Source organism: Amaranthus tricolor, chromosome 8 (assembly GCF_026212465.1).
Source record: "Amaranthus tricolor cultivar Red isolate AtriRed21 chromosome 8, ASM2621246v1, whole genome shotgun sequence".
In the NCBI taxonomy this organism is placed as follows: Eukaryota; Viridiplantae; Streptophyta; class Magnoliopsida; order Caryophyllales; family Amaranthaceae; genus Amaranthus; species Amaranthus tricolor.
Genome location: NC_080054.1, coordinates 14660216 through 14732304, shown reverse-complemented (window position 1 = coordinate 14732304; position 72089 = coordinate 14660216). Strand labels below are relative to the sequence as shown.

General features: G+C 34.1%; 2 non-coding genes and 1 pseudogene across 2 annotated transcripts; 2 read left to right on the top strand and 1 right to left on the bottom strand.

The window, feature by feature from the left end:
• Positions 1 to 22444: 22444 nt before the first annotated feature.
• LOC130822985 (U5 spliceosomal RNA) lies at positions 22445 to 22560 on the bottom strand. Its single transcript, XR_009046479.1, has one exon. It is a non-coding gene; the product is annotated as a U5 spliceosomal RNA (small nuclear RNA).
• A 2502-nt stretch (positions 22561 to 25062) lies between these two features.
• LOC130822980 (U5 spliceosomal RNA) lies at positions 25063 to 25178 on the top strand. The gene has a single exon (XR_009046474.1). It is a non-coding gene; the product is annotated as a U5 spliceosomal RNA (small nuclear RNA).
• Positions 25179 to 40051: 14873 nt separating this feature from the next.
• LOC130820508 (pentatricopeptide repeat-containing protein At5g24830-like) lies at positions 40052 to 51229 on the top strand (annotated as a pseudogene).
• The last annotated feature ends 20860 nt before the right edge of the window (positions 51230 to 72089 follow it).

Below are 72089 nucleotides of genomic sequence, written 5' to 3'. Positions count from 1 at the left end.
TGTAAATGTCAAGATACTTTATCAAAAACAAATTTCCATGATTTTAGTTCTGAATTGCTTCCATTTTTTTTCCTTTTGGGTTATTGTTTTTGGGAATTTTGTCTTTGCCTTTAATATTCAGTTATGGAAGTGGAATACTTGGTTTTCATTTATCTGATTATTGTGTTCGTGGAATTTTTTTGTGGTATTTAAGTGTTTATCTGTAATGGAATTTGCTGTGTTGGGCGCTAGTAAAGGTAATGCCCACCAAGTGTTGATTTATTAATCCCTAGTTTTGTGTAGAACACCACGAATAGTACTTATTTTTTTTTTGTTGGTTTTCTATCTTTATAGGTAAATGTCGAATTTGGGAGGAGGTGCAGAAGCGCATGGATGATTTAAGCAATATGAATACAGGGCGAATTCGAGTCTAGTTCTCACCACAAATTCACGCCCTAGGGATAAGCATGAGCTACTGGGGAGCCAGAATCTCTCTACGGTAAAATTGACCCAAAATCATTTGGTGACCGTGCTGCCAGGGGAAGACCTTCTGAGCTTGATGAGAAGCTGAAGAAATCTTCAAAGCGGAAAAAGGAGAGGGAGCTACTCTCTGAGCAGGCACCCTCAAGGTAGAGCCAAAAACAAAGGAAACCCGAGCTGCATATGAGACAATGTTAAGTATCATTCAGCAGCAGTTGGGAGGGCAGCCACTCAACATTGTCAGTGCTGCAGCTGATGAGATTTTGGCTGTTCTAAAAAATGATGCTATCAAGCACACGGATAAAAAGAAGGAGATTGAGAAGCTAGTGAATTCTATTTCTCCTTCTGTGTTTGATAGCCTAGTTAACTCCGGTAAGTTGATTACTGACTATCAAGAGGGTGGTGATGCAGCTCCATCAGCAAATGGGGATGGTCTTGATAATGAAGTGGGTGTTGCACTGGAATTTGAGGAAAATGATGATGATAGTGATTTAGGTTTGGTACAGGATGAGGAGGAGGAGGATGAAGATTTTGCTGAAGCGTGTTCTTCAGAGGTTATGCAAATGGGAGGGGATCTGCTGGAAGTTACCCACGAGGGAACAAGTGAAGTGAAGCGTTCCAAGATTGACTTGCTGATGTCAAAGTATGAAAGGTTCGTAATGGAACCTAGAGAAAGCATCAAAGAGATGTTTACAAGATTTACAAACATCACAAATGAACTTGTCTCTCTTGGAAGACTCATTCCCGCCGATGAACACGTAAGGAAAATTCTAAGGAGTCTACCTCAAGATGAACGCTGGAGAGCCAAAGTCACAGCCATCCAGGAATCCAAAGATTTTACAAAGTTCAATCTGGAAGAGCTAGCTGGTTCCCTTATGACTCACGAATTACATCTGGGGACAGCAGACAGTTCTCGAAACAACGGATTGGCTCTGACAGCAGCTGATCAAGAAGAGTCAGAATGTGATGAAGAAGAGGCTGCCAAGTTGGTTTGAACATTCAACAAGTTTTTGAGGAACAACAGATACACCAATCAAAGAAACAATAAAGAAAGAAGATCTTCAAATACCAAATCCAACCTTAAATGCCACAAATGTGGAAGTACTGATCACTTCATCAAAGATTGCCCTATGTGGAAAAACGAAAAGGGCAAGGGAAACAGGAAGACTACCAACCAAAAGAAATCTCAATAAAACCGACTTTCGCAAAGCCATGATTCCTGTATGGGGAGAATCCGAGAGTGATGCTGAGATAGAAAACCCCGAAGAAGAAGAAACAGCTAATTTATGTCTCATGGCCTCACACGAGAGTAAGAATGAGAAGTCCAAAGGAAAGGAGGTAAAGTCTTCTAATTCATTTCCTAACCATCTGTTTAAATTAAATAGATATAAATTAATTGAGTTGCTTATGGAGGCACAAGATAATTTGAAAGAAAGTAATGATAAATGTCTCCAACTTGAAAAAGACCTTAAGATTAGTAAAGATCATGTTTCTTATAAAATGCCTTTAGATCCGATGTCCAAAATAAATTTTTTTATTTGCTAGATCAAAATGTCATTTTAAAGAAAACAATGGAAAGAGTAAAAAAGGAGAATATTATTCTTAATGTTGAATTGACCCAATATAAATTACTTGACTTGAACAAGGAATTAAATGACACATTAATTAATGATTTATGTAGTGATTTTCAAAAATTGAAAATCAACCTAGAATGCAACCAAGCCGATGATAAATTAGAACTTGAATTAAATTCAAGAGGAAAAGAGAAAATAAAAAATGTTTCCAAATGGATTCTAAATGCTAAAAGTAAAAACTCAGAAGGCCTAGATTTCCATAAGAATAATAAAAAGAAAAAGGTCTATGTCGATCTCCCAAGTAGCAAAGTCTGTACCTTTTGCGGAAAAACTGGACATCTAAAAATCCAGTGTGCCAAAAGGGAACAACATATTGTCTCTAACAGAAGCTATGTTGATCGTATCTGGATTAAGAAAGTTGATTCATGTCAAATCGACAAGGAACCCAAGAAAGACCAGGTTCCTAATTCTAACAACTAATTTTTCTTTTAGGTTCTAGTGAGGGGAAACAATTCATGGTATCTCGACAGTGGGTGTTCTAAGCACATGACAGGTAATAAATCAAAATTTCTCTTACTGGAAACCTATAATGGAGGAATTGTGACTTTCGGTGACAACATGAAAGGTGAAATCATCACCAAAGGAAAAGTAGGAAGGTCAAGTTCCCATGCAATTGATAATGTATTTTAGGTCGAGAATTTAAAACATAATTTACTAAGTATTTCTCAATTCTGTGACAAAAGTAACTCTGTAAACTTATGTTGTGGATATCAACACTGTTCCCAAATCGAGTTTAACTTGCCTTAGTGTCATAGAGGAAGATCCTCTTCCTTGGCACAAATGTCTAGGTCATGCTAGCTTTTCTTTGATTATACCTTAAGATCAAAAGATCTAGTAAGAGGATTGCCATCCATAAAATTCCTAAAGGATGAAATTTGTGATCTTTGTGCCAAAGAAAAACATATGAGGTCGTCCTTTAAACCAAAGAATGTGGTGACCACTTCAAAACCGCTTGAACTAATCCATATGGATCTTTGTGGACCTATAAGAATTCAAAGCCGTAGTGGCAACCGATATGTATTTGTTATTGTTGATGATTATAGTAGATTTACAGGGACTTTATTTTTGTTAAGCAAATATGAAGCTTTTAATGAGTTTGTTTCTTTTGCTAATAAAATAAAAAAATCTAATTTTAATCAACTTATTCACATAAGGTCAGATCATGGTAAAGAATTTGAAAATTCAAGCTTTATGAATTATTGTAATGAACATGGAATAAGTCATAATTTTTCCGCACCTAGAACCCCACAATAAAATGGTGTAATAGAAAGAAAAATAGAATATTTGAAGAAATGGCTAGAACATGGAATTAGCCGAGGCTGTCAATACTGTATGCTATATTTTAAATCGTGTACTAACAAGACCTATCACTTTTAAGACCCCCTATAAATTGTTTAAAGGTGTAAAACCGAATATTTTCTATTTTCGCGTGTTTGGATGTAAATGCTTTGTTCATGTTAATGGAAAATGAAATATAGGAAAGTTTGATGAAATAAGTGATGAAACAGTATTTCTTGGTTATTCATCTCATAGTAAAGCTTATAGAGTTTACAACAAGAGAATTATGTGCGTAGAAGAATCCATTCACATTATTTTTGATAAAACTAACTTTATGACAAGTGAACATGATACAAATAATTTTAAAATAGGTTTTGCAAATTTGGAAGATGATGAAGATTTAACTAAAGAGCAAAATCAAAGAATAGTAGGAGAACAGCTGATTTAAGAACAAACCGAAGTACCAGACCAAACAGAAGAGCTAGTAAATGAGGACCAGCAAGCCGTTCCCAATCCAGCTGTTCTTAGAAACGAGCAAACTGATCCAGTTGAAGCTTAGTAGAATAGCAATCAAGTCAATGACCCTGAGCCTACAACTGTTCGCACAAGAGATTTTGTACCAAAACCTTGGAAATATCAAAAATGTCATCCACTTGATTTGACAATCAGTGATTTGAACAAGGGAACACAAACCATATCCCAAATGAGAAATTTCTGTGCACACTTCGCATTCCTCTCAACACTTGAATCCAAGAATCACGAAGAAGCTTTAAAAGATTCCGAATGGGTTGTTGCCATGCAAGATGAACTAAATAAATTTGAAAAAAATAAAGTATGGCACTTAGAATCAAACCAAAACAAACAAAAAGGTGATTGGACTAAAATGGGTATTTCGGAACAAATTGGATGAACACGAAATCATTGTAAGAAACAAAGCAAGACTCGTGGTCAAAGGATACAATCAACAAGAAGGAATTGATTATATAGAGACATTTGCTCCGGTAGCAAGGTTAGAGGCTATCAGAATTTTAATTTCTTTTACTGCTTTTATGAATTTAAATTATATCAAATGGATGTGAAATATGATTTTTTAAATAGTTTTCTTGATGAAGAAGTCTTTGTGGAACAACCCCCTGGCTTTGAAAATTCCTTTTTTCTTGATCATGTCTATAAGCTTGATAAAGCTCTTTATGGGCTAAAACAAGCTCCTAGGCAATGGTATGAAAGATTATCAAAGTTTTTGATTGAAAATAACTTTTTTAGAGGTAAAATTGACAAAACTTATTCTTTAAGAATAGAGGTTCTGATATTTTAGTTGTTCAAATTTATGTTGATGATATTATTTTTGATGCTACCAATGAATTGCTATGTAAAGAATTTATTAACCTAATGAGCACTGAATTTGAAATGAGTATGATGGGAGAATTAAATTTCTTTCTTGGTTTACAAATTAAACCAATAGCTAATGAAATCTTTATTCATTAACAAAAATATATAAAAGAACTTCTTAAGAAATACGGTCTAAATAATGCTAAAACTAACCACACACCCATGGCTACAAATGTTAGATTAGATGAAGATTCAAATGGTATTGATGTTGATCAAACTATGTATCGAGGCATGATTGATTCTTTATTATATCTAACTGCAAGTAAACTCGATATTGCTTTTAGTGTTGGTTTATGTGCTAGATTTCAATCAAACCCAAAAGAATCACATCATACAGCAGTGAAAAGAATTCTGAGATATTTGAAGGGAATAGATGACTTGTCCCTATTTTATCCAAAAAGTGATGTCTACGATTTGAAAGGTTATAGTGATGCAGATTATGCAGGTGATCTAGTAAACAGAAAAAGCACTTCAGATATGATACAATTTCTTGGTTCTTGTTTAGTATCTTGGTGTTCCAAGAAACAGAACACCGTTGCACTATCCACCGCTGAAGTAGAATATGTGGCAGCAGTAGCTTGCTGTTCCCAAATGCTTTGGATCAAACAACAGCTAATTTAAATGTGTGCCTATTATTGTGATAATACCAGTGCCATATGCATATCTAAAGATCCAGTGCATCATTCTAGAGTTAAACATATACATATAAGACATCATTTTCTTAAGGATAGTGATGGCCTCGATCCGGGTTGGGCCAGTTCCGTTCTGGTTCCGATTCCGTTCTGGTTCCGGTTCCATCCGGTTCCGGTTCCACCCGGTTCCATTTGGAACCCGATTCGAACGTTTCGGTTCCGGGCGGTTCCAAACGGTTTCTTGGCGGTTCATGAAGCGGTTCCGGCAGTTCCAACTCGCGGGACGGGCGGGTCGGACCATCGGTTCCATTTTTATTTTTCCTTTTAATATAATATAAAAATACTATAATATTGCAGACGTACCTTTGATGATTACTTGATTATTAGCGAAATTCATTTTCTTGTCAAGTTGTCATCGTTGTTAACATATTTACTAAAAAGAATGAAAAAAATAAATTAATAAGAAATAAATCAACGATAATGTCGATAAAGATGATTAATAAAAAAGAGGGAGAAAATGGACATGAACCTAGTACCCAAAGGAATACTAAGCTGCCTACGTATCTCAAAGGAATCAAAGCCCACGTCGTTTTTTGTCATACCTTTTATTTGTAGTTGTTGAATGTTGATTTATCGTTGTTCGATTGATCCTATTCGTCTTCGTCTTCGCCATGATCATCTGGTTGGTTGGTTAGATTCTTCTGCTGACTCTCCTCTTGACGATGATGCAGATGTATCCATCATCATCCATGGATCATCATCATCGCCTTGATCATCATCATTCCTTAGTCCTTGTGTTCGAATCTCCGCTTGATCCCAATACACGAGGACATTTTCCTAACTTATCCTCGACTCCCTCCATCATCTCATCAACACGATCCACATCCTCATCGACATTCTCTTCATCTGTCTCATACCCATCAACATGATCTACTACATCCTCATTGACATCGGCCACATTATTGATGTCCTCAACAACACTTTTCTCTTTGTAGACTCCCTCCTCACCATGCAAAACCCAAACATAATATTGAGGCCTAAACCCACGTCGAAGTATGTGCTCCCTAAGGATATCAACACTATCTACCTTTGATACATTGCCACAACTGACACATGGGCAATAAAAACCAACTCCCCCCGTCCTAACTTGATGTTCAACCGCAATACTACAAAATTCTAATACGCCATCAATAAATTCCGACGATTCAATGCTTCCATACATCCAAGAAAGATCTTTTGTCATCCTAATTAGTGTGATTAATTGATTGAAAACAAAATTAATACACAACTTTTAAAACATATATACTTATTTCTAACAAACATATTTGACCCTAAAAAAATATATACTTATTTATACCAAATCTATTTAACCCTAAATATACATACTTCATATTCTAATTTTATACTTCATACTTCAATATTAAGCACTACATTGTAAATAAAATCACATTCTAATTCTAATAGTTAAAGACATAACTATAACAACAAACCACATTTTTAACAAATTACACAAATATTTAACAAACTAATAACATAAACTTGAATATTGTAAAATTCACAATTAGTAAAATTTTGTTCAAATAATATCCAGATTTGGCATACTAGCATACAAGCAAAAGCAAAACATATCATTTGCAAATAACAATTCAAACAAAAATTCACTAAATTACTAAATTACATGTTAAACAATAAAGATATGAACTTGCAAATTAGTAAAATAAATATAATTACCTTGATTTCGTGGGTTATGTTATCTACAACGAAAAACAGAGAAATAAAATTAGTATACAAACGGTTGCCAAAATTTTCGAGTTTTTTCATGAATATCTTGCAAAACTTAAATGCTTAACAAATTAAAAGGAGAAAAAATACCTTAATGTCGTGGGTTTTGAAGATGAACAAGACCAAAGTATTAAATTTCGTGGGTTTATAAACCAAGAAGATGAAGAACTTTGAAGAAACTGTTATAACACCGCGTTTTTCGAGTTTGCAGATGAAGATGAAGAACTTTGTGAAGATGAAGAACTTTGCTGTTACGTTTGTGAAGATGAAGAAGAGGAACGAAGCAGATGAAGATGAAGATGAAGCGTTTTTTCAATGGGTTTTGAGAACAACCGCAACAATGAATTGAAGAAGTCGAGTTTGTGAAAAAAAAAATTGAAATGGCGGGTTTTAATTTATTAAATGTAACGGTTATTTGCTGCGGGCCTTGATAACCGGAGCAATTAAGGATTGTATAAAGGTTATTTGCTGCGGTCAAGAGCAAAACTGCAGCAATTATTCTGAGTCAGAAAGCACTCCGCGAGCCACGGAGTGCTAGGAGAGGCGCGGAGTTGGGTCTGTCTGCCTTTAAATTTTTTTTCACTTTTTTTTAATACTTATTTGCTGCGGTCCTTAGCATAACCGCAACAATTAATTGTGCTACTGAGTATTTGCTGCGGTCACACCTTGAAACCGCAGCAATTAATTTTTTCTTTTCTTATTATTTTCCTATTTATTGCTGCGTATATACAAAAACCGCAACAAATTATACGCAGCAAATACGTTTTTTTCCACTAGTGCCTATTAGGTGTTTGATTCTCGAATCATCTTTAGTCGGATGATTATGAGTGAAAGACGAACCACAATCAAACACATGAGCGTTATTACATATTTCTCACATCTTTTTAGAAATAATCAAGGGAGCGTAGACTTGTGACCTCTCTAGTTAGTGGGTGGCATGGCCTGTGTTGTAGCTTATCTAGTGATCCTGAGTCGGTGGAACTGGCTGTTCTTCTTGGTATTGCGCTCTCATGAGCCCATTGTATTTGCACACCCATGGCTAGGGAAGATTATTTCCTGTGCACAGCTTGCGTTGTTCTGTCTTCCGCTCGCCTTGCATTACATTGCATTGAATTTGTGGGTTTCCTTCTAAAAACCCTCATGAGACCTTACTCGTCCTCTACGGGAGACCGAGGGGTTTAAAGGGCTTGTCGCTCATGCTAAGTGCGATCGTGATTCCTACGAAAGTGAGTCTTAGGCTTTATTGTTTTTCGTAGTTTAGATTTGTTTTTGCCCCGCGCTTTCATTTTGTCTTGCTAGTTCATTTGCTAGGGACTAGCAAAGGTTTGGCTTGGGGGAGTTGATGTGCTCGTTTTTAGAGCACATTTATCTCCTCATTTTAGTGTCGAGTCTCGCATTTTAGAATACTTTTTACACACTTTACGCATGATTTTACCTTGTTCTTGTCTCCATGGTGTTTTGAGGGAATTTCAGGCATTTTCGGAGATTTCAAGGTATTTTACTTTGCGTACGAGACTTAGACGCTTTGATCGAAGGTTAGACACGCATACCGAAGCTTTTCCAAGCATTCTAATTCTTCCTCAAGGTCCCCGCAAAGTCCAAAAGGCATCCAAAGCTTCAAAAGATGAAAATAGGCCAAGTAGGAAAGCATTCGGCCGAATTGATGCTCCATTCGGGCGAATGGACACTGATTCAGGCGAATGGCTGATTGCTTTGGTCGAATGTTGCTGGATTCGAGCGAATGGCTTATAGCTTCGGGTGAATGGACCTAAAACTTCTAGGAAACGTGCTCAGACTCCCTCCTATTCAGCTTATGTGTCCCATTTCCTATTATGGTCAAATCCCCTTAAGTGTCCCATTTCTATTTTTGGTATGGGTTTTTGACTTTTATGCCCTTAGTAATTTTATCCTATTTTCAATTATATCCTCCATTACCCATATTAATTTTCTTCCCTTACATTAAAAAACCCATAATACCACTCTCTTTTCTACCCTTAGGGTCCCATTTTTGACTCTCCTTAAAATCCGTGAAAAGTCAAATGGGACTCCTAAGGTGAATAGGAGGGAGTATTATTTTTGATATACGTTGTAGTAAATTATTTATATTATTATTATTTTGTAATTATTATTATTATTATTATTATTATTATTATTATTATTATTATTATTATTATTATTATTATTATTATTATTAGTATTGTCATTATTATTGTTATTATTAATTTAAATAATTTATATTTATATATTATTATTATTATTATTATTATTATTATTATTATTATTATTATTTTCTTATTATTTAATATTAGTTTGTTTTATTATTATTACAAGTATTTTATTTTATATTTTGTATTGTTATTATTATATTACTAATTATTGAAGTAAATTATATTTTTTTAATAAGCTAATGTATGGTTTATTTCCTATTTTAAATTTGTAGTACTTTGAAAACTTAGGAGACAATGTAGATTACTCTGATAGATTTGTTACGGATAGGAAATTGGATTCCGTAGATGAATTACATAGTTGAGCTGATGAGATAGCAATAACAATTGGTTTTTAATTACACATGTTTCTTATAAGCAAAAAGAAGGACGTTCTAGAGTTAATTTGTATTTAAGATGTCACCACTATGGTAATATTAGGGGTGATTTTCATAACCTAGATAATGTTGTCCGACCTGGTTCTAAAAGTAGCACATGTCGGTGTAAATTTATAATTGTAGCAAGTAGTCGTAAACCAGGAGAAAGGCCTTGGACAGTAAGGGTGTGTCATGGGGAAAAAGGTAGACATAACCACCGACTTTTAGTGTATAGAGATGGTCATGTAAGGGAAAATGGGTTGAATATAGATATTCGGCAGCATATACGACAACTTAGTGCAGCCGGCATGCAACCTGCCTTTATCATGACTTCAATTAGAGAAGATTTTCCTGGTTTTTCTTTTCTAGTATGAATCAAATATACAATACTAGAGATGGAAGGTAGGACTCCCCTTCAACACTGTCTTTATATGGCCACAGAGCATAATTACGTGGTTTGGACAGACTTGGATAGTGAAGGGAATTTGAGCAGATTATTAGTTGCACATACTACATTCATCCATTCTGGAGTACTTTAACGTACACAGAGGCAGGAGATGACACCAACGAAGGAGTACGGCACGCAAACGCCGATGATAAAGAGTACTTTCAATCGTTGGTCGATGAAGTCTTAAAAGCTGATCCGGCTGTTGTACGACGCTTGTCTCAGGTACTTGAACATGAATTACATGCTTATGGAGCCGATATACTTGAGCCTTACGCAAGTCCACCTAGAAAGGAAAGACCAACCACAAGCAAAACCCTTAGAAGAAATAAAAGCGCATTTAAATATAGTAGATCATCTTCTCATGGTCGTCAAGATCTTCATCCCGCGAGAGATCCAGTGGTAGATCTAGTGGTCGGAAAACACAATCCTCAGTTGGAATTAAGTTTAGTTTCAACTTATCCGGTACATGACTTTCCTTGCCGTTATTGAAATTAGTTTGTTACAGCTTAATCTTAATAACCTTATTTTCAATAATTGCAGATGATCCAGTAGGTCGTGATTTTTCACTATTTCCATGGCCTCATCACATCTCGCACGTTCTCCCTCCTTACTTGTTTGGTTGGATTGATGTTATAGGTGATGGTAACTATTGTTTTAGAGCTATTGCCGTCACAGAGTTGGGAAGCGAGGAGGCATGACCTCTATTAAGACGTGCAATGTGCATGAAAATGCAAATGAACAGAGACCAATAGTAAGTGTGTATTTATCGGAGGAGGCGTAAGATAATGCTATATTCAGAATTGGTTCACACAGCAATGGACCTGCTCCTTATATTCACTGGATGGAAGCACCGATGGTATTGTACTCTGCAGCAACATGTCTTAACATTGGCATTGCTTATTATGGTTTTGCTGATGGTAATCCGATGTACAACTGTTTGGTTCTTTCATTAAGGAAAGCAGCGGGTGTGCATAGTGTAAATAAAGTTATACATATATGTTGGGTGAATAGAAATCATTTTGTTCAATATTAATGAACGACGATTCATCTCCACTGCCGCCAGTCCAGTAATCATGGAGAGAAGCAATTGAAAATTCTTCCAAGCATATAGAATCACATTTTAGTAGTAGGATTTTGCTTTGGAATAGACTATGCGGGCCACGACCACCACAACGTAATAACACCGCTGAAGATGCTGTAAATCTAGATAGTCCATAGTGTAACACATTGTGTACATCATTATTTAGTTTAACTACACATGTAGATGAGATTCAATTTATAGATAGTCCATAGTGATACTATTGTGTACATCATTATTTAGTTTAACTACACATGTAGATGAGATTCAATACGTAGATGAAATTCAATATGTATAGAATTAATCTAAATTAATAAAAGCATTGATGTAAATTAATTTAACTATAATGTAAAAAGAATTAGTTTACAATTACAAAAATAAACAGTCTATGAAGGGCCTTGCCCCTTAAAAGTTTGTCATTCGGCAAATAAATCTCTAATATCAGAAACGTATACATCTAAAGCATGTATTTCCCGGGGGGTCATTCCCGCAACAGGAGGCAGTCTCACCAATGGAGCGACTCGATTCGGCCTTTCATTTAGAATCTGTAAAAAAAAAAGGAAAAAGGGTGTGAATAACATATTAAACAACATCTAAATAACACAAACACATAATACAAAACAAATAAATTAAAAAAACTAACGTATTCTACTCTGCTTTCAGCTGGACCAAAACCGGCACTCGGTCCTTCGCCGGGGAGGAGGTATGGGTGGGAGGACACTCTGAACCAATCAACGTAACTAAGATCAGCCTCTGATGGAACAGATGCCCGACGAAGTGCCTGATCACCAAGGCGGCCACAATAGGGGAACCTACTCCATGCCCTCCGTGTAAATAGGCGGAGAAGCAAAGGTCACGGAATAGGTATCGTGTGCCGGTCGTATAGCCTGGCTTGGTCTTATAGGAGGGAGGGAATAGCCTACACAAAGCCGACCTGTCGCACTGTCCTCTCCGGCAAATACACCTCGACGATATCAAAGCAAGTGATACCCCCGATGTAGGTGGTTCGTGGGTGCTCATTTAGCAATGCCCTTGGAGAAGTCATGTACGGAGTCCATTCAACCTGCATACAAGCAAAATTAAAATATGAAAATAATCTAAAATTAAGATAACATGAATAACAAAGTGTGATGTGATGTACAATACCTGAGTTTCCGTCATGGAGTCCAATATCCTCATGCAGTCCCTCAGCCTGTTGATCTCACGACCTGGCCTAGGTGTGGACCACATCTCCGTCCTAGTCTTATTAGGCACATCTGCTTGACGAGGATGAGGGCAGAAGGACAGAAAGTACTCGTAAATCCATGTCTAAAGCAATGTCAGGCAACCAGCAATGGTCTTGCAACCAACCCTAGACGCCATTCTCAGTTGCCGATACATGTAGGCCAGCGTCACCGCACCCCAGGCAATCTCATCCTGATTGATGTTGACGGTTAGTATCGGGTGAGGTCGCATGCCGGTTCTGGTCTTATCCGCACCCCAATATGCGTTGCACGTCATGCAACATAATCGTCATCTCCCCCCATGGCATGTGGAAGGTGTTCGTATCCGGCTGCCACCTCTCCACGAAGGCCAATATCAAAGCACAGAAAATGTGCTGGTGCATAATATAGAGTAGCCGGCCGAGGGGAGTGGCAGCATCATAAAGCACATCAGACATATCCCGCAGTTCGATGATCACCTCCAACGGCTTCTTTCGACTACGGCACTCCAGAACCGGAGGCGTACGCTCAGAGCCGTCAAAAATAACTTTAGCTATGTGCCCGCAATAGCTGGGTATTAGGCGCGTATCTGTGGGCCCCCCGAGCTGGGGCGATGTGACCAACCAGTCCGTTTCAGCGGACTGTGAGTGCCTGCTCCTCCGTGGTGGCTCATCATCAACGTGACTATGTTCGGCATGCTCAGATGTGCCTGCAGAACTACGGGCGGCACGTGTGAATTTACCGTCGACCCCGCGGACAACAGCTCAATCCACTGGGCGACCAACAACACTTTGGTACTCATCATCATCATCACTAGAAACCCCCCTACTACTCTGTACGCTAGCCTGGTCATCAAACCGAGTGCGAACTTGGTGCAGCGTACTCGACCGTTAGGCCTCACTGTGTCTGGCAGCCTCTTCCTCCCTAGCCCTCCTAGCAGAACCCGTTACCCCCTTCTCATAAGGGTCCCCTTTGAGTAGGGTAAGCCTCGAACTATTCCTACTCAACAAGTGTCTAAAAAAACCCTTTTCTTTCCCTTGACTACCAGTCATTTACTACAATTTTGATAATTTAATTAACTATTAATAATAAATAAAAATAATCAAACATAATGTTAAATTAACCACATGAACAAAAGACAATAATTAATTAACATATTAAACTACTCAATATCAACAAATATAATTTAACAACAACAATATTTTACTAATCATTATCAACAAATATAATTTAACAAAATATTAATTATTATTATTATTATTGTAATTAATTTTCTAAATTAACAACAATAATAATAATAATAATAATAATAATAATAATAATAATAATAATAATAATAATAATAATAATAATAATAATGATCATAACAATAATAACAAAAACAATAATGATAATAATAATAATAATAATAATAATAATAATAATAATAATAATAATAATAATAATAATAATAATAATAATAATAATAATAATAATAATAATAATAATAATAATATTTAATAAAATAAATTAAAATTAATATTTAAAAGAATAATAATAATAATAATAATAATAATAATAATAATAATAATAATAATAACAACAACAACAATAATAATAATAATAAAATAATAATCAAAATAAAACAAAAAAAATTAATAATAATAATGATAATATTAAGGATATAATTTCAAAAAAAAAGGAAAAAAAAAACTGAGTCGCACGCGACTCGACTGTGGGTCAGTCGCACGAAACCCGCGACTCGATTGTGGGCCAGTCGCACGAAACCCGCGACTCGGCCATGGCTCAGTTGCATGTTTTTACCCATCATAGCGAGTTTTTCTCAAAAAAGAGATGTCGCGATTACATTTATAGGGTGACTCTTTCGGAAATATGGTCGAAACAAGTACTTATTTGTCTATTTTTTGATACGTAGACCGAAAAGTTAGCATTGAGTTTTTCGGAAAAAAAACAAAGAAGGCGCCAAACACCTTACCAATCCCTCCTTGTTATTAATCACCAATTATTTCTCAAAACCCCAAGTTTTTTGTACTTGAAGTCACCATTCTCACTAATTTTCTTCTCTTTTAAAAACTCATCAGAAAATAGTAACTAAAAAGAGGAACTGTTTAAAAAATTGGTACAATATAATTAATGTTAATAGGTTTAAACCGGGTCGGATCCGGAACAGAATTTTATGTAGAAAACCGGGTTCTCGGTTTTTCGGAATCGGGTCAACCCGGTATCCGGTTTTGAACACCCCTAGTACGTATGTAGCACGCGTCTTACCAATTAGTTAATCCTAAATGTGTAAACATTACGTGTCTCCACTTCTGCACTTGACTTCATTTGTGTCTCCGCAAAAAAACTTAATTGCATTTTTGCTTAGATTAAAGTGTAAACATTACGTGTCACCATTCTCACTAATTTTCGTCTTCACTTGCTGTTTGATAGAAAAAATGAGCAATTTTTATGGAAAAATGCGAGTTTTAAAGGTATGAAAACACTAATCTAGGACTTAGACGAAGAAAAGTTAAAAATGAAGTAAAAGGCCCAAATGTCTAAAGATTCGAAAGCAAAATCTGATACGTGTTTATTGTTTTGGTCAAAACTTTTAATATACAAGTCTGAATGCATGCCACAAGACTAATCCCATTGAAAAGAAGATTTATTTCGACTAATTTTAGACCTAAACTTAACACATAACACGTCTTTTTGTCAATTTTTAATATATTATAACTTTATTTGGATTAATTTAGACGTAGACTCAATTTATAAACTCATTTTAGACCTATGTTGACCTTAAGAAAAATATTATGCAATGAGAATAGTTTAGTTTAGGATCTATTTAGAATCCTAAAACCATCATATCAAGTGGGTCTAGGCATTAATGCAAAATTTTAGACCCTTATTGGTTTGGGTTTGAGTCCATAAAAATTTGATGGGTTTGAGTCTAGGTTTGAGAATGGTTGGATCAAATCCAAACATGATCTGTTACGATCCTTATAATATTTCATGTATTATCAAATGAGACAATCTCACCATAAGAACATATTTATTAGGCTGACCTAATGTACACTTCAGGGTCATTTGGTTCGCACAAGGGAATCGAAATGGAATGAGGAAAGGGAATGAAGGAGAAAGGAATGGATTCCCATAATTTAGCCTAGTCGTTTGGCAGTGTTCAGGAAACGGAATGAAATGCTCATTGATTCCCTTTGTGACTGTTTGGTTTAAGTTAAGGAATCAAATTATGAGTTTTAAAATTCTTTTATATTTTTTCCAAAATTAACTAGTTATTATATGATAAACTTAAAAAACTTATTTTTTTTAAAAAAATCATTAACCTACATCATCTTTTCCTGTAATATGCAGAAAAAAAAACATAATAGAAATAATATCTTTCTAGCTCCATTGATTACAAATAATAATAATAATAATAATAATAATAATAATAATAATAATAATGTTGGCCTCTTAAGGTTTTGATGATGACTTTACTTTTAAATAAACAAACATATTTTAGAGATTGTTTTGTAGGTATATATCCGATTTAATGTGAATCGTTGATGAAGCCTATGACTTGATTCGTGGAAGATGTACATGTCTTAATATGTCCAAGATGTTAGATAAGTGTTATAATGTTCAAAGTAGACGTACAGTCTACTGTTCCTAAAATGAACATTCTGACTGAAGTTGAAGCTGGAGACAGTACACTGTTCCTACGTAGCAGGTCTGAAGAATAGCATCGACTGGAAAATTGCGAATACTTTATTTTCTGTTTTTAAGTTGATGTAATGGTTTAGAATTAATTTAATTGCTTAAATTAATTAGTAAGTTAATTGGCAAATCTATTTTTAGGTTTTCTAAAAATAGCCCAAGACTTTTTCTTGATTAGATTTAGATCTCCTATTTTTTAGGATCTTATGTTTTAAACTCCTATGCTATTTTTAGCATTAAGGAAACTGATTTTTTCCTTGAGCAAATAACAGCCGGACACTTTCATAATTCCACCACCTTTTGTTTTGAGAACGTGGGGGTAGTGGAGGTATGTGTGAGATAGTGGACGTTATGCTTATGGTAACTGCTGGCTGTTCCCTCTATAAATAGAAGGGACTTTGCTCGAATCAAAAATCAATCCTTTTTAGGATTCAAGAGTGTCCATTAAAGGGAGATCATCTTAAGAAAAATATTTTCAGTTTTCCAATGCCAATTAATTTATTATATTTTTCTTAAGTAATTATTTTAATTCTTATCCTCTTGAGAAATGGCCTTGTAAAGGGTATTTGAGTGTTTTGTTGTAATTAGACTTATGGGAAGTCTAAGGGAATAGAGAATAGAATCGAGAGAAGAGAAAGAGAAGGAGAGAAGAGAAGAGAAGAGAAGAGAAGAGAAGTGGGCCTAAGTAGAGAAGCTTTGAGTAAAGCGTTTAGAGAATTGAGAAGCTTCAAGTGAAGCAAAACATTGTTATGTGTAATTGTAACTAATTGCCTTAACATAGTGAGAATTTTGAAATCCCGGGGGGTCGTGGTTTTTCCTTCTTATTAGGCCAAGAAGGTTTCCACGTAAAATCTTTGTCTCCTTTATTATTTTTCTTTTCGTTTTTAAGTTTAAGTTTTTGTCCTTTACTTAATATAATTCCGCAAAAAAAATTAGAGGCAAAAATCTTAAACCTACTACACAACAATTCACCCCCCCCTCTTGTTGCATTCGATCATCCATTAGTATTTCTACAAATAATAATAATAATAATAATAATAATAATAATAATAATAATAATAATAATAACAATGTTATTATAATAATTAGTTTTGAATTTAATAATTTATTTGAATGTTTAATTATTTTTTAATATAATAATAATATATTACTTAAAACTTAGTTGTTAATTAATTTTTTATTTTTTATTAATAATTTTTTATTAATTTAGTTGATAATAGTGTTATCAAGTCCAATGGCAAATTCGTAATTTTTTAAAGTCCAGGGGCAAATTCGTAATTTTATTTAGGGGGTGGCGATAAAATGAAAAGAGTGGCGAATTATAACAATACTCATAAATCAAAGTTCAAATTTTAAGTGATGGGTAATGAAGTGGGGAATGAAATGGGAAAGTGTAGGGGGGGTGGGGAATGAGGATATAATAGTTTGGGGTAAACCCAAAAGTAAAATGGGGGAAAAGAAATGATAGAAAGTGGCAAACAAACAACAACAAAGGGAATTGGGTATTTCCATTCCCTTTCCCTTTAATTATTACCCCCAACCAAACGGCCCCTTATTGTGTTAAAATGATCACTTATAGTTTAAAATGATCACATTTTATAGCCATACTAATCATTTATAACTTTAAGTGATTTGTTACAATCTTAATTATATTAGTAATCATTTCATAGCCATTCTTACTAATTTCTTTACTAATTTCATAGCACAGTACAAAACAAGTTCTAACCCTAGATTTTCATCCTCATTCTGGACTTTTCGCCACAGGCGGCGCTGATTTTGACATCAAGGTTAACCTTCTTTTTCTCTCTTTTCTTCTTTCATTTTTGTTTGATTGTCCATTATTTTTAATTTCTTATTCACAATATCAATTATTGCTCGAGTTTTCTGGTTTTGCGATTATATATATGTGTAACGGACAGTTCTTTTCTAAATACTATTGTATTGTTTATGTGAGATTAGGATATAATATGTATGTAGTTTATATTATGGACGATAATTATGTATTAAAGAAAGATGTAATATTTAAAATTTTATTTTAATGATTTAAGTTTTCTTTGTTTTTTTTTAAATTATGTTTTGTTTTATTTCTTTTTCGCAATAATCACGGTTCGATAGACTTCCGCTTAGCATTGCTTACTATTATATTACTTTAAACCTCTATTTAGAAAAGAACTGTCCGTTACAATATGTATGATTAATTTGAGTATTCGTGTGATGAACTGCAGTGTTATTGTTACCTGATTTTCTTTGATTGTCCAATTTAGATAAATAAGGTATTAATATCTCAATTTTGAAATCATATAGGTTTAAGGTTTCCGTAAGTAGAGCTTCTAACTATTGAATTCTTTAGGCCTGATTTCATATGAGTAAAAGTTTAAAATCTGCTGAATTCATAATCCTAATATTAATTAATGGAGTGTATCTCATGTCTCGAGAATTCAACCACCATATTAGCCTTTTGTTTGTGTTGGTTCACGATATGATATTAAAAGCCAATGTGACAAAAGAGTTTGAATCTCATGCACTCTTCAATTGATCTAAAATAATTAGAACCATCAGTTTAAACTTTTGGTTGATTTGGTTCTTTGACATTAATGTAATTTATGAGTCCTAGAAATTTGGGTAAGTGATATAATTTTCATTATGGTGCAACATCCTTTGCTACTATAATTGAATTCTATTCAATCCTTGGTCTAATCGACAACCTAGGCAATTCATGTAGTTCATTAACTATTTCATCATCAATAGAGGAAAAGTATGTAATTTATTTATTTTGGATTGCAATGACAATTGTAGTATGATATGTTGTGTCATATATACTTCATTTTGATTACAGAGTAGCATGAGAGAAGGAAGAGGATTATGTGAGAATGGAACTCAAAAACCTTTTTTTCTGGATAGTGGTACTTGTTCTCTAACTAAGACAATACCCAATTATACACTTCATAAGTATAATATGTTGTAGATATGTTCGTCATCAAAGGCCAATTAGAAACAACCTCATCCTTGTAAATAAAGGCAAACGTAATTTTTTTGAAGGGCCTAATAAGTACAATGGTTCTACTAATAAACTTTATTGATTAGTTTACAAATTTTACAATAGAAAAATAATCTTTGTAGAATAATGATAGGGCCTTAGACCTCTCATGACCTAAGTTAGGTTACCATTGGTTTAAAGAGGGTAAATTTATGTACATTCGATTTCTTAAACCATGTCCAGTGAGATACACTTGGACCAATGTCAATGGTGGTCATTTTGTTTTAGAAAGTGAAAACCTTTGATTAAAAACAAAAAAAACCATCAACGTCATTGGTGATTAAAAAAACCATGACATAGGTTGTAATCAACGAAAATCATCCCTTGATAATTTTTTTAAATAAACTAATGGTGAACTCTACATGTTCATACAACTTATGTTGATTGCAAGATGATTTAAGTGATTTAGAACATCTTATTTACTCTACCATCAATGATTAGAGTCCTAAATTGAATTTGGAAAAATGCAAAATTAGAAATTTTTAATAAAGAACTTACTACTATGCAATATTAATTAACCCAAAACGTTATATATTAATTAACACAAAAGGAAGAAAAAATTATTCATTAATTAACACAAAACGTCATATATTGTTAATTATATCACTTAATCAAAATTATATCACTTACCCAAATTTCTAGGACTTATAAATTACATTAATGTCAAAGAACCAAATCAACCAAAAGTTTAAACTGATGGTTCTAAATAATCCAAATATATTGAAGAGTGCATGAGATTCAAACTCTTTTGTCACATTGACTTCTAATATCATATTGTGAACCAACACAAACAAAAGGCTAATATGATGGTTAAATTCTCGAGACATGAGATACACTCTATTAATTAATATTGTGATTCTGAATTCAGCAGATTTTAAACTTTTACTCATATGAAATCGGGCCTAAAATTCAATAGTTAGAAGCTCCACTTACGGGAACCTTAAACCTATTTAATTTCAAAATTGAGATATTAATACCTTATTTATCTAAATTGGAAAATCAAAGAAAATCAGGTAACAATAACACTGCACTTCATCACACGAATACTAAAATTAAACATACATGTATACAATCGCAAAACTAGAAAACTCGAGCAATAATTGATATTGTGAATAAGAAATTAAAAATAATGGACAATCAAACACAAATGAAAGAAGAAAAGAGAGAAAAAGAAGGTTAACCTTGATGTCAAAATCAGCGCCACCTGTGGCGAGAAGTCCAGAATGAGGATGAAAATCTAGGGTTAGAACTGGTTTTGTATCGTGCCAATTAATTTGAACAATTCCTTCTTTCACTTTATATTTTCTGATGATTTTTTAAAAGTAAAGAAATTAGTAAGAATGGCTATGAAATAATTACTAATATAATTAAGATTATAACTAATCACTTAAAGTTAATTAAGTTAATTATAATGAGAGGGAGAAATAGAGGGGATGAGAAAAGAAGACCTGGAGAAAAAGGACGTGCCACTTCTGCATAGAGGGAAAGGGGTTGGTTTAGGTGGGGAATAGGTGATTTGATTAGGTCAAGTATAATTAGGGAGAGTCAAACATAATTAGTGAGAGTTCAAGTGCAATCAACAACTTGATCATAGAAACAAGTAAAGTGGCAATAATAATTACAACAGATCATAGGTAACAGATTCTTTAATTTAGGATGAGTATGGCATTACTTTGAGCAAAAGTTTTCAAGCCGAATCAACATAGGTCAATAGACTATACCGTGATAAAAACAATCAAGTTTGTGATTTTCAAGCTTCATTCTACAATTGTGCTGCTCATTTTTTCTTAGGAAATTTCACATGGTAGCATCCATATTTTATGAAACGCTACTGGTAGTACTTTTTTAAGAATTTTCTACAAGGTAGCATCCAACTTTTGCATTTAAATTTTCGCCTTAAACATACAAAAATGTTAGTTTGACCATTACCATGTACTTTTGAATGTTACCTTGAAGTGTGAATTTCAAAAGTCATTCCTTCCTCCCTTGCGATTAGAGGTGTTCATTAGCGGGTATCCGACATTTCGGGTACATTTTTTAATGGCCCGTGTTTCGGCCTAATCAATATAAGTACTCGGATTTGGGGTACCCGAATAAGTTGGGTCGGGACACCGGGTACCCCGTTTGTTCCTCACTTTCGGTTTTTTCAATTTTTTTATTTTCTGGTCTCGAGCTTTTTAATCTTAGCTTTCTTGCGTGATTATGGATAATCATCAACACAGCTAACCATCGACTCAACTCTTTGGTACCTTCAAGTCTTTATTATGATATTAGTTACTGACCTTTTTATTAAAGTTACATTTTTCAAGTCTTCATGACATTAGTTATTGACTTTAGATTCTTAATCTTTAATATAGTTGTAATTGGTAGCACTTGTGAGTTACTGACTAATTTTCTTTTATCTTATTATTTAATGGAGTATTATTAGTTTAGCATTACTTATTAATCGGTTAGCCTAACAGCCCTTGGCGTACAAATAAATTATTATTCAAAAAAAAATCTAATATAACGAATCGGCCGGTACTCGTATTAATTTATTTTATGGCCTATGATCCGACCCGATTAAGGTGGGTTGAGTACCTAACCCGTAATTAGAGGTGTTCATTCGGTTGATCGGGTCGGTTTCGGACGGGTGTTATTCGGTTCGGTTGCATTTTGGATCGGTTATTTTTCGGCTGTGTGTTACAACGGGTCACACTCAGGTCGAGTCGGTTAGTCACGGTTCGGTTAGAGATCGGTTATTCAAGCTATCGGGTTAGCATCAGTTAGGTGTCGGTTGAAGTTCGTGTCGAGTGTCAATCGGTCTCGGGTTGTCATCGATTACTAATTGGTTCGGTTTTTTCGAGTACAGATCGGGTTCGAGCTTTATTTTTCGAGTAGTTATCGGTTACGGATAACTATTGATCGGGTCAATATCGAAATAAGTTAATAGTCAGGTTTTTAATTGATGTATGCTCATTTACTTACAAAAAATAACTACCGATTGTTTTATCAGATATAGCAGATAGGGGTGTCAAACAGGTCGGGTTGGGTCATTTTCAGGTTCGGATCATATATAAATGGGTCAATAAACCCTTAACCTGAACCTGACCCATTTAACTAATGGGTCAAAAATTGGAACCCCGACTTGATCTGTAGCAGATCGGATCAACCTGCTAATGACCCATTTAACCTACTTTTTTTTTAGGTCATTAAATTCATATATTTCAGGTCATTTGACCCATTTAACCTTAATTAAAGGCTTCCTCCAAAAATAAACGTATGCCACTTAATGCAGCGAGCACACGGTATTCTTTAGTAAACGGCGAAAGAATAGTTCGCTTTGTGCTCACGGCGTGGCTGCGTAAGTTGGTATGAGATCTGTGGAAGTGATTTAAAGGATTTTTCTTTTATTAGTATCTTTCATAGCCGATGTAGGACAACTTCCTTTGTTATTGAAAGTCATGTTCAGCTGACAAATCCCTTAGCCGATGTGGGACAACTTTCTTTCTTATTGAAAGTCATCTTCAGCCGACAAATCCGTCAATACATGGTAATTGGTATTATCTTAGTTTTACGAAGTATTTGGCAAATGTTGATCCGTCTTAAATTTAATAAATGGGTTAAACAGGTTTTTTTCGGGTTTAAATATTCAACCTGAACCTAACCCATTTAATAAACAGATCAGGTCGGGTTGACCCATTTAATTAATTGGGTCAAAAATCTAAACCCAAACCCGCTAATTTCGAGTCGGTTTCAAATCAGGTTAGCAGGTCGGGTCAGCTTTTGCCAGCCCTAATAGGCAAATCAATTTATTTCAATTAGTTTATATATATATATATATATATATATATATATATATATATATATATATATATATATATATATATATATATATATATATATATATATATATATATATATATATATATATATATATATATATATATATATATATATATATATATATATATATATATATATATATATATATATATATATATATATATATATATATATTCTGTATGCAATCTCTTCTATATAGAACTTGTGTTCTTCCTTTTTCCGTATTATCAGAAAACTGAAATTGGACTTAATTTGCTAAAATTAGGTGAAAATTCGATTCGGATTTATAACAGTTCGATTTACAATCGGTTCGGGTTTGTATCAGTTCGGGTTAAAAACAGTTTGATTAAGAATTTTATTAAATAAAAGTGGTTATCACCTAACTTGATCAAAGTCAAATTGTAGTAATAAAAATGTGATGTACTTGTGTGAATCAATTTTGATTGAATGACTAATAGTAAGGTAATGTCGAACTATGGACATGCATGAAAAATCCCGGCATCCGAGTTGGCCGACACGTAAAATGTGATGTAATACAGGGGGTTCGATACCTATCTTGGTGAGCTCGAGCATAGTTTTATTGGAGGGGTAACAACTCCCACCATAGTTAGGGTTTAGGACTACGGTCCTCACCTAACCAGACCCTTATATATATCAGGTGGTATATTCTTGCGCTTGTTGATAAGTGATAAACTTGATTAGTGTTGATGCTATGATGCATGGTGCGGTTATGAGTATTAACCAAATGAACTTACTTAAGTGTTAAGATTACCGAATTGTATAAGTGGCAGTAACGTACTTCTATCAGGATTAAGAATGGTATCTTAATAATGACTAGAGCTGTTCAAAAAAAACCCGACTCGAAAGTCCGACCCGGAATCGAAAATTATCCGACCCGAAAAAGGGTAAGTTTTTTAGGTTTACCGAACCGCAATTACCCGAACCGATACTTCACTCGAACTGTTTGATAACCGAAAAGGGCAAAATCGAACTCGAACTGCAACCGAATTTTATAACCGACATATAAACCTTAACCGATGTTACCCGAACTGAACAATGATCGACCCGAGTCAAATCCGACCCGAATTATGCACGTAACCGAATGTAACCTGACTAAAACCGATTAAGATCGAACTGTTTTTAACCCGAACTGATATAAACCCGATCGATTATTAATCGAACTGTTTTTAACCCGAACTGATACAAACTCGAACGGATTGTAAATCGAACTATTATAAATCCGAATCAAATTTTCACCTAATTTTAGCAAATTAAGTCCAATTTCAGTTTTCTAATAATACAGAAAAAGGAAGAACACAAGTTCTATATAGAAGAGATTGCATACAGAATATATATATATATATATATATGTATATATATATATATATGTATATATATATATATATGTATATATATATATATATATGTATATATATATATATATATATGTATATATATATATATATATATATATATATATATATATATATATATATATATATATATATATATATATATATATATATATATATATATATATATATATATATATAAACTAATTGAAATAAATTGATTTGCCTATTAGGGCTGGCAAAAGCTGACCCGACCTGCTAACCTGATTTGAAACCGACTCGAAATTAGCGGGTTTGGGTTTAGATTTTTGACCCAATTAATTAAATGGGTCAACCCGACCTGATCTGTTTATTAAATGGGTTAGGTTCAGGTTAAATATTTAAACCCGAAAAAAATCTGTTTAACCCATTTATTAAATTTAAGACGGATCAACATTTGCCAAATACTTCTTAAAACTAAGATAATACCAATTATCATGTATTGAGGGATTTGTCAGCTAAAGATGACTTTCAATAAGAAAGGAAGTTGTCCCACATCGGCTAAGGGATTTGTCAGTTGAACATGACTTTCAATAACAAAGGAAGTTGTCCCATATCGGCTATGAAAGATACTAATAAAAGAAAAATCCTTTAAATCACTTCCACAGATCTCATACCAACTTACGCAGCCACGCCGTGAGCACAAAGCGAACTATTCTTTCGCCTTTTACTAAAGAATATCGTGTGCTCGCTGCATTAAGTGGCATACGTTTATTTTTGGAGGAAGCCTTTAATTAAGGTTAAATGGGTCAAATGACCTGAAATATATGAATTTATTGACCTAAAATAAAAGTAGGTTAAATGGGTCATTAGCAGGTTGATCCGATCTGCTACAGATCAGGTCGGGGTTTCAATTTTTGATTTATTAATTAAATGGGTCAGGTTCAGGTTAAGGGTTTATTGACCCATTTATATATGATTAGAACCTGAAAATGACCCAACCCGACATGTTTGACACCCCTATCTGCTATATCTGATAAAACAATCGGTAATTATTTTTTGTAAGTAAATGAGCATACATCAATTAAAAACCTGACTATTAACTTATTTCGATATTGATCCGATCAATAGTTATCTGTAACCGATAACTACTCGAAAAATAAAGCTCGAACCCGATTTGTACCCGAAAAAACCGAACCAATTAGTAGTCGATGACAACCCGAGACCGATTGATACTCGACACGAACTTCAATCGACACCGAACTGACGCTAACCCGATAGTTTGAATAATTGATCTCTAACCGAACCGTGACTAACCGACTCGACCCTAGTGTGACCCATTGTAACACACAGCCGAAAAATAACTGATCCGAAATGCAACCGAACCGAATAACACCCGTCCGAAACCGACCCGATCAACCGAATGAACACCTCTAATAATGACTTAAAAGTATGGAACAGAAAAAGAATATAGTAAAAGTATACGAAGGTGTCAATTAATTATAAGTTCGTACTTACATTATTATTTTGTAAATGTAGCGTATAATTTCCGTATTTTGAGCTGGATAGGATGTTATGTTCTGCTTTAAGCGTTGATCGATTTAATCGGCTGTCATCCGTATTATGGATAATAGCATTTTGCAGGATTTAGTTTCAAGTTCCGATCCAGGCCGCAGCAATTACTATTTATCGAAAACTTAGCTGCGTTTTGTACCTTTATTGATGACTTGATGATGATGTAATTTTTTTTTCATTTGGAGTAAACAATATTTCTTATCAGATGTAATATTTTACTTTTGTTTTAAACAACTTCAGTTTTTATGATTTAAAGTTTTAACAAATCGACATTTTGAGACTTCCGCAATATTTTTGTATTAAACATTATTATTAAATGTTAATTATGTATCGAAATTGCCGCCCCTGTTACAAATATATATTTGTCTTTTTATTCATTTTTAACAAATATTTTACTAATTTTGCTGCTACTATGTAGAAAAAAAGAAAAAAAAATATGTGACAAACTTATTCAAATATAAACGCTAAGCAAGAACTAAAATATTGATGCAAAATTAAATAATAATGTGAAATCAATATTATATTGATCACTATACTACATATTTTAACTTTGAAAATAGGTGTTTAACAAATATAAATTTGAGGTGTTTAAGAAATAAAAAAGCTACCAAGCTCAAAAGTATTTGACTCAAAATAAATTAAACATAGAATTATTGACTACATACAAATCCCATCGAAAATATAAATAATATTAGATGATAATAATAATTAGGATAAATATTAAACAAACCAGTTTTGTTCTCCCCTTTCTACTACTCATCATCTCCTTTCTTATTCCCATGATCCAAATCCCTTTCTCTTTCGCTACACACAAAGGAAATTGCAACCTCTGATTCTTGATGAAGCTAGCAAGACCTGCAATCTCTAATTTTCGATAAAGCTAGCAAGAACCTTTCTTCTTACTCTGAGTCTTTCGAAACACCACAACAATGGCCATCCTCCTCCTCTGATATTGATTGAAGCACGTGGGTCCTCCCTCCTGTGCTTTCAACTTTTGAAGAAACAAGATCCCTTATTCCGCATCTGATTTTAGAATTAGGGATAAAGCAACAGCAGGTATATTCATCTTGCCTTCTTTATTTGATTTTCGAATTAAATAACCAAACCATAAATCCCTAATTTCATTGAGCATCAAGAACTGAATAACCAAGCTTTCCATTCAAGCCATTCAAAACCTAATTACCCTTTCCTCATTTCTCTGATTTTCAGTTATAGATGTCGCAGAAGGTAGTGGCTATTGCCTCATCTTTCCCTTAATTCATTGCCGCCAATTTAGAGGTAAAAATTGTATTCCTCTTAATTATTATTCCGTTTTTAATATTCTTGTCTTTTAATCCTCATAAATATCGAGATTATCAATTTCTTCTATGTTATTATATATTCTTATTGTTACTCATCATAATATTATCCCCACACTGAGATTAATTGGATCTTTTTGAGATTTGAGGATTTGTGAAAAACATGAAAGGCGGTTTATTTTGGTTTTTGGTTAAAATCTAAAAGTATCCAACAGGTCTTCTGTTTCCTTAACTCTTCACCCTTGAGCGAAGAATCATTTTTCGTTCAGCAGGGCTACGACTACGATATACTTCTCTCATTTAAGAAACTTTCACGGCATTAATTTTTGTAAAGGTTTTTTGTTATTCTCCCTCCTTCTCTCTTTATTGATTCATTTCATCTCCTTTTGAAATTAGTTATGCTTGCTTTGTCGATTGAGTTATTCAGTTACCTCGTTTGTTTGATATTTAATTGATGATTCTATGATTTTGGGTTGATTGAATAAACTTTGAGTTTAATTTGGCTATAGATAATGAGTTTGTTTGGTTTTTATCCAATGAAATTATAATGTTACGGTTTTCAATTTTTCTAGTGAACAAATCGCAATTTTTCATTTTTGGCTGTATTAATACTATAATACAAAAGTAAGGCCATTGATGATATTCATTTCTAGGTCATGCTCGAAACCCAAACATTTTCGCCAGTAACAGTCAAGGTATAATTTCTTTAATCTTTTTCCATTTACCCATTTTCAAATTAATTTGTCAATTAAGCTATTGATTTCGCCTATAATGCCCTCTTTTATTACTCTCAAATTCTTAATTTCACTTTCATTTATGATGTGTAAATGTCAAGATACTTTATCAAAAACAAATTTCCATGATTTTAGTTCTTAATTGCTTCCAATTTTTTTCCTTTTGGGTTATTGTTTTTGGGAATTTTGTCTTTGCCTTTAATATTCAGTTATGCAAGTGGAAAACTTGGTTTTCATTTATCTGATTATCGTGTTTTTTGTGGTATTTAAGTGTTTATCTGTAATGGAATTTGCTGTGTTGGGCGCTAGTAAAGGTAATGCCCACCAAGTGTTGATTTATTAATCCCTAGTTTTGTGTAGAACACCACGAATAGTACTTACTTTTTTTTTGTTGGTTTTCCATCTTTATAGGTAAATGTCGAATCTGAGAGGAGGTACAGAAGCACATGCAAGATTTAAGCAATATGAATACAGGCGAATTCGAGTCTAGCTCTCACCACAGATTCATGCCCTAGGGATACGCATGAGCCACTGAGGAGCCCGAGTCTCTCTACGGTAAAATTAACCCAAAATCATTTGGTGACCGTGCTGCCAGGGGAAGACCTCCTGAGCTTGATGAGAAGCTGAAGAAATCTTCAAAGCAGAAAAAGGAGAGGGAGCTACTCTCTGAGCAGGCACCCTCAAGGTAGAGCCAAAAACAAAGGAATCCCGAGCTGCATATGAGACAATGTTAAGTATCATTCAGCAGCAGTTGGGAGGGCAGCCATTCAACATTGTCAGTGATGCAGCTGATGAGATTTTGGTTGTTCTAAAAAATGATGCTATCAAGCACACGGATAAAAAGAAGGAGATTGAGAAGCTAGTGAATCCTATTTCTCCTTCTGTGTTTGATAGCCTAGTTAACTCCGGTAAGTTGATTACTGACTATCAAGAGGGTGGTGATGCAGCTCCATCAGCATATGGGGATGGTCTTGATAATGAAGTGGGTGTTGCAGTGAAATTTGAGGAAAATGATGATGATGATGATGATGATAGTGATTTAGGTTCGGTACAGGATGAGGAGGAGGAGGATGAAGATCTTGCTGAAGTGTGTTCTTCAGAGGTTATGCAAATGGGAGGGGACCTGCTGGAAGTTACCCACGAGGGAACAAGTGAAGTGAAGCGTTCCAAGATTGACTTGCTGATGTCAAAGTATGAAAGGTTCGTAATGGAACCTAGAGAAAGCATCCAAGAGATGTTTACAAGATTTACAAACATCACGAATGAACTTGTCTCTCTTGGAAGACTAATTCCCACCGATGAACACGTAAGGAAAATTCTAAGGAGTCTCCCTCAAGATGAACACTGGAGAGCCAAAGTCACAGCCATCCAGGAATCCAAAGATTTTACAAAGTTCAATCTGAAAGAGCTAGCTGGTTCCCTTATGACTCACGAATTACATCTAGGGACAGCAGACAGTTCCCGAAACAACGGATTGGCTCTGACAGCAGCTGATCAAGAAGAGTCAAAATGTGATGAAGAAGAGGCTGCCAAGTTGGTTTGAAGATTCAACAAGTTTTTTACAAACAGCAGATACACCAATCAAAGAAACAATAAAGAAAGAAGATCTTCCAATACCAAATCTAACCTTAAATGCCACAAATGTGGAAGTACTGATCACTTCATCAAAGATTGCCCTATGTGGAAAAACGAAAAAGGCAAGGAAAAGGCAAGGGAAACAAGAAGACTACGAACCAAAATAAATCTCAATAAAACCGACTTTCGCAAAGCCATGATTGTTGTATGGGGAGAATCCGAGAGTGATGTTGAGATAGAAAACCCTGAAGAAGAAGAAACAGCTAATTTATGTCTCATGGCCTCACACGAGAGTAAGAATGAGAAGTCCAAAGGAAATGAGGTAAAGTCTTCTAATTCATTTCCTAACCATCTGTTTAAATTAAATAGATATAAATTAATTGAGTTGTTTATGGAGGCACAAGATAAATTGAAAGAAAGTAATGATAAATGTCTACAACTTGAAAAAGACCTTAAGATTAGTAAAGATCATGTTTCTTATATAAATGTCTTTAGATCCGATGTCCAAAATAAAGTTTTTAATTTGCTAGATCAAAATGTCATTTTAAAGAAAACAATGGAAAGAGTAAAAAAAGAGAATATTATTCTTAATCTTGAATTGACCCAATATAAATTACTAGGCTTGAACAAGGAATTAAATGACACATTTATTAATGATTTATGTACTGATTTTCAAAAATTGAAAATCAACCTAGAATGCAACCAAGCCGACAATGATAAATTAGAACTTGAATTAAATTCAAGAGGAAAAGGGAAAATCAAAAATGTTTCCAAATGGATTCTAAATGCTAAAAGTAAAAATTCAGAAGGCCTAGATTACCATAAGAATAATAAAAAGAAAAAGGTATATGTCGATCTCCCAAGTAGCAAAGTCTGTACCTTTTGCGGAAAAAACTGGACATCTAAAAATCCAGTGTGCCAAAAGGGAACAACATATTGTCACTAACAGAAGCTATGTTGATGGTATCTGGATTAAGAAAGTTGATTCATGTCAAATCGACAAGTAACCCAAGAATGACCGGGTTCCTAATTCTAACAACTAATTTTTCATGTAGGTTCTAGTGAGGGGGAACAATTCATGGTATCTCGATAGTGGGTGTTCTAAGCACATGACAGGTGATAAATCAAAATTTCTCTTACTGGAAACCTATGATGGGGAAACTGTGACTGGAAAAGTAGGAAGGTCAAGTTCCCATGCAATTGATAATGTATTTTTGGTCGAGAATTTAAAACATAATTTACTAAGTATTTCTCAGTTCTGTGACAAAAGTAACTCTGTAAACTTCACTTCTAGAAAATGTATTATTTCTAGGAGTGACACAAGAGACACTGTTCTTGAAGGGATCCGAAAAGGAAACACTTATGTTGTGGATATCAACACTGTTCCCAAATCGAGTCTAACTTGCCTTAGTGTCATAGAGAAAGATCCTCCTCTTTGGCACAAACGTCTAGGTCATGCTAGCTTTTCTTTGATTAATACCTTAAGATCAAAAGATCTAGTAAGAGGATTGCCATCCATAAAATTCCTGAAGGATGAAATTTGTGATCCTTGCGCCAAAGAAAAACATATGAGGTCGTCGTTTAAACCAAATTTGTGATCTTTGTGGACCTATGGGAATTCAAAGCTGTAGTGGCAAACGATATGTATTTGTTATTGTTGATGATTATAGTAGATTTACATGGACTTTATTTTTATTAAGCAAAGATGAAGCTTTTAATGAGTTTGTTTCTTTTGCTAATAAAATAAAAAAATCTAGTTTTAATCAACTTATTCACTTAAGGTCAGATCATGGTAAAAAATTTGAAAATTCAAGCTTTATGAATTATTGTAATGAACATGGAATAAGTCATAATTTTTCCGCACCTAGAACCCCACAATAAAATGGTGTAGTAGAAAGAAAAAATAGAACATTTGAAGAAAGGGCTAGAACATGGAATAAGCCGAGACTTTCAATACTGTATATTATATTTTAAATCGTGTACTGATAAGACCTATCACTTTTAAGACCCCCTATGAATTGTTTAAAGGTGTAAAACCGAATATTTTCTATTTTCGCGTGTTTTGGATGTAAATGCTTTGTTCATGTTACTGGAAAATGAAACATAGGAAAGTTTGATGAAAGAACTGATGAAGCAGTATTTCTTGGCTATTCATCTCATAGTAAAGCTTATAGAGTTTACAACAAGAGAACTATGTGCGTAGAAGAATCCGTTCACATTATTTTTGATAAAACTAACTTTATGACAAGTGAACAGGATACAAATAATTTCAAAAAAGGTTTTGCAAATTTGGAAGATGTTGAAGATTTAACAAAAGAGCAAAATCAAAGAACAGTAGGAGAACAACTGATTCAAGAACAAACCGAAGTACCAGACCAAACAGAACAAATAGTAAATGAGGACCAGCAATCCGTTCCCAATCCAGCTGTTCTCAGAAATGAGCAAACTGATTGGACTAAAATGGGTATTTCGGAACAAATTGGATGAACACGGAATCATTGTAAGAAACAAAGCAAGACTCGTGGTCAAAGGATACAATCAACAAGAAGGAATTGATTATATAGAGACATTTGCTCCGATAGCAAGGTTAGAGGCTATCAGAATTTTAATTTCTTTTACTACTTTTATGAATTTAAATTATATCAAATGGATGTGAAATGTGCTTTCTTAAACAATTTTATTGATGAAGTCTTTGTGGAACAACCCCCTTGGCTTTGAAAATTCCTTTTTTCTTGATCATGTCTATAAGCTTGATAAAGCTCTTTATGGGCTAAAACAAGCTCCTAGGCAATGGTATGAAAGATTATCAAAGTTTTTGATTGAAAATAACTTTGTTAGAGGTAAAATTGACAAAACTTATTCTTTAAGAATAGAGGTTCTGATATTTTAGTTGTTCAAATTTATGTTGATGATATTATTTTTGATGCTACCAATGAATTGCTATGTAAAGAATTTATTAACCTAATGAGCACTGAATTTGAAATGAGTATGATGGGAGAATTAAATTTCTTTCTTGGTTTGCAAATTAAACCAATAGCTAATGAAATCTTTATTCATCAACAAAAATATATAAAAGAACTTCTTAAGACATACGGTCTAAATAATGCTAAAACTAACCACACACCCATGGCTACAAATGTTAGATTAGATGAAGATTCAAATGGTATTGATGTTGATCAAACTATGTATCGAGGCATGATTGATTCTTTATTATATCGAACTGCAAGTAAACTCGATATTGCTTTTAGTGTTGGTTTATGTGCTAGATTTCAATCAAACCCAAAAGAATCACATCATACAGCAGTGAAAAGAATTCTGAGATATTTGAAGGGAATAGATGACTTGTCCCTATTTTATCCAAAAAGTGATGTCTATGATTTGAAAGGTTATAGTGATGCAGATTATGCAGGTGATCTAGTAAACAGAAAAAGCACTTCAGATATGATACAATTTCTTGGTTCTTGTTTAGTATCTTGGTGTTCCAAGAAACAGAACACCGTTGCACTATCCACCGCTGAAGTAGAATATGTGGCAGCAGCAGCTTGCTGTTCCCAAATGCTTTGAATCAAACAACAGCTAATTTAAATGTGTGCCTATTTATTGTGATAATAGCAGTGCCATATGCATATCTAAAGATCAAGTGCATCATTCTAGAGTTAAACATATACATATAAGACATCATTTTCTTAAGGATAGTGATCGCCACGGTCCGGGTTGGGCCGGTTCCATCCGGTTTCGGTTCCACCTGGTTACGGGCGGTTCCAAACGGTTCCTTGGCGGTTCATGAGGCGGTTCCGGCGGTTCCAACTCGCGGGACGGGCGGGTCGGACCATCGGTTCCATTTTTTTTTCCTTTAAATATAATATAAAAATACTATAATATTGCTGACGTACCTTTGATGATTACTTGATTATTAGCGAAATTCATTGCTTGTCAAGTTGTCATCGTTAATAAAACTAAAAAGAATGAAAAAAATAAATTAATAAGAAACGAATCAACGATAATGTCGATAAAGATGATTAATAAAAAAGAGGGAGAAAATGTACTTGAACCTAGTACTCAAAGGAATACTAAGCTGCCTACGTATCTCGAAGAAATCAAAGCCCACATAGTTCTTTATCATACCTTTTATTTGTAGTGGTTGAATGTTGATTTATCGTTGTCCGATTGATCCTATTCGTCTTCGTCATCATCATCTGGATGGTCAGATTCTTCCGCTGACTCTCCTTTTGACGATGATGCAGATGTATCCGTCATCATCCATGGATCATATCATCATCATCGCCTTGATCATCTTCATTCCTTAGTCCTTGTGTTCGAATCTCCGCTTGATCCCATTCTTTCTTGCAAACACATATTTGAATACTTACGCTTCATACACAACCAAGGTGGCAAATTATAGATCACTAAAAGTACCGGCCAATACTATATTGAGAACTAAGATTGCCGAATGGGCTCATTTCATCCGTACACAGTCTTAGCCTTAAATTACGAACCTCATCCCTAAAAGTCTTATGCAACCTATCAATACTCTTCCACTCCGGAGAATCAGATGGATGTGTGAGCAAGTGACCTTTCTTCACCCTATCTGCATGTCACCTCAAATTTAACGCATCTTTCGTTATAGAAAACAAGCGCTTGAATCTAGGTATTATTGGAAGATACCTCAACACCTTAGTCGGGGGGCCCTTTAGCATTCCAAGCCCCTTTACGCTTGTAGCGCAATAACCCACACCTAGGACACTCTTCTAAGTTCTCGTTTTCATTCCGATACAACACACAATCATTCGGACACGTATGAATCTTCTGGTACTCTAAGCCGAAAGGATACATGAGCTTTTTGACATAATATGTCCACTTTGGAAGTTAATTTCCCTCAGGAAGCATCTCACCTAACGCTTCTAATAGCATTGTGAAACTAGCGTCACTCCAATTGAACTTTGACTTAATGTTGAAAATTGTCAACACTGCTGTTAGTTTGGTGAACTTTGTACATCTAGGGTACAAAGGCTTTTGAGAAGCCTTTGTCAACAAGTCAAAAACACGAGGACGTTTCCTAACTCTTCCTCGACTCCCTCCATCATCTCATCAACACGATCCACATCCTCATCGACATTCTCTTCATCTGTCTCATACCCCATCAACATGATCTACTACATCCTCATTGACATCGACCACATTATTGACGTTCTCAACAACACTTTTCTCTTTGTAAGCTCCCTCCTCACCATGCCAAACCCAAACATGATATTGAGGCCTAAACCCACGTTGAAGTATGTGCTCCCTAAGGATATCAACACTATCTACCTTTGATACATTGCCACAACTGACACATGGGCAATAAAAACCAATTCCCCCCGTTCTAACTTGATGTTCAACCGCAATACTACAAAATTCTAATACGCCATCAATAAATTCCGACGATTCAATGCTTGCATACATCCAAGAACGATCTTTTGTCATCCTAATTAGTGTGATTAATTGATTGAAAACAAAATTATACACAACTTTTAAAACATATATACTTATTTCTAACAAACATATTTAACCCTAAAAAAATATATACTTATTTATACCAAATCTATTTAACCCTAAATATACATACTTCATATTCTAATTTTATACTTCATACTTCAATATTAAGCACTACATTGTAAATAAAATCATATTCTAATTCTAATAGTTAAAGACATAACTATAACAACAAACCACATTTTTAACAAATTACACAAATATTTAACAAACTAATAACATAAACTTGAATATTGTAAAATTCACAAATAGTAAAATTTTGCTCAAATAATATCCAGATTTGGCATACTAGCATACAAGCAAAAGCAAAACATATCATTTGCAAATAACAATTCAAACAAAAATTCACTAAATTACTAAATGACATGTTAAACAATAAAGATATGAACTTGCAAATTAGTAAAATAAATATAATTACCTTGATTTCGTGGGTTATGTTATCTACAACGAAAAACAGAGAAACAAAATTAGTATACAAACAGTTGCCATAATTTTCGAGTTTTTTCATGAATATCTTGTAAAACTTAAATGCTTAACAAATTAAAAGGAGAAAAAATACCTTAATGTCGTGGGATTTGAAGATGAACAAGACCAAAGTATTGAATTTCGTGGGTTTATGAACCAAGAAGATGAAGAACTTTGAAGAAACTGTTATAACAACGCGTTTTTCAAGTTTGCAGATGAAGATGAAGAACTTTGTAAAGATGAAGAACTTTGCTGTTACGTTTGTGATGATGAAGAAGAGGAACGAAGCAGATGAAGATGAAGATGAAGCGTTTTTTCAATGGATTTTGAGAACAACCGCAACAATGAATTGAAGAAGTCGAGTTTGTGAAAAAAAAATTGAAATGACGGGTTTTAATTTATTAAATGTAACGGTTACTGCGGACCTTGATAACCGGAGCAATTAAGGTTTGTGTAAGGGTTATTTTCTGCGGTCAAGAGCAAAACCGCAGCAATTATTCTGGGTCAGAAAGCACTCCGCGAGCCACGGAGATTTAGGCGAGGCGCGGAGTTGGGTCTGTCTGCCTTTAAATTTTTCTTCACTTTTTTTTAATACTTATTTGCTACGGTCCTTAGCATAATCGCAACAATTAATTGTGCTACTGAGTATTTGCTGCGGTCACGCCTTGAAACCGCAGCAATTAATTTTTTTTTCTTATTCTTTTTCCTATTTATTGCTGCGTATATACAAAAACCGCAGCAAATTATATGCAGCAATTACGTTTTTTTTCCACTAGTGCCTATTAGGTGTTTGATTCCCGAATCATCTTTAGTCGGATGATTATGAGCGAAAGACGAACTACAATCAAACACATGAGCGTTATTACATATTTCTCACATCTTTTTAGAAATAATCAAGGGAGCGTAGACTTGTGACCTCTCTAGTTAGTGGGTGGCATGGCCTGTGTTGTAGCTTATCTAGTGATCCCGAGTCGGTGGAACTGGCTGTTCTTCTTGGTATTGCGCTCTCATGAGCCTATTGTATTTGCACACCCAAGGCTAGGGAAGATTATTTCCTGTACACAGCTTGCGTTGTTCTGTCTTCCGCTCGCCTTGCATTACATGGCATTGGATTTGTGGGTTTCCTTCTGAAAACCCTCACGAGACCTTACTCGTCCTCTACGGGAGACCGAGAGGTTTAAAGGGCTTGTCGCACATGCTAAGTGCGACCGTGATTTTTACGAAAGTGAGTCTTAGGCTTTATTGTTTTTCGTAGTTCAGATTTGTTTTTGCCCCGCGCTTTCATTTTGTGCTGCTAGTTCATTTGCTAGGGACTAGCAAAGGTTTGGCTTGGGGGAGTTGATGTTCTCGTTTTTAGAGCACATTTATCTCCTCATTGTAGTGTCGAGTCTCGCATTTTAAAATACTTTTTACACACTTTACGCATGATTTTACCTTGTTCTTGTCTCCATGGTGTTTTGAGGGAATTTCAGGTATTTTCGGAGATTTCAAGGTATTTTACTTTGCGTACGAGACTTAGATGCTTTGATCGATGATTAGACACACATACCGAAGCTTTCCCAAGCATTCCAAGTCTTCCTCAAGGTCCCCGCAAAGTCCAAAAGGCATCCAAAGCTTGAAAAGACGAAAATAGGCCAAGTAGGAAAGCATTCGGACGAATTAATGCTCCATTCGGGCGAATGGACACTGATTCGTGCGAATAGCTGATTGCTTCGGTCGAATGTTGCTGGATTCGGGCGAATGGCTTATAGGTTCGGGTGAATGGACCTAAAACTTCAAGGAAACATGCTCGGACTTGCTGGAAACCACGAATGGAGCCCCACTCGGTCGAATGCGTGCCCATTGGGGCGAATAGACCTTCAATTCGCTCGAATGGAAGCCCCAGACTGCGCGACTTCTTTTCTTCACAAACCAAACTTCGAGTGCTTTTAGGGCATTTTACCCCTTTTGTTTCTTAGCCTATAAATACCCCTTATTTTTGACTCTACCATCAATGATTAGAGTCCTAAATTGAATTTGAAAAAATGAAAAATTAGAAATTTTTAATAAAGAACTTACTACTATGCAATATTAATTAACCCAAAACGTTATATATTAATTAACACAAAAATAAGAAAAAAATATCCATTAATTAACACAACACGTCATATATTGTTAATTATATCACTTAATGAAAATTATATCACTTACCCAAATTTCTAGGACTCATAAATTACATTAATGTCAAAGAACCAAATCAACCAAAAGTTTAAACTGATGGTTCTAAATATTCTAGATAAATTGAAGAGTGCATGAGATTCAAACTCTTTTGTCACATTGGCTTCTAATATCATATTGTGAACCAACACAAACAAAAGGCTAATATGATGGTTAAATTCTCGAGACATGAGATACACTCCATTAATTAATATTGTGATTCTGAATTCAGCAGATTTTAAACTTTTACTCATATGAAATCAGGCCTAAAGAATTCAATAGTTAGAAGCTCCACTTACGGAAACCTTAAACCTATCTAATTTCAAAATTGAGATATTAATACCTTATTTATCTAAATTGGACAATCAAAGAAAATCAGGTAACAATAACACTGCAGTTCATCACACAAATACTCAAATTAATCATACATATATAAAATCGCAAAACTAGAAAACTCGAGCAATAATTGATATTGTGAATAAGAAATTAAAAATAATGGACAATCAAACAAAAATGAAATAAGAAAAGAGAGAAAAAGAAGGTTAACCTTGATGTCAAAATCAGCGCCACCTGTGGCGAGAAGTCCAGAATGAGGATGAAAATCTAGGGTTAGAACTGGTTTTGCATCGTGCCAATTGATTTGAACAATTCCTTCTTTCTCTTTATATTTTCTGATGATTTTTTAAAAGTAAAGAAATTAGTAAGAATGGCTATGAAATAATTACTAATATAATTAAGATTATAACTAATCACTTAAAGTTAATTAAGTTAATTATAATGAGAGGGAGAAATAGAGGGGATGAGAAAAGAAGACCCGGAGAAAAATGACGTGCCACTTCTACATAGAGGGAAAGGGGTTGGTTTAGGTGGGGGATAGTTGATTTGATTAGGTCAAGTATAATTAGGGAGAGTCAAATATAATTAGTGAGAGTTAAAGTGCAATCAACAACTTGATCATAGAAACAAGTAAAGTGGCAATAATAATTACAATAGATCATAGGTAACAGATTCTTTAATTTAGGATGAGTATGGCATTACTTTGAGTAAAAGTTTTCAAGCCGAATCAACATAGGTCAATAGACTATACCGTGATAAAAACAATCAAGTTTGTGATTTTCAGGCTTCATTCTACAATTGTGCTGCTCATTTTCTCTTAGGAAATTTCACATGGTAGCATCCATATTTTATGAAACGCTACTGGTAGCACTTTTTTAAGAATTTTCTACATGGTAGCATCCAACTTTTGCATTTAAATTTTCGCCTTAAACATACAAAAACGTCAGTTTGACCGTTACCATGTACTTTTGAATGTTACCTTGAAGTGTGAATTTCAAAAGTCATTCCTTCCTCCCTTGCGATTAGAGGTGTTCATTAGCGGGTACCCGACATTTAGGGTACCTTTTTTAATGGCCCGTGTTCCGGCCTAATTAATACGGGTGCTCGGATTTGGGGTACTCGAATAAGTCGGGTCAAGACACCGGGTACCCCGTTTGTTCCTCACTTTCGGTTTTTTCAATTTTTTTATTTTCTGGACTCGAGCTTTTTAATCTTAGCTTTCTTGCGTGATTATGGATAATCATCAACACAGTTAACCATCGACTCAGCTCTTTGGTACCTTCAAGTCTTTATTATGATATTAGTTACTGACCTTTTTATTGAAGTTCCATTTTTCAAGTCTTCATGACATTAGTTATTGACTTTTGATTCTTAATCTTTAATATAGTTGTAATTGGTAGCACTTGTGAGTTACTGACTAATTTACTTTTATCTTATTATTTAATGGAGTATTATTAGTTTAGCATTACTTATTAATCGGTTAGTCTAACAGCCCTTGGCGTACAAATAAATTATTATTCAAAAAAAATCCTAATAAACGAGTCGGCCGATACTTGTTTTATTTTATTTTGTGGCCTATGATCCGACCCGATTAAGGTGGGTTGAGTACCCAACCTGTAATATAATACTCCCTCCAAATCAATTTAGTTGTCTCATTTTCTTATTTGGCAAAGTCTTTTTAGTTGTCCCATTTCTATTTTTGTCAATCTTTTTTTACCTAAATATTCTTAATTTACAAAAGTAATTATGAATATACCCCCATATACCTTACTTACCCAGCTACCCTTCACTACTTACCCTTCACTACTTACCCTTTACTACTTACCTTTTTAATGGACTCCACAACATCCTTAATAACCGTGTCCAAGCAAATGACATGTAAATTGATTCGGATGGAGTATTATAAGCTATGAGTTGGCGGGTCAACGGGCGCGTCGGGGTTGTTTTAAACAACCATAGCTGCCATACTCATTCCATTGCTGCCATACTCGCTTCCATTGCTGCCATACTCATTCCTTCCTCCCTTCTCTGAAATTCCTTCCTTCCTCCCTCCTCCATTGCTGCGAACTCAGGTACTTGTCTCTGCAAACTCAGTCCTTCCTTCCTTTGTTGCGAATGAATACTAGGGAAATTATGAGTGTTTTTTTTTTTTTTTTTTTTTTTTTTTTTTTTTTTTTTTTCTTTCCAGTCCTTTCGAATGAACACTGCTACATTAGCGAAATTAGGGTTTTTCTTTGTTTAGTCCCTTTCAAATTAGGGTTTTAGTCCCTTCAAAATTATGGAATTTTTAGTCCCTTTCGAAATTATGGAATTGTTCATTGATGTCCCTTCGAAATTAGGGTTTTCAGTCCCTTCGAAATTAGTGTTTTCAGTGCCTTCGAATTTCATTCTTCAGTTATGCGAAATTAGGGTTGTTTGCAATCAGGGTTTTTTTTTTTTTCTTCCATAAAATTGATAGGTAGATTGGATTTGATTTGTGGATTGGAATTATCAAATTTTAGTGCTGTTAATAAGTAGTCTCATGAATTAGGTGGATTTGTTGTTGGTTTTTTTGTTATTTTTTTGATTGGTGATTGGAATTGTTGATTTTTTTGATAGGTTGATTGGAATTATTTATTAGTGCCAACAATTTGACCTTATGAAATGCCAATAATTTGAATGAAAACAAAGTTATTATAACATTTATAGGCTTTAAATGAATTAAACGGAGAATTAAACGTTAAAACGGTGAATTAAACAAAAACTAAAAGCTACCATGTGGAAAAAACTTACAAAATGATGAATTAAACGGAATTTAACAAGAACTTAACGGAAAATGTTATGCAATTAGATAGTGCATAAATTGGATGCTACCATGTGGAATTTTCTTAAAAAAGTGCTACCATTGGCATTTCATAAAAATTGGATGCTACCATGTGGAATTTCTCCTTTTCGTCTTCCTTCACTCTCCAAATCACTATTTTCATTATATTTAGGGTTTAAAGACCGCAAATTCATTCATTTTGAAGATTTCAAGAAAATCCATGGCTCATTCATCACATATTTCTCCTTTCGGTAAATCACTCTATACATCTCCATTTGCTTTATCTGTATCTTATTAAATGCTAATTTTTCACTTTTGTCTTTATCAGCTGTGGATGTCGCAAGATTTAGCTCTCTTTTTTCTCCACACAATTTGTAAGATTTCTCCTTATTCTCAACCCTAATTTGATTTTTATTACATGTTCTAATGTCATTGATTGTACATTTAGGCTACAATTTTATTATAGTTTGAATTTCTTATATACGATGTTTTGATTATGTAAGTTGATGAAATAATTTGGTGTATTCTATGTAGCATTTGAGTAAAATTTTTTTCTTGCTTGATTTGTTTGGCAATGAATGATGGTGTACTTGGGGGCACATGGAATCGATTTGTACATTTGTAGCTCCCTAGAGAGGAATAGTTCCAAATAGTGAGCTTATATTGACCTTAGCTATATTCACAATGGTTTATGTATCTCTAAGATGACTAATAGTCCCACAACATGTTCTGCAGACAACCTAGTTAAGCTAACCAGCTTGAAAAACTTTTTGAAGAGAAGTCTCCTATATATATCTAGCTACGTAGAGTCATAGACCTACTAAGTTGATATGAAAGAAAAAGTTCCATGTGAAAGTATAAAAAATGTTTGAGTTAAGTTTTTTTCTTGCTTGATTTTTTTATTAACGAATGATAGTGAACATAGGGGCACATAAAATGGATTTGTACATTTATAGCTCCCTAGAGAAGCATAGTTTCCAATAGTGAGCTTAAATTGATATTAGTTATATTCCCAATGATTTATGTATCACTAAAATGAATTTTAACTTTGTTGGAGGTTGTATATGTTTGCCACATTGTTCCATGATATACTAGATTTGGATGTAAATCAGTTTAACTATTTTATTCTATGGAGAGATGGGAAAAATATTTTGTTGAAATGAGTTATGAGCTATAGCCGATAAGTCACTCCCAGCTTTATTGAGTAGCTTATGTTATGGTCGAGATAAATAGGAAACTTTCTTACTGTTATCGGTAAGACTCCATACATTTAACACATTTTCTCCCTTTAGGTGTGATCATAGAGACATTTGGGTAATCTTATTATTGTTATCATTGTAGTAAATTTGGGAATCTATTATTATTCTTCTTCTATTGCATATAGAAAATTATTTTATGAAGTTAATTAGAATTGTAAGTTTGTAACCTTAAATGCAATAAGCATATACATTTTTGCCCTTTTTATTTGGAGTTGTAGTTGGTCATTAATTGGTGGGCAATTTGCATCTTGTAGTTATCATACTCTATACTTTACTTTTTTTTTCCTTTGACGTTTTATCTATGCGATGAGATCTAAATGTAAGCAATTAATTTGACGTGACAAATAATGGAATCCTATAGGGCTAGAAAAAAAGACTTGCATGTAGTTCGCATTTCCTTGAAAAAGGCATACGTTTAAGTACCAAGTGAAGTACTTTGGTGAGAAACGAAAAGTAAGAGTATTCACAAGAAATAGATTAATACAATGCATATTTTTTAGTATTAGGGATATTGAACAAGATATGACCCATAAATGTGGGGGCCAAAAATGGTAAGTGGGAAATGAAAAAAAGAGTATTCACAAGAAATAGATTAATACAATGGATATTTTTTTAGTATTCGGGATATTCAACATGTCAAAATGGTAAGTGGATACTATGATATTATGTAATTGAGGTGTGCCCTAATGCTAAAGGGCAACTTATATACCAATAGACTAAGGCCACTATATGGATCTTAAAGTTGGGTTTTTAGAAAGAGCGGTGGTCAAAATGTAGATGCTTATATGCATGAGTGAAAATACATAGAGATGTAAAATTTGAAATGAAGATATAAGAAAATGTTAGGCATCATAGATATTGAGGATAAGATGGAAAAAATCGTTTTAGATGTTTTTGGCATGTGCAAGGACAAAGTCGGTGAATTAGTTAAGAAAATAAAGCGTTTGAACATTGAGTGTTTTAAAAGAGTGTAGAACACTGAAAATGACCTGAAAGACAAGAATGGAAAAATATATAATGAATTTAGATTTACATTTTGAGATGATAGAAAATCAAAATGAATGTTGAAGGAGAATTCATATGGACAACCATTAAAATGATCTTTTGGTTCATTTAGTTGAGCATAATCTTTCGGCGTTGTTGTTTTTGTTGATGTTTTATTTATCTTAAGGAAAAATTGACAACTATTTATAAAAATGACAAACCCTTGTTATATACTCCTATAATAAACTACCTCATAATTGATTTTCCTAGTTATAGTTTAGTGTTGGATAGGTTGATAAAAGAATAAACTATTCTCTTACCTTGATTGATTTGTTTGGATTCATGTAGCTTTATATATATAAAAGACTACATCATAATTGATTTTCCTAGTTATGGTTTATTGTTGGATAGGCTGATTAAAGAATAAACTATTTTCGTACCTTGATTGATTTGTTTGGTTCATGTAGCAAGATTTTGGCATTATTGTTGCATTAACATTTAACATACCTATGGCTGCTTAAATTGGATGGATTCCTTTAAATGATATTGATATGAGATTTTTTTTTTTTTGGAAGGTAGATTTTTTTTTTTTTTTTTAAAAAGGAACCTTTTAAAAAGATGGTTATAGTTTTGTAATTTGCAAGGTGGTTTTTTGTCATTTTTTCTTTAATCTTATCTTTTCATTCTTATGTGGAATATAAGTTCTTAATTGGTGAAGCATTGAAATAACTTAATTTTACAATTCATTATTAAGTTATATGTACAGGATATTTGGATATGATGCAATTGTCATGTTTGTTAAAGATATAGCTATGAATGTACGAGACTCTTATCAACAGATGGTGCCAAGTCCTGAATCAGAAAACAATAATTTTCACGAAGAAGAAGCATCTCGTGCAGTTTTTAATGTGTTAGAGATGGCATTTTGAAAGACTCCTTGGATCGTTTGAAGACTATAAGGTGGCCATTTTTCTACAGTGCTCTTTCATCATTATTAATTCTTCTTTCGTGATATCACATCATCATATTCGAAGTGGTTTAAAACTGTACCAAATTTACATTTCTTCTATTTCCTTTAGATGTTTGAATGACATGTTCAAGTTTTAAAAAATTCAGTAGGCCCTTGAGTTTGTATCTATTTCATGTGACCCCTCATCATCTTTCAATTTGCTTTGTGGAAAAATAGAGTTCATACAATATTTGAACTGGACTTAGAGGATGGAGTTAAGTGTGGTAGGCTTGTGGGAACTAGGAACTTATAATGTGTTATTTTATTGATATGACAGGGAAGCTGTTTCAGTTCCTGAATTTATATTGGCAAAGGTTTCTGCTACCACTGACTGTCGTGACCTCGAATCGCTTATTAGGGTTTTTCTGTGTGGAAGGTAAATTAGAGGCTGCTCATGGGCTCCGCCGTCAACTATTGGCAAAGTGTTATGTTCCTGATGTGATCACACAATCACCTAGTTAATGCATTTTGTAGAGCTGGATGCTTGGAGGAGGTTGATTGTCTTATCAAAGAGATGTTAGCTCAAGGTCCTTTGCCTAATTGCACGACTTTCAACACATTTATTAGGGGTCATTGTTTAAAGGGTGATATAGACAAAGCTTTGTCTGTATTTTCCTCAATGGCACAACATGGAATTAAGCCAAACAGGATTACTTGTAACATTCTTCTTCATGCTCTTTCTAAAGAAGGTTTGGTGGAAGGTGCTAGGAATCTACTCATGAGGATTTTAAGCGAGTGTGAGAAGAAGCATATCGATTTAATTACATCAACAATATTAATGGATGGATATTTTAAGAATGGTGATGTTGTTGAAGCTCTTCATTGTTGGATAAAAATTTTGCATGAGGGTACTTAATTGGATGTTACTGCATTCAATGTTCTTATTCATGGTTTTTGTTTAAATCAGGAAATAATACTTGCATATATTTGGTTTGGAAAAATGATTAAGAGAGGATTTCTTCCTGACGTGTTCACTTGTAATTCATTTATAGGTTACTTATGTAAAATTAGAACATTTGATGAGGCATTGAAGATTCTTGGTATGATGCTGAAAATGGGAATAACCTCTAATTGTATTACGTATAAGATGCTTGTTCAAGGTCTCTTGTTTACATAAAGAGGCTCATAAAGCCGCACAACTACTCTGCTATATGTTAGAAAATTTCATTGTTCCCGAGCCTATCATTTGGAATGCCATCATCCACAGTTATGCGAAATGTGGAGCCACAAGAAGTGCATTTTCCATACAAGAACTAATGGTTGCTATTGGTGTTATTCCAAATACATATACCTATAATGCAATGATTTATGCCTTGCTGAAAAAAGAGAACATCAAACAAGCTTTATTTCTCAAAAGAGAGATGGATGATAGAAGTATTTCTCCTGATCTGGTGACTTACAATATGTTGGTGGGTGCCTCTTGTAATCTTGGGTTGATTGAGCTTGCACTTGAGTTACGCGATGAAATGATTAGGAGAGGGTGCTTCCCAGATGTTGTGACTTACACTGAACTAATTAAGGGTTATTGCTTCAAGGGTCAATTTAAGGAAGCAGAACAAATTTTTGTCAGATTATGGTGTTCTGGTCTCCAAGTTGACCATGTGCCATGCCAAATTTTGGTTAAAACTTACTGTAGATTCGGAGTACTCAACCATTCAATTAGCCTCTTTGAAAATCTATTGAATGGATAAAAATGAGTGTATGCGAGCTTGATAATGATCAATTCATTTAGATTCGGAAGTGGGTAACTAATATTTTACACATCTTGAACTACTATGAATAGTGAATAGAGGTGGATGTGACAATGACGACAAACATTGGAATCGAACACTTGTCAGTTGTCACCTATGGGTCATTACTAATTAGTTACTCACTCTCTCCAAGAGCTGGAGCTGTTAATTCTTGATATTTGCACCAATCCATATCAATTTTCGAGGTATGTCTTCGAGTGTCTTTTCTTTGATCTTCTTAGCTGTTTTGATTTGTTATCCCGCCCTACTGTTCAAGATTTACTTAAAATAGTCAAGCATCCATATTTTTTGACTCAAAGCTTAAATCAGACTACCTATTATGGAGAAATTCTATGTTAGCTTTAGTTTCTTATGTTAGATAAAAAAGATTAACACTATGTTTAGATAATAATTTTGGAAAGAAAAAAAAGAAAGAAAGGGAAAGGAAGGGAAGAGAAATTCAAAGAAAGTAACAATTTTCGCCACACTTTATGGTTTTAAAATAGGTTTCTTTATAGTTCTTATATTTCTAGTTGTTTGTAAGAATAGCATCTTGTAATGGTTGTTAATCCATGATTGTAAATCATTGGTTACGTAATAGGGTTTTGTTGTTCGATAGGCTCAAAATCTTCTATGAAAAAGTCGCCGTGCAACATAATGACTCATTTTTTTACATAGTCACGGTGTTTGCTTTGGAAAGGCAACAAAGAGGGGATGGAAATGACGAAGAGAAAGAGAAGGTTAATGACATTAATGGTGATACTATTTTAGGTAGGTAAAGCCGTAAAGGCGAGGGAAGAAGAGGGGGAAAGGAAGAGGAGAGAGATCTTTGAGTTTTTCCTTCTAAATCTTTCCAATGTTGAAAAGATTTGTTTAGTACAAAACATAATGGACTTATCCCCTTCAATTCCCTTCCTTCCATTTCCCTCCTCTCCCCTTTTGGTATCTAAATGCGGGAAATGACATCCTTTATTTTTTGCCTCTTTATTTTCCTCTATTTTCTTCTATCTAAACATAGTGTTATACAACTTATCTTAAATTACATTGAGTCAATTAGGAAAGATACTCCCTAAAATTGGGGTTATATCAAGTTAATCAATTGGTGGAACTATTTGATGAAGTGTGAACATCATTGGATCATACGTGTCAATTACATTTATGTCATGCATGAAAATTACTAGGAATAGGCATTTTAGAGTATGGGTCGTGTATAGGGATCTAAAAAATAGCACTGAACCCGGACCTTCATATATTGCATCCAAACCCGCATCCAGACCCTAAAAAAACTTTTTTCATAAGTGGATTTTAAGGGTGTAAAGTTTTAACCCTAATCTGGACCCTTAGGTCTTATAATCTAAAGAAAAATATTTGAAATGTAGTTGTACAATATAAATGTTCTTACTGAACTGAATTCCAAAATCAGGCTAAAAAGTCATTTTTTGGTTTTTATAAACTCAAAACTCATTTCCATATTATTCTAACTGCAAAGAATAATATCTAGTAGGAAATAATCAGTTCTCAAAAACATGCTGAACAAATGTCTAATAATTATGAATGAAGATAAATCTAAGTTTACCCTCAAATTAATATGTAAATTATGAAAAGAAACTCCAAAAACAATAAATTATTGAACACTATACTAGAGTTGAATACATGTTCCATATTGAAGAGAAAAGCAGCTACATTTTTTTTTATGATGTCTGTTTTGCGTTTGAATGATTTGAACCACCAGATTCTTCAATTTTAATTTGACGTGACCTTTGATCTAAGTTTTTGCCTTTAATTTTTGAAAGTTTGGAGGAAAGTTTGATTGGAAAACCCTAGATTTCTTACAATAAGGGTAGAAATCAAGAGGAGAGAGAATAGAGTAGAGCTTAACAAAATGGACATAATGTTTTGTAAAACCCTAATTTCACTCTTTAACCCCAAAATTTATACATTAACAAATGGGTCTAAGGTTTGGATTCGGGTCTAAAGTATTTATTGGACTCGGACCTAGACTTGGGCCCTTAGGGTTACAAAAAAGACCCTTAAAACGAGTAAGGTCTAATAGGGCTTGAGTAGGGTCTTGGACTCTTGCCTATCCCTAAAAATTACAAGGGGGAATATGAAACTTTCTTAGAGCTTTGAAATACTGTAGAAATCATACGCAATAATTTATGTTATTTTGTTGGCAAGTTTGTTTGGGAAGTTGTTGAGTTTGTTACTTTTTTTTGTATAGAGAAAATATATTTTTCTTTTGGATTGTTTTTCATGCAAGTTCAAAATTTCAATCTATAACCAGAATTATCTGGATGTAGTTCGAGTCGTATTGTATTCTATTCTACAATCGTTCCTTAAATTGTAATCAATTAGCTAGACATCATCAATGAAGATCTGACCATCGATGTTGTAAACATTCCTAGACCCTAATGCTTCAACATATGTTTTATAGTTTTTGACCCCTTATTTAGTATGCACATGGTTATTTTATTCATAAGCTGGTTACTAAATTTTTTTTTTGCTAAACAGGTACACCGAAAACTATATAGTCAACGTTAATGAGGATTTACTTGAGCACGAGGATGGTGCAGAGTATTTTTCCTTCCTATGCACCGTTGTCTAGTCAGAGTGAACGAAAAGCCTATCAGGGCTTTTATAATTTCATCAAACAAGTCACGATATTAGATTAGATTAGATTATTGCACTAAAGGTGCATTTGGGTTAGAATAATTTTGGGTCGGGTTAAAGTTGAGTTCTATGTTCACAAAGGTAATACACCACTATGAATCCAAATTTGACGTTGGGCAACTTATCAGGGTATCAGAACAAAGGGAAGAAAGCATGCCCAATATATATCGATGACATGGAATTCACTTGGATTTCTAAGTGCAAACACGTATTCATGCACCATTGAAAGTTCCTCCCACGAAATCACCAATATGGTAAAAAGAAAAAGATGTTCAACGGGGAGGTTGAGGAACGTGTAGCTCGTCGACCGTTGACCGATTATGAGGTTTATGAACAGGTTATTGGAGTTTAAACTGTATTTGGTAAAACAGGGCAAGTGCAAAGGGGTAAAGATCGACTGTGGAAAAAAGAATCACTCTTTTGGAAGCATCTATATTGAAGAGATCTACAGATTAGGCATTGTCTTGACGTTATGCATATAAGGAAAAATGTATGCGATGCCATACTCGAGACGTTTATGAACATTCCGGGTAAGACAAAGAATGTTAAGGCCGTGTGAGATTACTTTAAATGTAAGGGTATTTGTCCGGAGTTGTAGCTACATGTTATGGTGAGTAAGAAAAGAAATAGAGCTGAAGAAATTGGTGGCAGTAACAAGGGAAAGTGCGGTAAGAAGAAGATGAGTAATGACAAAGTTTATTTGCCTCCAACTTGCTAAAAATTATCCAAAGCAGAGAAGCAGGCGTTTTGTTAGTCTTTGTATGGCATTAAGGTTCCATCTGGGTGCTCATCCAACATGAAAGAGATTTGTAATCCTAAATGGTGAGTTGAAGTTGGGAAGCATGAAATCTCGCGATTGTCATGTAATGATGCAAGTGTTTTTATGAATTGCAATCCATGGAATACTGCCAAAACATGTGAGATATCTATTATCGAGCTATGTTCGTACTTCAACACAATTTTTAGTAAAGTTCTTAATCTCTTTAAATTTGATGCTCATCACGTTGATGTGATTATAACTTTATGCAAGTTTGAGATGTATTTTCTACTTTTTTTTTAACATAATGGTTTATTTTATTGTCCATCTCGTTCGTTAAATCAAGTTTTTGGGTACAGTTTTTTTAAGGTGGTGTTATCCTTTAGAGTAACAAATGATAGTTCTACAAAGCAAAAGGAATGCAGCACAAAGTGAGGAGTCATTTATACTAGCCACACAGGCCAAGCAAATATTCTACATTGTAGACCCGTCTGATAAAAAATGGTCATTGTTGTACTGGGAAAAAGAAGTATCCTTGGTATAGGTTATGTTAAGGATGAAGAAAAATATGAAACTTGGCACAAAGTATCATTGATGTGGATCTTAGTTATACACGTGTAGATCACACAAAAGAAATATATTTGAATTAAGTAATTCACAAGGTATGAAGTATTTATACCTTTTTAGCACTTTTTCGCATAAAGTAATTCAAACTTAGTTTGTTTTGAATGAAACTCGGCACACAATATTATTTGGTATATATTATTGTGTTGAAATGTTTAGAGTCAAAAACAATAGTCATATGCTTGATATTACGTGCTAAGTTGCGTTTTTAACGTTTTTAAAGCGTTTTTTGGCAATTTTTCGCATAAAGTATTACAAACTTAGTTTGTTTTGCATGAAACTTGACACACAATATTATTTGGTATATATTATTACGTTGAAATGGTTAGAATTGAAAACAATAGTTATATGCTTGAAATTACGTGATAAGTTGCGTTTTTGAGGTTTTTTAAGCGTTTTTAGCACTTTCTCTCATAAAGTGGTTTAAATTTAGTTTGTTTGCCACGAAATTTGGCACACAACACTATTTGGAATACATTATTGTGCTGAAATGGTTTAGAATAAAAAACAATAGTCATATGCTTGAAATTACGTGCTAAGTTGCGTTTTTAAGGTTTCTTAAGCGTTTTTGGCAATTTTCGTATAAAGTGGTTCAAACTTGATTCGTTCCCAAGAAACTTTGCACACAACATTATTTGGTATATGCTATTGTGTTGAAATGATTACAATCGAAAACAATAGTCATATGCTTGAAATTACGTGCTAAGTTGCGTTTTTAAGGTTTTTAAGCGTTTTTTGGTACTTCTTCGCATAAAGTGGTTCAATTTTGATTTATTTTCCATGAAACTTGGCATACTACATTATTTGGTATATGTTATTGTGCTGAAATGGTTAGAATTGAAAACAATAGTCATATGCTTTAAATTGCGTGCTAAGTTGTATTTTTAATGTTTTTTAAACATTTTTGGCACTTTCTTAAATTCTAATATTATATATTTAACATTGGTATAATCTAATGTATAAGTATTGTATAAGCTTTTTTAATTATTTCATACTCACTCCTATTCATAGAGAATGAGACATTTCGTTATTGGGTCAATTCAATGAAAATGTCTCATTTCTATTTTTGTTATTCTTTTTTACCCTTTTACGCTTACTACAACAACACAATAACACTTAATTATAAATGCTCTTACTGGAAAAAGAGAGTTTTCCACCCACTTTAAGTGGTCCTTCACTCCTCCTTGGTTTTGGTGCAAAACCCAAATGTCTCATTCTCTATGAGTAGGAGGGAGTATAATATTTAGGTTTTACCCAACACTGTAGGGGAAACACGCACTTTGACGAAGGAGAAATGCGCGAATTGAAAGAAAATGTGGTTATGTATCTCTCTAATTTCTGTGTTTGGTAGTGTAATTAGTTTAGATTTTGTACTTTTGTATATGTATATATATATAGTTAAATTATTGTTAAATTTTAATATACATATACTTTTGCCTTCTTGGAATCGCAGCATATAGTTTTTTTTTTGTTACTATATGCTGCGGTTCCAGAATAACCGTAGCATATACTGTGTTTTTGTACTGCGATTTTAAATCTCAGTATTTAAAAAAGTCTATCTGTTGCTATCATTTATGCTTGGAGTCGGAAATGCAGCATACGGTGGCCAAAAAACTGCAGTGTTTAAGATTTTTTCCACTAGTGGTATGACAGCTTCTTACCCTACTCTTTTTGTAGAACTTTACATTATATTTACTTTATAATATGTAAAGTATGAAATATGTTGATATGTTTTAGTATGAAGTTAGTTTAATGAAATTATAATCAAGATTATATTAAGTACGTGTATGCTAAAAGTATTTTTAGTATGTTAATTTAATAATTTTTGAACAAGTTTAGGAAGTTGGGTGCAAAATTATATTCTAGTGATATTAAGTATAATTTATGTTATATATTAGTGCTAGTATGTTTATGAGTTCTGTGTTACATTTAGAATGTTATTATATTCAAGAACTTTTATGTTAGAACTTTTACTAATATGTTTATGTTAGCCTTCAAACTAGTTTATAAGGTATATTTTATGAATGTATTTTTTATTAAGAGTTTGATTTACTATTTTAAATTATTACAACTATTTTTGTGATAATAATAAAATAGCAATTTAAAAAGATATTTTTGAGAAATTTTTATAAGCTATTAAATATTGAAGTGTTTTTCTTGAATATATGAGATTTCATATAAAAGTAACTTTTAATCACTATTTAGAAGAAATATTTTATCTGCTAACTAATTGACCAAAATTTATGTAAAATGATGTAAAAGTACTTTTAGAATACTTGCCGCTCAAACTATGTGTGAAATATTGATTTTGTGAGATTATAATTTTTACTTGTTTTATAATTAGAAATATTGACTTTTGTAAAATTTATAAGTTTTAAAACTAGAAATATTGATTTTTATGAAAATTATAAGTGTTAAAACTAGAAATATTGATTTTTGTGAAATTATAAATTTTATTTGTTGTATAACTAGAATGTTGATTTTTACAAATCTAATAAGTTTACTTATTTTTTTTTTCTAAACTTGAAATATTGATTTTTGGGGATTTTGTAGAATTTTGGAAACTTACCCAAATGATACAAATTTAACTTGAATTGTAATTAGAATATTTGATTTTTTATGAAGAGAATAAAGTTTTATTTATTCTAAAGCTGAAAATGTTAATTTTAGGAACTTATTTAAAGAGAAATATATTTTTGTAGTTACTTATGAAAAATATTAATTTGGAGACTATTAATAGAGGGTTAAGTTATTTGTGTGAATTCAGTGAATTATTAAAAATAAATTTATAAATAAAATTTAATGTGTAAAATAATAATGAACGTATAAAGACAAAAATTAATTTTACGTTATGATTAAGAATTTTATTAAATAAAGTGGTTATCACCTAAGTTGATCAAAGTCAAATTGTAGTAATAAAAATGTGATGTACTTGTGTGAATGAATTTTGATTGAATGACTAATAGTAAGGTAATGTCGAACCATGGACCGGCATGAAAAATCTCGGCATCCAAGTTGGCCGGCACGTAAAATGTGATGTAAGACAGGGGGTTCGATACCTATCCTGTAGAGCTCAAGCATAGTTGTATTGGAGGGGTGACAACTCCCACCATAGTTAGGGTTTAGGACTACGATCCTCACCTAACCAGACCCTTATATATATCAGGTTGTATATTGTTGCGCTTGTTGATCAGTGATAAACTTGATTAGTGTTGATGCTATGATGCATGGTACGGTTATGAGTATTAACCAAATGAATTTACTTAAGTGTTAAGATTACCGAATTGTATAACTGGCAGTAACGTACTTCTGTCAGGATTGAGAATGATATCTTAATAATGACTTAAAAGTATGGAATAGAAAAAGAATATAGTAAAAGTATACGGTGGTGTCAATTAATTATAAGTTCGTACTTACATTATTATTTCGTAAATGTAGCGTATAATTTCCGTATTTTGAGTTGGATAGGAAGTTATGTTTTGCGTTAAGCGCTAATCGATTTAATCGGCTGTCATCCGTATTATGAATAACAGCATTTTGCAGGATTTAGTTTCAAGTTCCGATCCAGGCCGCAGCAATTACTATTTATCGAAAACTTAGTTGCTTTTTGTACCTTTATTGATGACTTGATTATGATGTAATTTTTTTTTTCATTTGGAGAAAACAATATTTCTTATCAGATGTAATATTTTACTTTTGTTTTAAACAATTTCAGTTTTTATGATTTAAAGTTTTAACAAATCGACATTTTGAGATTTCCGCAATATTTTTGTATTAAACATTATTATTAAATGTTAATTATGTATCAAAATTGCCGCCCCTGTTACAAATATATATTTATCTTTTTATTCATTTTTAACAAATATTTTACTAATTTTGCTATGGTATTTATAAATTTGAAATTTTGCTGCTACTATGTAGAAAAAAAAAGAAAAAAAATTTGTGATAAACTTATTCAAATATAAATGCTAAGCAAGAACTAAAATATTGATGCAAAATTAAATAATAATGTGAAATCAATATTATATTGATCACTATACTACATATTTTAACTTTGAAAATAGGTGTTTAACAAATATAAATTTGAGGTGTTTAAGAAATAAAAAAGCTACCAAGCTCAAAAGTATTTGACTCAAAATAAATTAAACATAAAATTATTGACTACATACGAATCCCATCTAAAATATAAATAATATTAGATGATAATAATAATTAGGATAAATATTAAACAAATCAGTTTTGTTCTCCCCTTTCTACTACTCATCATCTCCTTCCTTATTCCCATGTTCCAAATCCCTTTCTCTTTCGCTACACACAAAGGAAATTGCAACCTCTGATTCTCGATAAAGCTAGCAAGACCTGCAATCTCTGATTTTCGATAAAGCTAGCAAGAACCTTTCTTCTTCCTCTGAGTCTTTCGAAACACCACAACAATGGCCATCCTCCTCCTCTGATATTGATTGAAGCACGTGGGTCCTCCCTCCTTTGCTTTCAACTTTTGAAGAAACAAGATCCCTTATTCTGCATCTGATTTTAGAATTAGGGATAAAACAACAGCAGGTATATTCATCTTGCCTTCTTTATTTGATTTTCGAATTAAATAACCAAACCATAAATCCCAAATTTCATTGAGCATTAAGAACTGAATAACCAAGCTTTCCATTCAAGCCATTCAAAACCTAATTACCCTTTCCTCATTTCTCTGATTTTCAGTTATAGATGTCGCAGAAGGCAGTGGCTATTGCCTCATCTTTCCCTTAATTCATTGCCGCCAATTCAGAGGTAAAAATTGTATTCCTCTTAATTATTATTCCGTTTTTGATATTCTTGTCTTTTAATCCTCATAAATATCGAGATTATCAATTTAAACTATGTTATTATATATTCTTATTGTTACTTATCATCATATTATCCCCACATTGAGATTAATTGGATCTTTTGAGATTTGAGGATTTGTGAAAAACATGAAAGGCAGTTTATTTTGGTTTTTGGTTAAAATCTAAAAATATGCAACGGGTCTTCTGTTTCCTTAACTCTTCACCCTTGAGCAAAGATTCATTTTTCGTTCAGCAGTAACCAGCTACGACTATATACATCTCTCATTTAAGAAAATTTCGGCATTAATTTTTGTAAAGGTTTTTTGTTATTCTCCCTCCTTCTCTCTTTACTGATTCATTTCATCTCCTTTTGAAATTAGTTTTGCTTGCTTTGTCGATTGAGTTGTTCAGTTACCTAGTTTGTTTGATATTTAATTGATGATTTTATGATTTTGGGTTGATTGAATAAACTTTGAGTTTAATTTGGCTATAGATAATGAGTTTGTTTGGTTTTTATCCAGTGAAATTATTTAATGTTACGGTTTTCAATTTTTCTAGTGAACAAATCGCAATTTTTAATTTTTGGCTGTATTAATACTATAATACAGAAGTAAGGCCATTGATGATATTCATTTCTAGGTCATGCTCGAAACCCAAACATTTTCCCCAGTAACAGTCAAGTTATAATTTCATTAATCTTCTTCCATTTACCTGTTTTCAAATTAATTTGTCAATTAAGCTACTGATTTCGCCTATAATGCCCTCTTTTATTGCTCTCAAATGCTTAATTTCACTTTCATTTATGATGTGTAAATGTCAAGATACTTTATCAAAAACAAATTTCCATGATTTTAGTTCTTAATTGCTTCCATTTTTTTTTTTTCCTTTTGGGTTATTGTTTTTGGGTATTTTGTCTTTGCCTTTAATATTCAGTTATGCAAGTGGAAAACTTGGTTTTCATTTATCTGATTATCGTGTTCGTGGAATTTTTTTATGGTATTTAAGTGTTTATCTATAATGGAATTTGCTGTGTTGGGCGCTAGTAAAGGTAATGCCCACCAAGTGTTGATTTATTAATCCCTAGTTTTGTGTAGAACACCACGAATAGTACTTACTTTTTTTTTTGTTGGTTTTCCATCTTTATAGGTAAATGTCGAATCTGGGAGGAGGTGCAGAAGCGCATGCAAGATTTAAGCAATATGAATACAGGGCGAATTCGAGTCTAGCTCTCACCACAGATTCACGCCCTAGGGATACACATGAGCCATTGGGGAGCCAGAGTCTCTCTACGGTAAAATTGACCCAAAATCATTTGGTGACCGTGCTGCCAGGGGAAGACCTCCTGAGCTTGATGAGAAGCTGAAGAAATCTTCAAAGCGGAAAAAGGAGAGGGAGCTACTCTCTGAGCAGGCACCCTCAAGGCAGAGCCAAAAACAAAGGAAACCCGAGCTGCATATGAGACAATGTTAAGTATCATTCAGCAGCAGTTGGGAGGGCAGCCATTCAACATTGTCAGTGCTGCAGCTGATAAGATTTTGGCTGTTCTAAAAAAATGATGCTATCAAGCACACGGATAAAAAGAAGGAGATTGAGAAGCTAGTGAATTCTATTTCTCCTTCTGTGTTTGATAGCCTAGTTATCTCCGGTAAGTTGATTATTGACTATCAAGAGGGTGGTGATGCAGCTCCATCAGCAAATGGGGATGGTCTTGATAATGAAGTGGGTGTTGTAGTGGAATTTGAGGAAAATGATGATGATGATGATGATGATAGTGATTTAGGTTCGGTACAGGATGAGGAGGAGGAGGATGAAGATCTTGCTGAAGCGTGTTCTTCAGAGGTTATGCAAATGGGAGGGGACCTGCTGGAAGTTACCCACGAGGGAACAAGTGAAGTGAAGCGTTCCAAGATTGACTTGCTGATGTCAAAGTATGAAAGGTTCGTAATGGAACCTAGAGAAAGCATCCAAGAGATGTTTACAAGATTTACAAACATCACAAATGAACTTGTCTCTCTTGGAAGACTCATTCCCACCGATGAGCACGTAAGGAAAATTCTAAGGAGTCTCCCTCAAGATGAACGCTGGAGAGCCAAAGTCACAGCCATCCAGGAATCGAAAGATTTTACAAAGTTCAATTTGGAAGAGCTAGGTGATTCCCTTATGACTCACGAATTACATCTGAGGACAGCAGACAGTTCTCGAAACAACGGATTGGCTCTGACAGCAGCTGATCAAGAAGAGTCAGAATGTGATGAAGAAGAGGCTGCCAAGTTGGTTTGAAGATTCAACAAGTTTTTTAGGAACAACAGATACACCAATCAAAGAAACAATAAAGAAAGAAGATCTTCCAATACCAAATCCAACCTTAAATGCCACAAATGTGGAAGTACTGATCACTTCATCAAGATTGCCCTATGTGGAAAAACGAAAAGGGCAAGGGAAACAGGAAGACTACCAACCAAAAGAAATCTTAATAAAACCGACTTTCGCAAAGCCATGATTGCTGTTTGGGGAGAATCCGAGAGTGATGCTGAGATAGAAAACCCCGAAGAAGAAGAAACAGCTAATTTATGTCTCATGGCCTCACACGAGAGAAAGAATGAGAAGTCCAAAGGAAAGGAGGTAAAGTCTTCTAATTCATTTCCTAACCATCTGTTTAAATTAAATAGATATAAATTAATTGAGTTGCTTATGGAGGCACAAGATAAATTGAAAGAAAGTAATGATAAATGTCTCCAACATGAAAAAGACCTTAAGATTAGTAAAGATCATGTTTCTTTTATAAATGTCTTTAGATCCGATGTCCAAAATAATTTTTTTAATTTGCTAGATCAAAATGTCATTTTAAAGAAACAATGGAAAGAGTAAAAAAGGAGAATATTATTCTTAATGTTGAATTGACCCAATATAAATTACTAGGCTTGAACAAGGAATTAAATGACACATTTATTAATGATTTATGTACTGACTTTCAAAAATTGAAAATCAACCTAGAATGCAACCAAGCCGATGATAAATTAGAACTTGAATTAAATTCAAGAGGAAAAGAGAAAATCAAAAATGTTTCCAAATAGATTCTAAATGCTAAAAGTAAAAATTCAGAAGGCCTAAATTACCATAAGAATAATAAAAAGAAAAAGGTCTATGTCGATCTCCCAAGTAGCAAAGTCTGTACCTTTTGCGGAAAAACTAGACATCTAAAAATCCAGTGTGCCAAAGGGAACAGCATATTGTCTCTAACAGAAGCTATATTGATCGTATCTGGATTAAGAAAGTTGATTCATGTCAAATCGACACGGAACCCAAGAATGACCGGGTTCCTAATTCTAACAACTAATTTTTCTTGTAGGTTCTAGTGAGGGGGAACAATTCATGGTATCTCGACAGTGGGTGTTCTAAGCACATGACAGGTGATAAATCAAAATTTCTCTTACTGGAAACCTATAGTGGGGGAATTGTGACTTTCGGTGACAACATGAAAGGTGAAATCATCACCAAAGGAAAAGTAGGAAGGTCAAGTTCTCATGCAATTGATAATGTATTTTTGGTCGAGAATTTAAAACATAATTTACTAAGTATTTCTCAGTTCTGTGACAAAAGTAACTCTGTAAACTTCACTTCTGGAAAATGTATTATTTCTAGGAGTGACACAAGAGACACTATTCTGGAAGGGATCCGAAAAGGAAACACTTATGTTGTGGATATCAACACCGTTCCCAAATCGAGTCTAACTTGCCTTAGTGTCATAGAGGAAGATCCTCTTCTTTGGCACAAATGTCTAGGTCATGCTAGCTTTTCTTTAATTAATACCTTAAGATCAAAAGATCTAGTAAGAGGATTGCCATCCATAAAATTCCTAAAGGATGAAATTTGTGATCCTTGCGCCAAAGAAAAACATATGAGGTCGGCCTTTAAACCAAAGAATGTGGTGACCACTTCAAAACTGCTTGAACTAATCCATATGGATCTTTGTGGACCTATAAGAATTCAAAGCCGTAGTGGCAAACGATATGTATTTGTTATTGTTTATGATTATAGTAGATTTACATAGACTTTATTTTTATTAAGCAAAGATGAAGCTTTTAATGAGTTTGTTTCTTTTGCTAATAAAATAAAAAAATCTAGTTTTAATCAACTCATTCACATAAGGTCAGATCATGGTAAAGAATTTGAAAATTCAAGCTTTATGATTTATTGTAATGAACATGGAATAAGTCATAATTTTTCCGCACCTAGAACCCCACAATAAAATGGTGTAATAGAAAGAAAAATAGAACATTTGAAGAAATGGCTAGAACATGGAATAAGCCGAGGCTGTCAATACTGTATGCTATATTTTAAATCGTGTACTAATAAGACCTATCACTTTTAAGACCCCCTATGAATTGTTTAAAGGTGTAAAATCGAATATTTTCTATTTTCGCGTGTTTGGATGTAAATGCTTTGTTAATGTTAATGGAAAATGAAATATAGGAAAGTTTGATGAAAGAAGTGATGAAGCAGTATTTCTTGGCTATTCATCTCATAGTAAAGTTTATAGAGTTTACAACAAGAGAACTATGTGCGTAGAAGAATCCGTTCACATTATTTTTGATAAAACTAACTTTATGACAAGTGAACAGGATACAAATAATTTTAAAATAGGTTTTGCAAATTGGGAAGATGATGAAGATTTAACTAAAGATCAAAATCAAAGAACAGTAGGAGAACAGCTGATTTAAGAACAAACCAAAGTACCAGACCAAACAGAAGAGCTAGTAAATGAGGACCAGCAAGCCGTTCCCAATCCAGCTGTTCTCAGAAATGAGCAAACTGATCCAGTTGAAGTTGAGTAGAATAGCAAACAAGTCAATGACCCTGAGCCTACAACTGTTCCCACAAGAGATTTTGTACCAAAACCTTGGAAATATCAAAAATGTCATCTGCTTGATTTGACAATCAGTGATTTGAACAAGGGAACACAAACCAGATCCCAAATGAGAAATTTCTGGGTACACTTCGCGTTCCTCTCAACACTTGAATCCAAGAATCACGAAGAAGCTTTAAAAGATTCCGAATGGGTTGTTGCCATGCAAGATGAACTGAATGAATTTGAAAGAAATAAACTATGGCACTTAGATCCAAACAAAAAAAACAAAAAGGTGATTGGACTAAAATGGGTATTTCGGAACAAATTGGATGAACACGGAATAATTATAAGAAACAAAGCAAGACTCGTGGTCAAAGGATACAATCAACAAGAAGGAATTGATTATATAGAGACATTTGCTCCGGTAGCAAGGTTAGAGGCTATCAGAATTTTAATTTCTTTTACTGCTTTTATGAATTTTAAATTATATCAAATGGATGTGAAATGTGCTTTCTTAAATAATTTTATTGATGAAGTCTTTTTGGAACAACCCCTTTGGCTTTGAAAAATCCTCTTTTCTTGATCATGTCTATAAGCTTCATAAAGCTCTTCATGGGCTAAAACAAGCTCCTAGGCAATGGTATGAAAGATTATAAAAGTTATTGATTGAAAATAACTTTGTTAGAGGTAAAATTGACAAAACCTTATTCTTTAAGAATAGAGGTTCTGATATTTTAGTTCAAATTTATTGTTGATGATATTATTTTTGATGCTACCAATGAATTGCTATGTAAAGAATTTGCTAACCTAATGAGCACTGAATTTGAAATGAGTATGATGGGAGAATTAAATTTCTTTCTTGGTTTGCAAATTAAACAAATAGCTAATGAAATCTTTATTCATCAACAAAAATATATAAAAGAACTTCTTAAGAAATACGGTCTAAATAATGCTAAAACTAACCACACACCCATGGCTACAAATGTTAGATTAGATGAAGATTCAAATGGTCTTGATGTTGATCAAACTATGTATCGAGGCATGATTGGTTCTTTATTATATCTAACTGCAAGTAACTCGATATTGCTTTTAGTGTTGGTTTATGTGCTAGATTTCAATCAAACCCAAAAGAATCACATCATATAGCAGTGAAAAGAATTCTGAGATATTTGAAGGGAACAGATGACTTGTCCCTATTTTATCCAAAAAGTGATGTCTATGATTTGAAAGGTTATCGTGATGCAGATTATGCAGGTGATCTAGTAAACAGAAAAAGCACTTCAGGCATGATGGGCCGGTTCCGTTCCGGTTTCGGTTCCATCTGGTTCCGTTTCCACCCGGTTCCATTTGGAACCTGATTCGAACGTTCCGGTTCCCGGCGGTTCCACAGTTTCTTGGTGGTTCATGAGGCGGTTCCGGCAGTTCCAACTCGCGGGACGGGCGGGTCGGACCATCGGTTCCATTTTTATTTTTCCTTTAAATATAATATAAAAATACTATAATATTGCAGACGTACGTTTGATGATTACTTGATTATTAGCGAAATTCATTGCTTGTCAAGTTGTCATCGTTATTAACATATTTACTAAAAAGAATGAAAAAAATAAATTAATAAGAAACGAATCAACGATAATGTCGATAAAGATGATTAATAAAAAAGAGGGAGAAAATGGACTGTAACCTAGTACCCAAAGGAATACTAAGCTGCCTACGTATCTCAAAGGAATCAAAGCCCACGTAGTTCTTTGTCATACCTTTTATTTGTAGTTGTTGAATGTTGATTTATTGTTGTCCGATTGATCCTATTCGTCTTCGTCATCATCATCTGGTTGGTTAGATTCTTCTGCTGACTCTCCTCTTGACGATGATGCAGATGTATCCATCATCATCATCGCCTTGATCATCATCATTCCTTAGTCCTTGTGTTCGAATCTCTGCTTGATCCCAATATTTCTTGCAAACACATATTTGAATACTTACGCTTCATACACAACCAAGGTGGAAAATTATAGATCACTAAAAGTACCGGCCAAGTACTATATTGAGAACTAAGATTGCCGAATGGGTTCATTCCATCCGTACACAGTCCGAGCCTTAAATTACGAACCTTTTCTCCAAAAGTCTTATGCGACCTATCAATACTCTTCCACTCCGGAGAATCAGATGGATGTGTGAGCAATTGAGCGTTTTTCACCCTATCTGCATGCCACTTCAAATTTAACGCATCTTTCATTATAGAAAACAAGCGCTTGAATCTAGGTATTATTGGAAGATACCTCAACACCTTAGCTGGGGGCCCTTTAGCATCCCGAGCCCCTTTACGCTTGTAGCGCAAAAACCCACACCTAGGACACTCTTCTAAGTTCTTGTTTTCATTCCGATACAACACACAATCATTCGGACACGCATGAATCTACTGGTACTCTAAGCCGAAAGGACACATGAGCTTTTTGGCATAATATGTCGACTTTGGAAGTTCATTTCCCTCAGGAAGCATCTCACATAACGCTTCTAATAGCATTGTGAAACTAGCGTCACTCCAATTGAACTTTGACTTAATGTTGAAAATTGTCAACACTGCTGTTAGTTTGGTGAACTTTGTACATCTAGGGTACAAAGGCTTTTGAGAAGCCTCTGTCAACAAGTCAAAAACACGAGGACGTTTTCCTAACTCATCCTCAACTCCCTCCATCATCTCATCAACACGATCCACATCCTCATCGACATTCTCTTCATCTGTCTCATACCCATCAACATGATCTACTACATCCTCATTGACATCGGCCACATTATTGATGTCCTCAACAACACTTTTCTCTTTATAAACTCCCTCCTCACCATGCAAAACCCAAACATGATATTGAGGCCTAAACCCACGTCGAAGTATGTGCTCCCTAAGGATATCAACACTATCTAACTTTGATACATTGCCACAACTGACACATGGGCAATAAAAACCAACTCCCCCCGTATTATTATTATTATTATTATTATTATTATTATTATTATTATTATTATTATTATTATTATTATTATTATTATTGTTATTTTATTATTATTATTATTATTATTATTATTATTATTATTATTATTATTATTATTATTATTATTATTATTATTATTATTATTATTATTAGTATTGTCATTATTATTGTTATTATTAATTTAAACAATTTATATTTATATATTATTATTATTATTATTATTATTATTATTATTATTATTATTATTATTATTATTATTATTATTATTATTATTATTTTCTTATTATTTAATATTAATTTGTTTTATTATTATTACAAGTATTTTATTTTATATTTTGTATTGTTATTATTATATTACTAATTATTGAAGTAAATTGTATTTTTTTAATAAGCTAATGTATGGTTTATTTCCTATTTTAAATTTGTAGGACTTTGAAAACTTAGGAGACAATGTAGATTACTCTGGTAGATTTGTTACGGATAGTGAATTGGATTCCGTAGATGAATTACATAGTTGAGCTGATGAGATAGCAATAACAATTGGTTTTTAATTACACGTGCTTCTTATAAACAAAAAGAAGGACGTTCTAGAGTTAGTTTGTATTTAAGATGTCACCACTATGGTAATATTAGGGGTGATTTGCATAACCTAGATAATGTTGTCCGACCTGATTCTAAAAGTAGCACATGTCGGTGTAAATTTATGATTGTAGCAAGTAGTCGTAAACCAGGAGAAAGACCTTGGACGGTAAGGGTGTCCTGGGGAAAAAGGTAGACATAACCACCGATTTTTAGTGTACAGAGATGGTCATGTAAGGGCAAATGGGTTGAATATAGACATTCGGCAGCATATACGACAACTTAGTGCAGCCGGCATACAACCTGCCTTTATCATGACTTCAATTAGAGAAAATTTTCCTGGTTTTTTTTTCTATTATGAATCAAATATACAATACTAGAGATGGAAGGTAGGACTCCCCTTCAACACTGTCTTTATATGGCCACAGAGCATAATTACGTGGTTTAGACAGACTTGGATAGTGAAGGGGATTTGAGCAGATTATTAGTTGCAAATCCTACATTCATCCATTATGGAGTACTTTGACGTACACAGAGGTAGGAGATGACACCAACGAAGGAGTACGGCACGCAAACGCCGATGACAAAGAGTACTTTCAATCGTTGGTCGATGAAGTCTTAAAAGCTGATCCGGCTGTTGTACGACGCTTGTCTCAGGTACTTGAACATGAATTACATGCTTATGGAGCCGATATACTTGATCTTTACGCAAGTCCACCTAGAAATAGAAGACCAACCACAAGCAAAACCCTTAGAAGAAATAAAAGCGCATTTAAATATAGTAGATCATCTTCTCGTGGTCGTCAAGATCTTCATCTCGCGAGAGATGCAGTGGTAGATCTAGCGGTCGGAAAACGCAATCCTCAGTTGGAATTAAGTTTAGTTTCAACTTATCCCGTACATGACTTTCCTTGCCGTTATTGAAATTAGTTTGTTACAGCTTAATCTTAATAACCTTATTTTCAATAATTGCAGATGATCCAGTAGGTTGTGATTTTTCACTATTTCCATGGCCTAATCACATCTCGCACGTTCTCCCTCCTTACTTGTTTGGTTGGATTGATGTTATAGGTGATGGTAACTATGGTTTTAGAGCTATTGCCGTCACAGAGTTGGGAGGCGAGGACGCATGACCTCTATTAAGACGTGCAATGTGCATGGAAATGCAAATGAACAAAGACCAATAGTAAGTGTGTATTTATCGGAGGAGGCGTAAGATAATGCTATATTCAGAATTGGTTCACACAGAAATGGACCTGCTCCTTATATTCACTGGATGGAAGCACTGATGGTATTGTACTCTGCAGCAACATGTCTTAACAATGGCATTGCTTATTGTGGTTTTGCTAATGGTAATCCGATGTACAACTGTTTGGTTCTTTCGTTAAGGAAAGCAGCGGGTGTGCATAGTGTAAATAAAGTTATACATATATGTTGGGTGAATAGAAATCATTTTGTTCAACTATTAATGAACGACGATTCATCTCCACTGCCGCCAGTCTAGTAATCATGGAGAGAAGCAATTGACAATTCTTCCAAGCATATAGAATCACATTTTAGTAGTAGGATTTTGCTTTGGAATAGACTATGCGGGCCACGACCACCACAACGTAATAACACCGTTGAAGATGCTGTAAATTTAGATAGTCCATAGTGTAACACATTGTGTACATCATTATTTAGTTTAACTACACATGTAGATGAGATTCAATTTATAGATAGTCCATAGTGATACGATTGTGTACATCATTATTTAGTTTAACTACACATGTAGATGAGATTCAATAAGTGGATGAAATTCAATATGTATAGAATTAATGTAAATTAATAAAAGCATTGATGTAAATTAATTTAACTATAATGTAAAAAGAATTAGTTTACAATTACAAAAACAAACAGTCTATGAAGGGCCTTGCCCCTTAAAAGTTTGCCATTTGGTAAATAAATCTCTAATATCAGAAACGTATACATCTAAAGCATGTATTTCCCGGGGGGTCATTTACGCAATAGGAGGCAGTCTCACCAATGGAGCGACTCGATTCGGCCTTTCATTTAGAATCTGTAAAAAAAAAAGGAAAAAGGGTGTGAATAACATATTAAACAACATCTAAATAACACAAACACATAATAGAAAACAAATAAATTAAAAAAACTAACGTATTCTGCTCTGCTTTCAGTTGGACCAAAACCGGCACTCGATCCTTCGCCGGGGAGGAGGTATGGGTGGGAGGACACTCTGAACCAGTCAACATAACTAAGATCAGCCTCTGATGGAACAGATGCCCGACGAAGTGCCTGATCACTAAGGGGGCCACAATAGGGGAACCTACTCCATGCCCTCCGTGTAAATAGGCGGAGAAGCAAAGGTCACGGAATAGGTATCTTGTGCCGGTCGTATAGCCTGGCTTGGTCTTATAGGAGGGAGGGAATAGTCTACACAAAGCCGACCTGTCGCACTGTCCTCTCCGGCAAATACACCTCGACGATATCAAAGCAAGTGATACCCCCGATGCAGGTGGTTCGTGGGTGCTCATTTAGCAATGCCCTTGGAGAAGTCATGTACGGAGTCCATTCCACCTGCATACAAGAAAAATTAAAATATGAAAATAATCTAAAATTAAGATAACATGAATAACAAAGTGCGATGTGATGTACAATACCTGAGTTTCCGTCATGGAGTCCAATATCCTTCTGCAGTCCCTCAGCCTGTTGATCTCACGACCTCGCCTAGGTGTGGACCACATCTCCGTCCTAGTCTTATTAGGCACATCTCCTTGACGAGGATGAGGGAAAAAGGACAGAAAGTACTCATAAATCCATGTCTAAAGCAATATCAGGCAACCAGCAATGGTCTTGCAACCAACCCTAGACGCCATTCCCAGTTGTCGATACATGTAGGCCAGCGTCACCGCACCCCAGGCAATCTCATCCTGATTGATGTTGACGGTTAGTATCGGGTGAGGTCGCATGCCGGTTCTGGTCTTATCCGCACCCCAATATGCGTTGCACGTCGTGCAACATAATCGTCATCTCCCCCCATGGCATGTGGAAGGTGTTCGTATCCGGCTGCCACCTCTCCACGAAGGCCAATATCAAAGCACAGTCAATGTGCTGGTGCATAATATAGGGTAGCCGGCCGAGGGGAGTGGCACGTAGAACATCATAAAGCACATCAGACATATCCTGCAGTTCGATGATCACCTCCAACGGCTTCTTTCGACTACGGCACTCCAGAACCGGAGGCGTACGCTCAGAGCCGTCAAAAATAACTTTAGCTTTGTGCCCTCAATAGCTGGGTATTAGGCGCGTATCTGTGGGCCCTCCGAGCTGGGGCGATGTGACCAACCAGTTCGTTCCAGCGTACTGTGAGTGCCTGCTCCCCCGTGGCGGCTCATCATCAACGTGACTATGTCCGGCATGCTCAGATGTGCCTGCAGAACTACGGGCGGCACGTGTGAATTTATCGTCGACCCTGCGGACAACAGCCTAATCAACTGTGCGACCAACAACACTTTGGTACTCATCATCATCATTACTAGAAACCCCCCTACTACTCTGTACACTAGCCTGGTCATCAAACCGAGTGCGAACTTGGTGCATCGTACTCGACCGTTAGGCGTCACTGTGTCTGGCAGCCTCTTCCTCCCGAGCCCTCCTAGCAGAACCCGTTACCCCCTTCTCATAAGGGTCCCCTTTGAGTAGAGTAGGCCTCGAACTATTCCTACTCAACAAGTGTCTAAAAAAACCCTTTTCTTTCTCTTGACTACCAATCATTTACTACAATTTTGATAATTTAATTAACTATTAATAATAAATAAAAATAAGGGAAATTATCAATGGTGCCCTTGTACTATTGAAAAATTACAATGGTACCGAACTGCATTTCAGTGGTACCCCCCAATTATATGGTAATTACAACCGTGACCTTAATGATGAATTTTCCGTTAAATGTCCGTTAAATTTGGAATTTAACCTAAGCATGGTTAGTTTCTTCATCTTCTTCCCTTTTCTCTTTCATGGCTGCTCTTCTTCCATGGGTTCTCTTCTTCCATGGTTAGTATGTGCTCCTTTGGCATACCGTTCCATCATCAGGAAACTCAAAATTTGGTTGAAAAGGTGTGAAGATACTGCCATTAGTGTGACTAATCCCTACTGATAAGCTATGCAGAAGAGTTCTATCATCATCAACATTTGCTCTTGTGCCCATTAATGGTTTTGGTGAACAGTGAAAGAAAGATTGAGAATTTTGGGGGAAAATTCGCAAATTTTTAGTTTTTGACAATGTTTGAGTGAATATCAACTCAGAATATCCAATAATTTAATCTGAGACAAATTAATTAAGAAAAATTATAAAATTAGAGACAAATAAATTCTGAAGATTTTCAATTTTGCTTTCTAAATCTTGCGTATATTGTTCAGTTATAAGAAAATTTCTTCATCCTAATTTGAGAACCCCAATCTTGTTGTACTAAGTAACTCTATTAATCTGAATTTGAATAATTATTTGGTGAATCTGGTTGATTCATGTCCTTTTAGGATTGATTTCATTCCCATTTCGAATTTCTTCCACTTTTTAACTCAAATTTAAAATAATTTTAGAAAAATTAGATTAAGGAGTAGGAAAATTGCAATTACAATCGAACCAAGGAGAAAAAACTCATTTGTGAAGGGATAATCGAAGTCTGTTAATATGTCGACTTCTGACATTGCCAGCATTATGGAAAATTCAAAGGAGGTAGACCGCCTGAGGAAAGAACAGGAAGATGTTGTGACGGAAATTAATAAACTTCATAAGAAACTTCAAACTAGTCAGTTCCTTAATCATCCGGCACAAGGAGATGAGAGCAGCCATGGAAGAAGAGCAGCCATGAAAGAGAAAAGGGAAGAAGATGAAGAAACTAACCATGGTTAGGTTAAATTCCAAATTTAACGGACATTTAACGGAAAATTCATCATTAAGGCCACGGTTGTAATTACCATATAATTGGGGGGTACCACTGAAATGCAGTTCGGTACCATTGTAATTTTTCAATAGTACAAGGGCACCATTGATAATTTCCCTTAATGTTAAATTAACCACTTGAACAAAAGACATAATTAATTAACATATTAAACTACTCAATATCAACAAATATGATTTAACAACAACAATATTTAACTAATCATTATCAACTAGGCATGGCCATGGTCTGGGTTGGTCCGATTCCGGTTCCATTTGGAACCTGTCGCGACCGGTTCCGGTTCCGGGCGGTTCCAAACGGTTCCTTGGCGGTTCATGAGGCGGTTCCGGCGGTTCCAGCTCACGGGACGGGCGGGTCGGACCATCGGTTCCATTTTTATTTTTTCTGTAAATATTTATATAATAAAAAAATACTATAATATTGCGGACGTACCTTTGATGATTACTTGATTATTAGCGAAATTCATTGCTTGTCAAGTTGTCATCGTTATTAAAATATTTACTAAAAAGAATGAAAAAAATAAATTAATAAGAAACGAATCAATGATAATGTCGATAAAGATGATTAATAAAAAAAGAGGGAGAAAATGGACTTGAACCTAGTACCCAAAAGAATACTAAGCTGCCTACGTATCCCGAAGGAATCAAAGCCCACGTAGTTCTTTGTCATACCTTTTATTTATAGTTGTTGAATGTTGATTTATCGTTGTCCAATTGATCCTATTCGTCTTCGTCATCATCATCTGGTTGGTTAGATGGTTCCGCTGACTCTCCTCCTGACGATGATGCAGATGTATCCATCATCATCCATGGATCATCATCGTCGTCTTGATCATCATTGTTCCTTAGTCCTTGTGTTCGAATCTCCGCTTGATCCCAATCTTTCTTACAAACACATATTTGAATACTATGTGGAGCAAGACGAGATCTCTTTTCGTCCAAAACACTTCTACCTGCACTAAAAGCAGACTCCAACGCAATTGTTGACGCAGGAATTGCAAAGATATACTTTGCAATTCTCGATAAAATGGGAAATTTTACAGATTTTTCTTTCCACCACTCTAAAATATTATAGCTACCTTGGTCAATTTCAAAGTGGTGTTTAAGATAACTATCTAATTCTAAATATGAGGTGGAGGGTGAAGAAGAAGATGATCCTACAAAACTATCATCTTGACTCATTATATTAGCTATTACCGAATTATAATAAGAGGGACGTGCCGAAACGCTAGCACGCCTAGACGTATCGCGTTTTGGGTTATATACACTAGCATAATAATTATAGAGTTCTGCTAAATATTTTGTACATGTTCCAACATAATTATGTACATCACTAGGCGGGCGATCTAACGATTGGTAGTAAAATCCTATTACTTTAGTAAGGACTTCAGTTTTAAAACATGGGTCGAAAATGGTTGCAATTCCATAAATATAAGGAAAATCGGTAAAATATGTCTTCCATTTTTCCATTATATCTGCAAGAATCGGCTTCAAATATGGGTTAGTATCATCATGCGTATGTTGTGTTATAACTGGACGATAAGCAATCGCCTTTCTTAATAAATCGTTGGTTGAGCCCCAACGTGTAGGAGTATCTAATGACCAATACACTTTTTTTAGTTGATATTGGTCACATAATTGTTTATATCGTCTCTTTATCTTTCCAATCCTAAGCCACTTCACTATATCTCTAATTGATTCTAATAAATCGCTTAATTGTTTTATACCTGCTTGACAAGATAAGTTAACTATATGCGCACAACAACGTATGTGTAATAAGCTACCCCCAAGGATAAAACTAAATGCAGGTTCGTTATACAAAAGTTATATACATTTAATGTTAGCGGTTGCATTATCAGTTGAACAACAAAATATCTTATCTAATAAGTTCCATTCTCTATATATCTCTACTAATCTATATTTTATGTTTTCATCGGTATGTCTTTCTGGCATTGTCTCAAAAGCAATTATTCTTTTTTGAATAATCCAATTTTGATCTATCCAATGTGCTGTTACACACATATAAGATTCTAAATGTGGGGGAGCAGACCAAATGTCAGTTGTTATGTTAACCCTACCATTAAAAGATTTAAACATTTCAACTAATTCATAGCGCATTGATTCATATAATTTAATTGTGCATCTTTTAAGAGTGCTCCTAGGGATTGCTCTATATTGTGGTTGCAAAGTGTTTTTAGTGTAACGCTCGTATGCCCTACTTTCACCATGGTTAAATGGTAATTCATCACAAATTACATACTTAGAAAGTTCATCAATCATATCATTACGATTATATCTAAAAGGCATACCTGTGCTAGGAATGTCCCACTGTGTCTGTAGGCTTCCACTTGTGGTCCCGCTGCCACTTGCTGCATGAGTTTCTTTTGTGATTCCATGCTTCTTTGCCAAATGTTTGTTAAAAGATCCCGTACCACCATCTAACACGTATTCACAAAACACAATAAATAAATTTTTATAAAATATGAATATATAATGTATGTATAAAAAACTTAAAAAGTATTTACCTCTGGCGAAACTGTATGAAACTAAGGGCTTTACTCCTTGACTTTCACAAATTTGACAAGTGCATAAGAAAATATCTAGATTGTCGGTTGGTTCTTTTGTGAAATACGACCACACATGTGAAACAGCTCTACCACTAGGAGGTGGCATTGCCGGAAAAGGTTGTCTTACTGGTTCATCTTCATCTAAATAAATAATTTAAAATTATAAAACTATAATTAAATAAATAAATAATTTAAAATTTAATTAATTTGAAGAATAAAATTATAAAACTAACAGATAGTTTGGAAATTGACTCGTTTACCACGAGCTTGTCTTTGTTGTTGTTCTTGTAGTTGTTCTTCATGTGATCTTGTTGATGACTGTCGAGATACATGTATCCCAATAGGGGTCGTTGGTTCCTCTTCTTGTTCTTCTTCTTCATCAATTTGTATTTCTCTTTCCACTTCTTCTGCATAATTATGTAATTCTGGGTCGTACCCTTCTGGATAATTTGGTTCATAATTATAATTACTAATCGAAGGTGTTGTTGATACCGACGGAATAGAAGTGGCCTTTCTTTTGGAGGAGCTGGAACCTCCCAATGATTTTGCCACTTTAGTAACTTTTTTTGAGGCTTTTTTCAAAAATGAAGACATGATTGATAATATTGAAATAATAATAGAATTAAGAAATAAATAAATAATTAATAGACTAATTATGTAATTAACTAAATTAAGAAATAATTAAAAGACTAATTATGTAATTAAGAGAATAATTGCGTAATTAAAGAATTAAGTAGAGAGAGTAAGTAGAGAGAGTAGGAGAAGAGATGAGTTGTGAATGAAAATGATTGAAAGTGGTGGGTATTTATAGAAAAATCCCAACGGCTAGAAACGGCTAGTTTCCAACGACTCTTTTCACGGTACCATGGAACCGGTGGGCCGATTCACCCGGACCGGTCCCGGTTCCGGTTCCGATTCCAACCCGCGGTTCTTAGGTCCGGTTCATGCAGTTTTTTTCCGGCGGTTTCACGGTTCCGGCAACTTTTTTTCCGGCGGTTTCACGGTTCCGCGGTTCGGAACCTGTCGCAAACGGTTCCGGTTCTGGATCCGGTTCCAAGCGGTTCGGCACCGGTTCGGTTCCGGGTAACCCGCCCCGTGGCCATCACTATTATCAACAAATATAATTTAACAAAATATTAATTATTATTATTGTAATTAATTTTCTAAATTAACAATAATAACAATAATAATGATCATAACAATAATAACAAAAACAATAATAATAATAATAATAATAATAATAATAATAATAATAATAATAAATAATAATATTAATAATAATATTAATAATAATAATAATAATAATAATAATAATAATAATAATAATAATAATAATAATAATAATAATAATATTTAATAAAATAAATTAAAATTAATATTTAAAAGAATAATAATAATAATAATAATAATA